This window comes from Dermacentor andersoni, chromosome 1 (genome assembly GCF_023375885.2).
Source record: "Dermacentor andersoni chromosome 1, qqDerAnde1_hic_scaffold, whole genome shotgun sequence".
In the NCBI taxonomy this organism is placed as follows: Eukaryota; Metazoa; Arthropoda; class Arachnida; order Ixodida; family Ixodidae; genus Dermacentor; species Dermacentor andersoni.
In genome coordinates this window covers 353,194,133-353,266,221 of record NC_092814.1, presented here as the reverse complement: position 1 = coordinate 353,266,221, position 72,089 = coordinate 353,194,133, and the positions used below count along the sequence as shown (strand labels likewise).

The following is a 72,089-nucleotide window of genomic DNA, read 5'->3' as shown; positions in this document are numbered from 1 at the left end:
TAAATTAATGATGCAGTGAACAATTAAGCTTTTATAGCGTTCCGCATCGTCAACGCATCACCAATTGGAATGCTGTGGCGCCATCTGCTAACTATAGAAATCAAACCAATTTTACGGCTAGGTGCAGTGCCTGTAGTCCTAGTAGCGTGGAAACAAACAGTCGATCACAATAATTACGGCAAAACATCCCTAATTATTTGACCATAGCTTGAGATGGGACAGCGACGACGGATTTTCGCCGTTCGTTTCTTGCTGACAGGGCGGAAAGCGCGAATTCGGATCGAAGCGGGTGGTCGGCGCTGTATGGGCGCTGCCATGTTACCACGATTAGGGTGGCTATTACGGTTACCGACGGTAACTGCCGCAGTAATTCTCGGCATACGACGTGCATGCGCAAAGGTCTTAACATGTCAGGTATCGCTGTACCGTATCATGTAGCGAACAAAAAAAAAATCCCCGCCTAAGCACTCCGTACAAATGGTTAACCAGCGAAGCTGAAACGTTCGTCCCCGGTGTTTATCACTGGGTTAATCCCGACGGTTCATTAAGCGATGGCTTGGTAAGCTGCCGGATCCTCGGTATACGCAGTTGCTGCTTGCGCTCGGCTGCACGAGCCTGTTCTTGTGCCCGGGCTGCAGCATCGGCACGGCTTAGACAAGCTCGTTCCCGGTTCTGCTCTCGGTGTTGCTGATCGAAAGCTGCCTGCTCCTCAGGAGTACGTATGACGCGTGACCTACCCATTTCGGAGCCGGAGAGAAATTGCTGCGCACGCGCTTGGCTGCGACGGAGAGCAACGACGTCATTACTGTCTCAGCCAATCGCGCGCCTCTTTCTTTTTTTTTTTTTTTCGCGCATGCGCATAGGGTTTCGCCGGAGGAGTTTTAGGCGTACAGGTGACAGACGGACGGACGAATCGGCTAGTAATATACAGCTTCATTGTAAAGACTGTAGTGTAGCCAACAATCAGCCATGGATCGAAAACAGGGGGAAGGCGGGAGATGGAAATTCAAGACGAGCAAAAGAGAACAAGGTGAAAGCGGGAGCGAACGTTTCGACAAGTGGACTTGTCTTTTTGAAGGCGACATATGCTTTCCTCGGCACAGTATATATTGGTAGGGTTCTTCTAAGGGGGAGAGGGAGTAATGCGGGTGGGTGCGGCGAAGTTGTGTTAACGAAGGATAAGACTCCTGCAGGCATGTGCGCACTAGGCCGGTAAACAAAGAGGGGACGAACACAAAGACAAACACGAATATAGAACCACCCTATATAGAGGGATGCGGCGGGACACAGCGCAGCAACTCCCAGGCATTTATTCACCCCGCACAGTACCGGGCGTCGGGTCGGGGAACACCTGTACCCACCAATAATGTGCCAGTGGGTGTCGGACGGTGGGTTTCGAACCAGCCACCTCCCGTAGCCGTGGCGAACGCCCAAACCCCTCGGCCACGGCTACGGTTTGTGTTAACGGCGATGGCGTAGAATTGAGAATAAAGGAGTGCTGTGCACAAGGCCGGTGACACGACCATCTGTCAGACACGTGTCAACGGCCGTGTCAGCCGGCGTGTCAATGGCATGCACAGCACCCCTCTATAACCTGTTGCGCTGGTGGTCGTGGGCTATTGCGTCGCTGACAGATAATAGGAGCTGCAGAAACCGGTGCTCGGGGGAAATATAAATATATATATATATATATATATATATATATATATATATATATATATATATATATATATATATATATATACGAAAATGCTGTAATGGAATAAATAAATAAATAAATAAAAGGAAAAAAAAACGGAAAGAGAGGAAACGAAGAAGAAAACACCAAAAAACCATAATCTGGAAGTTTAGGATAGCGAATAGATTCATTCTATTCGGAAGAACTTCAGTTTGGCCTAGTTGGTGCTTACTGCATGTCATATTGACAGCAAATAAAGACAGGGACAGCGGAAAACAGCGGAAGACAGCATCATTCTATTCGCTATGCTAAATCGCCGCACGATTGGCCACTCGAGGCACTTTGCGTGTATTCGCGGGCTTCTTTCACGCTCGGAAAAACACTTTTATGTAGCGCGTATTGAGGAACAGAAAGCTGTATCAGGAGTTTTTCAAGTCGCTCTACAATTTTCTCATTGACACGTTTAATCTAATTATAATATTTGAGAAGTTGATTAATTTAGATTAATGACCTAATTAGGCGGAATGAAAAAAATAGTTTGAGTATCTCCAAGCGACGGCAAACAACATTACCTTTGTTCTGTCCAGCTACGTGGCATTCGCATATTTTTAAACTCTAGCTAAAGTTAGCTGGGGTACCCTGTATACTATAGAACGTACAATGAACATACAAAGTGACATCTGAAGGATCTATGTTGTCACAAGTGTCGTAGATGTCGATGCACGCGTCTGGATGAATGAATATAACTCTTAAGAAGTTCTCGTGTGCGCTGTGTTCTCGCGCACCTAGCGTTGGAGATAGCGTAATCTCAAGTTTCGGAGATGCGTTGAAGCTATAGAGGCAGCACGAAGCGTTCACTCGCCGCTGCCGCCGCTCTTCATCCGGGCAGCGTTGACAGCGAGTGTCCGTGGTCATCGAGCGAAATCTCTGCTCCCGTTTGCCTGTGCGCGCGTGACATCATGCTCGTTCATTTTAGTTATTAGCGAATGTTTATTGCAATCAATTTGGCTGATAAAACTACTCACTTTACTGCGTACAACTGTCTAATAATTTGCTATCTCAATCAATGATTCGCCTTTCGGGCGAAACTGACTTTTTGCTCCTTGAGGGAACAGATAGTCAGCGAGAGCAGGTAACACGACAGCGCTTAGAAGCAAAATTTTTGGGTACATTGCCGCATTGTCATAAAATAATTGATATTCATCATCTACTCAGTAAACTACAAAATGGTGCAAAAGCCCGTGATGTCATACACTCTTAAGCAAAATTACACCCTTTTGCCGCACAACGATAAACGTCATCTGTCTTGTCCGCATTTCCTTTCTCTAACGCGGCGAGCACGGTACTTCCAGGTCACGAACGGCATGCGCGTTATCAGTGTGACGCAGCATTTTCGACAGGAAAGTAGCGAGCGCCGAGTTTTCAGGAAAGGAAACGCAAGCAAGGCAGATGACGATTATTGTTGTGGGACAAATTTACACCCCAAAGGGTGCAACAGTTTTAAGAGTGTAAGAGCGTAGGCGCGTTATTTCAAACACCCAAAAAACAAATGGTGGCATCTGTGTTTCAGCCATTTTAAATAACGGAACTTGCACGGGTGCGTCGTTAGAGCTCCGTTGCAGGCAGTACATAAAAGAACATCCTTTACAACACCTTTCACACAGTCATTTACCCTTGACAATTTTTATGTATCAGTCCCTCACTGCAGATGCCTCAACTTCGACGGGCAATGGGAACGCAGGCGCAAGGCAGCTTATATACAGGCTGTTACGTTTCGCCTACAACGCGCTGTAATGCCGGCGCGGATGCAACGGACGCCGGGGCTTTGTTCAAAGCGGCGGACATTTTGGCCCGTTCAACGCCGCCGCAACGCCTACCCGCCAAGCGTGTCCAGGCGTGTTTCAGTGCCACGTGTCTTCGTGTGTGCGTGTGTGTGTGTGTGCCCTCGCTTGTCAAAGCGCGGCAGCCGGGGAGCGGAGCTCCCCAAGTGAAGGTTGGCGATGCGTCACTACACTCGGTTCAGCAGGTCTCTCGGCTCAACCGTGCGCGCCGTCGTGTGGGCGGGTTGGCGATGCGTCACTGCACTCGGTTCGCCATGTCTCTCGGCTCGACCGTGCGCGCCGTCGTGGGCTCATGCTCCGCCGTCCCGTGACCTTCATCCCGTGACCTTCTTCCCGTGACCTTCCCTTTTGGACCGCGACGCCGAGGGTATAAGAGCAGCTGCCCCCGGACGCCAGGAGAGAGGCTCCGATTTGTACTGTTGAGTTACGTGCTCTCCAGTCTCTCCACTTCGGTCGACCTGACCGGCCGCTCTTTTGCTATGTTAGAATAAACAAGTTGTTCTGTTACCAGTCTTCTCTTGCTTTGCCGGGACCTTCAGATGCTTCCAGTGCCCCAGGCCGCCAGGCCAACGCTACCCTTGGGGCTTGCGACCCATTGGCAATAACGGGCGTCAGCACCGAGACCCCAACAACTCGTGCCAGCGGTGCGATTCCAACATCTGGTGGCAGCGGTGGGATCGCGACAACGGAGGCCAGCAGCGAAGAGATACGGTTGACTGTATGCTGAGCAGCACAACGACCATCCGGGAGCAGCGCAACGAGCCCTGTGTGATGACTGGTTGCCTGCAGCGGAGCGACTGCGCTGAAGTCTTGGCTGCAAGGTTTGGTGAGTGCGGGACTTTCTTCTTCTGAGTTTTGCCAGGCTTTTGTTAGTGTTAGAAACAGAGCTGGTAATTGGGGTTGTCGTTGCTGCCGGGTTAGTTTGCGGCAAGACAATAGTAGGCAGTAGAGAAAGCAGCATTCAGAGCAGCCATGGATTTGAAGTCGTTGCGCAAACCGAAATTGCTGGAGCTTGCAAGAGAGTTGGGTCTGGATGTCTCAGACAAACTCAGAAAACCAGAACTGCTAAGGGCTATTCTTGAGTTAGAAGCTGAGGATGACGAGCTGTCGGAATGCCTTGAGACCATTGAGGAGAGGGAGACGGCAAAAAGACAGGAGCGTGAACTTAAAGAACAAAAAGAGAAAGAAAAAGAAGAGCGCGACCGTCAACACGCTTTGGAAATGAAGCGTCTCGAGGTAGAGATAGAACGCGCTCGTAATGGAAGTCAGGCACACGGTGCAGGAGAACGAGTATTGTTCAAAATGACTGACCTGATGCGGCCGTTTAAGCTTGGAGAGGACATTGGTTTGTTCATGGTTAACTTTGAGCGAACGTGCGAGAAGCAGGGGTTCTCTCGGGAAACGTGGCCACAGCGCTTGCTCACTTTGCTACCCGGCGAGGCGGCCGACGTAGTCGCTCGCTTGGAGAGAGAGGAGGCAGAGGATTTCGACAAAGTGAAATCGAGTCTGCTAAAAAAGTACCGGCTGTCAGCGGAGGCGTTCCGTCGGAAGTTTCGGGAAAATGAGAAAGGCAGAAGTGAGTCATATACAGAGTTTGCGTACAGGCTTATGTCAAACATGCAGGAGTGGCTCAAAGAAGAGAAAGCGTTTGGTGACCACGAGAAAGTTCTGCAGTGTTTCGGGCTAGAACAGTTTTATAGTCGGTTACCTGAGAACGTGCGGTACTGGGTCTTGGATAGGCCAGACGTTAGTACGGTGGCTAGAGCCGCTGAGTTAGCCGAGGAGTTTGTGACGCGTCGGGCTCGTGGAGCTAAGGACGGTCAAAAGGGTGAATTTGGCTCCAAGTTTGAGAGGCCAAAGTTCACGCCCATGAGAGCAAAGGGGGACACACGTAGTTCGGATGCGAGTGAAAGCAGTCCGACCGAACGTAAGGAGACGGCGGCAACCGAAGCCGAACGCAGAAAGCGGTTCGAGACGAGGCAAGCGCGCGTTTGTTATACGTGCCAGAAGCCGGGTCACTTTTCGGCGCAGTGTCCGACCGAACGTAAGGAGACGGCGGCAACCGAAGCCGAACGCAGAAAGCGGTTCGAGACGAGGCAAGCGCGCGTTTGTTATACGTGCCAGAAGCCGGGTCACTTTTCGGCGCAGTGTCCAGAAACAAAAACACAAGTCGTGTTTTTTTCATTAGGCAGCACTGACGAGAACATCAAGCTTCTCGAGCCTTACATGCGAGACCTCCTCGTGAACGGGAAAGAGTGCCGAGTGCTTCGCGATACCGCAGCTACAATGGATGTAGTTCACCCCTCTTACGTAGAACCCGATATGTTCACGGGCGAGTGCGCATGGATCAAGCAAGCAGTGGAAGCTCATAGCGTGTGTCTGCCGGTAGCAAAAGTGCTTATTGAAGGACCTTTCGGAGCACTTGAGACGGAGGCCGCAGTGTCATCTATGCTGCCCCCCCAGTACCCGTACCTATTTTCGAACAGGTCCGATCACCTCCTGCGCGAGAAGGGGCTTTTGTTTGGTGAGGCTAGCGTTCAGGCCTTAACCAGATCGAAGGTTCGGGAGCTCGCTGCAAAGGCGGTAGTTGCGGGGCCGACGTTGTTGAACGATGAAAAAGGGTCAGAGGCGCAGCAAGCTAGTATTCAGAGCACGCCCGAACGGGATAAAATTGAGCCTGTAGCGTTAAAGGCACCAGATACTGGAGAGGAAATTCCCGATGCGGGAAAGTTAGAAGAGCTTCCGGTCGAGCTTCCGGGACTAGGCTCAGTGACAAACAGGAAAGACACCGATCAAGTCATTAGTGACTTAATAAGTAAAGCATCGCTGTCGCCTGAGCAGAAAACCGAACTATACCAGCTCTTACAAGAGTTTCAAGGTCTGTTCTCTGAGAGGCCTGGTAGGACTTCTGTCCTTACTCATGACATAGAACTTACCTCCCCAGAGCCAGTACGATCCAAGGCGTACCGGGTGTCACCCCGCCAGAGCGATATTATGGAGGCTGAGGTAAAGAAAATGCTACAGCTCGGTGTTATTGAAGCGGGTGAGAGTGATTATACCTCCCCTTTGATTTTAGTTGAGGTACCGGGCAAGGAACCTCGTCCTTGCGTCGACTACCGCAGGCTTAATTCCATCACTAAGGATCAAATTTATCCGATCCCTAACATCGAGGAGCGCCTTGAGAGAGTGAGTAGCGCTCAGTTTATTTCCACCCTAGATCTTGTCAGGGGTTATTGGCAGGTTCCACTTACAGAAGAGGCTAGTAGGTATGCGGCGTTCATTTCACCAATGGGGACATTCCGTCCTAAAGTTTTGAGTTTTGGTTTGAAGAACGCGCCATACTGCTTTTCAAGCCTCATGGATAAAGTGTTGCGGGGACAGCAAGAATTCGCTTTACCGTATCTAGACGACGTGGCGATATTCTCCGCATCCTGGCCTGAACATATGGCGCACTTGCGGGCAGTGCTAACCCGCCTGCGCGATGCGGGCTTGACAGTCAAAGCTCCCAAGTGCCAGTTAGCACAGGCCGAGGTTGTCTACCTCGGACACGTGATTGGTCGGGGTCGTCGCCGCCCCTCTGAAATAAAGGTGGCCGCTGTGCGAGACTTCCCGCAACCGCGCACGAAGACCGATATTCGGTCGTTCTTAGGTGTCGCCGGCTACTATCAGAGGTACATCCCCAGGTACTCTGATATCGCGGCTCCCCTAACGGATGCTCTAAGAAAGACAGAGCCGCAAACAGTCGTCTGGGATGAGACAAAGGAAAGAGCTTTTAGCGCCCTAAAGAGCGCCCTAACAAGCCAGCCTGTGCTACGATCGCCCGACTACACAAAGGGTTCGTTGTTCAGTGTGATGCTAGTGAGCGAGGCATGGGCGTTGTACTGTGCCAACGGGAAAATGGAGAAGTAGAACACCCCGTCCTGTATGCTAGTCGTAAGCTGACCAGTCGTGAGCAGGCGTATAGCGCCACCGAAAAAGAGTGTGCGTGTATCGTGTGGGCCGTTCAGAAATTGTCATGTTACCTAGCCGGCTCGAGGTTTATCATTGAAACGGATCACTGCCCTCTCCAATGGCTGCAGACCATCTCTCCCAAAAATGGCCGCCTCCTGCGCTGGAGCCTCGCTTTGCAACAATATTCCTTTGAGGTACGTTACAAAAAGGGGAGTCTCAACGGTAACGCCGATGGCTTAAGTCGAAGCCCCTAACGTGGGAATCAGCCTCAAAATTGCTTGTTACTGATGTTTTTCTTCCTGAGGCAGGATTTTTAACCTATTGCTTTCGTGTAGTGTTTCAAAGTGATGATGTGCTTTCTAGTGCAATTTTCCGATTTGTGGACGCGTTCTGAGTGCTGCTAAACTACTGTAAGGAACTAGGCAGCAGTATAAAAGGGGAAAGAGCCTGGCAGGGCTTAGTGAGGGTTGTGCCGTGCTTGCTGACTGAGCGGTTGACTTTCGGCGTAGTTCTAACGCTTGCCGGAAACGAGAACAAAAATGTCAACTCTCCCGAAGTCACTTTGCAGTGTCCTGTGTGAACCTGAACGTGAGAACAAGGCCTTCTCTGAGCGCTGCGCTCAAGAAACGCCAAAGGACGCCCGACTTCGGTTATGAGCATCATCGAGCGACATCCCTCCGGACAGCGGATGCAGTCCCCTGACCATCGGGATCTCCTTCCCCCGGCGGGGCGGTCTGTTACGTTTCGCCTACAACGCGCTGTAATGCCGGCGCGGATGCAACGGACGTCGGGGCTTTGTTCAAAGCGGCGGACATTTTGGCCCGTTCAACGCCGCCGCAACGCCTACCCGCCAAGCGTGTCCAGGCGTGTTTCAGTGCCACGTGTCTTCGTGTGTGCGTGTGTGTGTGTGTGCCCTCGCTTGTCAAAGCGCGGCAGCCGGGGAGCGGAGCTCCCCAAGTGAAGGTTGGCGATGCGTCACTACACTCGGTTCAGCAGGTCTCTCGGCTCAACCGTGCGCGCCGTCGTGTGGGCGGGTTGGCGATGCGTCACTGCACTCGGTTCGCCATGTCTCTCGGCTCGACCGTGCGCGCCGTCGTGGGCTCATGCTCCGCCGTCCCGTGACCTTCATCCCGTGACCTTCCCTTTTGGACCGCGACGCCGAGGGTATAAGAGCAGCTGCCCCCGGACGCCAGGAGAGAGGCTCCGATTTGTACTGTTGAGTTACGTGCTCTCCAGTCTCTCCACTTCGGTCGACCTGACCGGCCGCTCTTTTGCTATGTTAGAATAAACAAGTTGTTCTGTTACCAGTCTTCTCTTGCTTTGCCGGGACCTTCAGATGCTTCCAGTGCCCCAGGCCGCCAGGCCAACGCTACCCTTGGGGCTTGCGACCCATTGGCAATAACGGGCGTCAGCACCGAGACCCCAACAACTCGTGCCAGCGGTGCGATTCCAACAAGGCGCAACTAAGTGGGATCTTTTCAGCACATTGGGCACTACGGGCCTTCGGAAGAAAAATGGCAGTACGGCTGTGTGCTTCAGGTCACAATGTATTAAAATTCATGGGTTACATTAAATACACCAGATATACACCGGTCCGCGTCACGTAAGGGTCGAAATAAACTTGTAAAAAAATTCGCAGGTGTGGCTGAAAAACGTCCTTTCCTCAAAAATATTTATTCTCCTTTATTCTGAACCGTAATGAACCCTCATGAACCGGTTCAGACCATCATATTTTCACTCCAGAGCTGAACCTGAACCAAACCGGAAAATATACAGAAGTTAATTTGAACCTGAACCGAGCCACGAAAACTTTCCGGTTCGACACCCTGGTGACTGGTGTTTCATGAAACAACCATCACGCACCCATCGAATGAAAGTTATTCCTCGGCGTAGATAGCAAGACATTTTAATGCACCAGCATTTTTAGAATACTTCATGCACTTTATGTACGTATCTGTCTATGTATGTATCAATGTATATAGCCGTTTTCCCGCCTACCTGGGACACTGCGGGGTAGTCAGTCGTCGAATGGGTAGCGCACCGGATTGCTGTGCTGCGGTAACAGAGCCCGAAACCAACCACCAGAACAACTTAGGTCTCCGAGTATCTGGTAATGAGTGCATACTTGCCGCTTTTCAATGAACGTCTTTCACACCGATCGACTGCATTCACACCGTAGATGCGGGACTGTGTAGGTACCACCGTTGGAATAATTAAGCTCTGACGCCGACTTGGAACATTGGGTATGTGCCACTCAGTCTGTGCACGTCTCCAATGAACATCTTTGATGCCAACTTGGGTAACTAGGTGTGTGCCACGGGGAGTGTGCCGCTCCACAATGACTAAAGCCATCCGTTAAATTTATCCGATGCTGCTCGGAATCAAACCCACGTCACAGGGGCTCATCAAGGACGGCAACCGGACACAACAGCAGGCTGCGCCGCAAATGCACTGGGTATGTGCCGCTCTTCAAAGAGCCTCTCGCCAGCTTGGGTCACTGAGAATGTGTCACTGAGTGTGCGGCAAGCGAGGGAACAGTTCTCAGCATTCGCATGCACCGGCGCCCCACGCTTCTCGTCTCGGAAGCCACGCGCGGACTTCTTGGCAGTGTCACTAGATGACGCAAAATGTCCAGAAAGAAGCGCGAGAAAGGAGCCCGGTTGCAGCATGACGCATTTCTCAACGGTCGAACACACCGGCGCGCCATGCATTTCGCATGCCACGCGCAGGTTTCGCGGCGGCTTTTAGGAAAACACGAAAGAGAAATCCCCCCCTCCCCCGCTGGAGTACACGCCTCATAACCCCTTACAACAGTTGCAATACGTTGTGTCGATATACTGATCAAATGCTAAGCGCATTACCGTCGAAAGTCATCGTGAGATGTATTCTGCCACAATTTTTTGGTAAGAAAGAAAGAAAGAAAGAAAGAAAGAAAGAAAGGAAGAAAGTCATCCATAGTTATGATACTCCCTAATGCCAAATTTGAGCGCAGCTCTATACGAGTTTTCATTTCACTATATATTAGCTGGCGCGAACAACGTCTCCCGTGCGGCACGTTGCAATCGGAGCGAAGTGTGGCGCGACTGCCTTCGGGGGATCGCGAGAAGCAGCGCGTGGTGACGCATGGTCGCGATTCGCAGCAGCCGTCGCAGACAGACCTCCGCTCATGCAGCTACTCTGGCGCCATCTCGCTGCCAAATCGCCGCAGAGACAGTCTCTGACAGCAGCTGCGTATGGCATGACCGCGCGGGCACTATCTTGAAAGCGATCTGCGATGAGTTCAGAGTCTAGGTGTGCCGAGGGATCATAGCTTACTGTGCGCTGTGTTCTCACCGCTTAGTTCGCGTTGAAGCGAGACGCAGCACGAAGGTCTATTCACTCGCTGCTGCTGCCGCGCTTTTTCACTTCAGCGTTTTCACAGCGAGTGTGCGTGGTCATTGAGCGCGCGTGACACCATGCTTGTTAATTTGTTAGTAAGCATACGTTTACAAGTTCATACGGCCGATAAAACTACTATCCTTACTTCGTATAACTGTCTACTAATTTGCTATCGCAATGATGCTCCCCCTTTCGGGCGAAACTGCGACGTTTTATTAAAATGTAGAAACTACAACAATGTGTAAAGAGAAGAGGTAGGTGCATTTTGTATGAATTTGCAGCTATTTTCACCGTTCTCCGGAACAGGCAATTAGAAAAAAAAAAAGTTGCTCGTTGGTATGAACGCGGCTGCACGGACAGGGTGTTTTTATTGCGATAGCAATTATATGGACATTCTAGGCGCATTTCTGCCATCGACGTCGCGGTGATGTTCCGTATAAAGCCGACGTGCGATAACACCGAGGCCGCGCGCCGTATGCTGTGGGTGCGAGTGGAAGCGTGTGAGAGCGAGCCTAGAAGGATGGTGGCTCGATTGCATGCGCGCAAGGGGGCTGCGCGCTGTCTTCCATTGCGCGCAAGGCAGCAGGGCGCGGGAGGGTTCTATTCCGGCGGAGGCTGCGAATGACAGCGCGGACGGTGGTGGTGGTAAACATTTATTACTTGGGCCTTTTTACAACATTACTTGTGAGGGGGCTCAGGAGCGCGTAGGGTGTCCGTAGAGTTTGTGGCCCTCGGCGACCCTCAGAGCCCAGTCCACCAGCCGTATTTGGTCGGCTGGGTTGGATGGGAGACACCACGGTCTCCCATCCGTCGACGTCGGTGTGTTGCCACTCAGAGGGTGGTTGGAGCTCAGGGCATAAGAACATTATGTGATGGAAGTTGGCTTTAGGCGCGCCGCAGAGCGTACATTCCTGTCGATATAGGCCTGGATGAACTAGGGCGAGAAAAGCTGGAGAAAGAAAAGTTTGTGCCTGAAGCTGGCGCCAGGTACTTTGTTGGAATTTTGTTAAGGATTTATCTGGGAGAGGATATCTCAAACGCATTTCGCGGTAGTGGAGGGTGATCTCGCGATATTCTACCAATCGGTCTCTGGCGTTATCCAGGTCATATAGGACGGCGTGGCTCGGTTGACGGCTACTCGAGCGATAGAATAGGCCATCTCGCTGCCTGCGTGGCCTGAGCGCGGACGCGCGGGCCCTACACTCTTAAGAACAGTTTACACCCTTTGGCTTGCCCCTTCTGCCACACAACAACAATCGTCATCTGCCTTGATGCGTTTCCTTTCTTTAACGCTGCGAGCCCGGAACTTTCCAGTAACGAACAGCACGCGCGTTATCAGCATAGAACAGTTTACACCCTTTGAAGTGCCCCCTCTGATAACGCGCGTGCCGTTCGTTACTGGAAAGTTCCGGGCTCGCAGCGTTAAAGAAAGGAAACGCATCAAGGCAGATGACGATTATTGTTGTGTGGCACAAGGGGCAAGCCAAAGGGTGTAAACTGTTCTTAGAGTGTATCTTGAAAGCCCTCTGTGGAGGGTAAAGTCCGTTTATAGGCACACAGATGGCTGGTGGCTTCGTGTGCGCTGTGTTCTCGCCTCTTATTCGCGTTGAAGCTGGAATTGGACAATGAAAAAATACTGTTAAGCATGCGCAAATAGCGCTTGGTGGCGCAACCACCGCCTCGTTCCAAAGGGGACGCTCATAACATCCGCATCAGAATCATCATCTCATTGTCATCATGCCGTTGCTGTCTTACTGCCTTTGTCGTTACATCGACATCATTTAGTCTTCGTCATTGCATTCTCGTTACTACGTCGTCGTGCAGTCATGCTTACGGGTTATCTTGGCAAGCGAGTGCCAAAGTGGGCCTAGGCTAGACACAGTGTATAGTAGCAGCGGGAGCCTCACAAGGCCCACTACTGACTTTAAATAGGTGACTTCAGCAGTAAGGTGCGTCGCTATATTACTTGAATGCTAATCGCATTACTGGTGACAGCCATGGTGAGATGGGTTCTGCTATAATTTCATTTACCAGACTGTTTTATGCATTGATGCACGAAAGTAAGAACACTCATGTGTTTTGTTGAACACTTTCGGAATGAATATCTCGACACTAGTGTAATCCTGAAAATTCGTTCCAAGTGGATACACCTTGTGGAGAAAAGGATGGGGGGGGGGGGGGGGGGGTAGCTGCATCAAGGCCGGGAGGGTTAGTAAAGAAAGCTTCACAATTAAAGGGTGAAAAGAGTGAGGCATACTGTCAACCGCAGCAGGCTTTATACAGCCCACTCTGCGGATGAGTTACAAGGAGTAGCCAAACTTTTAAGGGCTCCACAGTTTCATCAAATCCACAGATATGGCATGCATGGCTTCAGTATGTTTATTTGGGTGCTTCAATAATAATAATAATTTAAAAAAAAGCCAAGCAAGAAGTGAGGTAACTCAGCAAAAAGAAGATATGCAAAAGCCACGCTACAAATATCAGTCTCAAACAGAACATGCCGATAGGGCGATTTGGTGCCATTATTTCGAAGATCGTGTTGAAGGTTACCAAGATCTGGATAATATCGAAAGGCCAAGTTCGAACAAGCCGCCACTCACATTCTCTATAAAAAAAGAAATTGGCACCCCTGGGAGCCTATGTTGTTCCTCACACGAATAGCTTTATATTACGTGATGCAAGCAGCACCAAGCGTTGGGGGATGCAAAGTCTATGCTGGGCTCTTCGCGCTCTTTTGTGCTCGCTTTGTTCTTTTGTATGCATGGCGGTTAGTGTCCCCCAACAATTGGGTGCGGCTTGCGTCCCCTGACCTAAACGTCTATAATAATCGTAAACTATGTTGCAGGCCTTTCCGTTCTTTAACGCTGCACGCCCGGTACTTTCCGGTCACGAATAGCATGCGCGCTATCAGCGTGACACACGCTAAAGAATATGGGTTTTAGCTTGTCTGGTACTCTGCTAAACGCAGGTGGACAAGATGCTTTGTGGGATGGACTGCCTTTAGGGGTAAACGTTACCTTTGCAGATAAATGTGAGCGGCTTGACAGGTGGTGCTACCTGGTGGCACAAAGCTGAACTTTACAAACACAAATCTAACATTGCATCAACCAAGTATTCTGCTTCAGTGCTGGTGTCAATTTTCGCCAGTGACAGTTACACCACTACGAAAATTTAGGCCAGGAGTGATAAAGAATGCTCCTGGTTTATGCAATATTATGTCTGCTTGCTTAAGCACTGTGCTACCACTTTCGTTTATGCCTCCACCTATCTGACAAAACACCCAGTCCGCTTGTGTTTACTGGAATACTGGACACGCTAAGGCTATGTCCCCACCCTTGGGGCATACTTGTCTGTAAAGAACAATCGTCATTTATCTTGCAGGCCTTTCCTTGCTTTAACAATGTGTGCCCGGCACTTTCTGGTCAGAAACGTCATGTAGGTTATCAATGTGACACTAAAAACATTTGCACCCTTTGGGGCATATCTTGTGTAAACAATAATTGTGATTCATCTTGCGAGTCTTAGATGCTGCGCGTCCGGTACTTTCTGATCGGCGCGACACTAAAAAATGGCAGAGCCCATTTCACGATGAATGACAACGATAATGCGATTACACTCAAGCAATGTAGCTGCACCCCTTATTGCTGAAGTCACATTTATTTAATATCTGTTAACGGTCATTCTGAGACTCTTGCTTCGCCTATATACAATATACACTGTCTCCGGTATCAGCCCACATTACGTAGTTACAACAATGCAATGACAAAAACTGAATGATACCGGCGGTACGACAAAGGCTGTATGGCGACAGCATGACAGCAATGAGGTGATTCTGAAGTGATGATTGTATACCGATGACAGCATGACGACGACGTGAGGACAATGGGATGAGGCTGTTGGGGTCTCGGTGCTGACGCCCGTTATTGCAAATGGGTCGCAAGCCCCAAGGGTAGCGTTGGCCTGGCGGCCTGGGGCACTGGAAGCATCCGAAGGTCCCGGCAAAGCAAGAGAAGACTGGTAACAGAACAACTTGTTTATTCTAACATAGCAAAAGAGCGGCCGGTCAGGTCGACCGAAGTGGAGAGACGGGAGAGCACGTAACTCAACAGTACAAATCGGAGCCTCTCTCTCGGCGTCCGGGGGCAGCTGCTCTTATACTCTCGGCGTCGTGGGCAAGAAGGAAGGTCACGGGATGAGCCCACGCGACGGCGGAGCATGAGCCCACGACGGCGCGCACGGTCGAGCCGAGAGACATGGTGAGCCGAGTGTAGTGACGCATCGCCAACCCGCCGACGGACAGACCTGCTGGCTCCTCACTTGGGGAGCTCCGCTCCCCGGCTGCCGCGCTTTGACAAGCGTGGGCACACACACACACACGCACATACGAAGACACGTGGCACTGAAACACGCCTGGACACGCTTGGCGAGGAGGCGTTGCGGCGGCGTCGAACGGGCCAAAATGTCCGCCGCTTTGAACGAAGCCCCGGCGTCCGTTGCATCCGCGCCGGCATTACCGCGCGTTGTAGGCGAAACGTAACAGACCGCCCCGCCGGGGGAAGGAGATCCCGATGGTCAGGGGACTGCATCCGCTGTCCGGAGGGATGTCGCTCGATGATGCTCATAACCGAAGTCGGGCGTCCTTTGGCGTTTCTTGAGCGCAGCGCACAGAGAAGGCCTCGTTCTCACGTTCAGGTGCACACAGGACACTGCAAAGTGACTTCGGGAGAGTTGACATTTTTGTTCTCGTTTCCGGCAAGCGTTAGAACTACGCCGAAAGTCAACCGCTCAGTCAGCAAGCACGGCACAACCCTCACTAAGCCCTGCCAGGCTCTTTCCCCTTTTATACTGCTGCCTAGTTCCTTACAGTAGTTTAGCAGCACTCAGAACGCGTCCACAAATCGGAAAATGGCACTAGAAAGCACATCATCACTTTGAAACACTACACGAAAGCAATAGGTTAAAAAATCCTGCCTCAGGAAGAAAAACATCAGTAACAAGCAATTTTGAGGCTGATTCCCACGTTAGGGGCTTCGACTTAAGCCATCGGCGTTACCGTTGAGACTCCCCTTTTTGTAACGCACCTCAAAGGAATATTGTTGCAAAGCGAGGCTCCAGCGCAGGAGGCGGCCATTTTTGGGAGAGATGGTCTGCAGCCATTGGAGAGGGCAGTGATCAGTCTCAATGATAAACCTCGAGCCAGCTAGGTAACATGACAATTTCTGAACGGCCCACACGATACACGCACACTCTTTCTCGGTGGCGCTATACGCCTGCTCACGACTCGTCAGCTTACGACTAGCATACAGGACGGGGTGTTCTACTTCTCCATTTTCTCGTTGGCACAGTACAACGCCCATGCCTCGCTCACTAGCATCACACTGAACAACGAACCCTTTTGTGTAGTCGGGCGATCGTAGCACAGGCTGGCTTGTTAGGGCGCTCTTTAGGGCGCTAAAAGCTCTTTCCTTTGTCTCATCCCAGACGACTGTTTGCGGCTCTGTCTTTCTTAGAGCATCCGTTAGGGGAGCCGCGATATCAGAGTACCTGGGGATGTACCTCTGATAGTAGCCGGCGACACCTAAGAACGACCGAATATCGGTCTTCGTGCGCGGTTGCGGGAAGTCTCGCACAGCGGCCACCTTTATTTCAGAGGGGCGGCGACGACCCCGACCAATCACGTGTCCGAGGTAGACAACCTCGGCCTGTGCTAACTGGCACTTGGGAGCCTTGACTGTCAAGCCCGCATCGCGCAGGCGGGTTAGCACTGCCCGCAAGTGCGCCACATGCTCAGGCCAGGATGCGGAGAATATCGCTACGTCGTCTAGATACGGTAAAGCGAATTCTTGCTGTCCCCGCAACACTTTATCCATGAGGCTTGAAAAGCAGTATGGCGCGTTCTTCAAACCAAAACTCAAAACTTTAGGACGGAACGTCCCCATTGGTGAAATGAATGCCGCATACCTACTAGCCTCTTCTGTAAGTGGAACCTGCCAATAACCCCTGACAAGATCTAGGGTGGAAATAAACTGAGCGCTACTCACTCTCTCAAGGCGCTCCTCGATGTTAGGGATCGGATAAATTTGATCCTTAGTGATGGAATTAAGCCTGCGGTAGTCGACGCAAGGACGAGGTTCCTTGCCCGGTACCTCAACTAAAATCAAAGGGGAGGTATAATCACTCTCACCTGCTTCAATAACACCGAGCTGTAGCATTTTCTTTACCTCAGCCTCCATAATATCGCTCTGGCGGGGTGACACCCGGTACGCCTTGGATCGTACTGGCTCTGGGGAGGTAAGTTCTATGTCATGAGTAAGGACAGAAGTCCTACCAGGCCTCTCAGAGAACAGACCTTGAAACTCTTGTAAGAGCTGGTGTAGTTCGGTTTTCTGCTCAGGCGACAGCGATGCTTTACTTATTAAGTCACTAATGACTTGATCGGTGTCTTTCCTGTTCGTCACTGAGCCTAGTCCCGGAAGCTCGACCGGAAGCTCTTCGGGAACGTTTACCATCATGCACACCACTGCTTCCCGTTGCTTATAGGGTTTGAGCAGATTACAGTGGTAAACTTGCTGTGCTTTCCGCTTTCCTGGCAGACTCACCACGTAGTTAACGTCCGACAGTTTTTGAACAATCCGTGCTGGGCCCTCCCACTGCACGTCGAGTTTGTTCTTTAGCGATGTGCGCAATATCATGACCTCATCGCCCACCTCAAAACGACGGGCCCTGGCTGTCCGATCATAATAAACCTTGGCCCTCTGCTGGGCCTTTGCCATTGCTTCACCTGACAACTCCTGTGCCCTTCTTAAGCGTTCGAGGAGCTTAAGCACGTACTCTACCACGACTGGGTCGTCGCCCCTGCCTTCCCATGATTCTCGAAGCATGCGAAGCGGAGATCGCAGCGAGCGACCGTACACCAGCTCAGCTGGCGAAAACCCCGTAGCCGCATGCGGCGCGGTCCTTAATGCAAACATCACTCCAGGCAGACACAGCTCCCAGTCAGTTTGATGTTCAAAACACAATGCTCTCAACACGCGCTTCATGACGGAGTGGAGCTTCTCAACGGAATTCGACTGGGGGTGGTGCACTGAGCTGTGTAACAGCCTTACCCCGCACCTTTCGAGAAAGGCTGTCGTCAAAGCGCTAGTAAACACTGTACCCTGATCTGACTGGATTTCTGCAGGAAAACCAACTCGCGCAAATATGGACAGTAGTGCATTGACTATCTCAACTGAGCTGAGTTCTTTAAGCGGCACTGCTTCAGGGAACTTTGTCGCTGGGCAGATCACAGTCAAAATGTGTCGGTACCCCGTGGCTGTTACCGGCAGAGGTCCCACTGTATCAATAACGAGCCGTCTAAAAGGCTCCGTAATGATAGGTACCAACTTCAACGGCGCCCTCGATTTGTCCCCTGGCTTGCCCACCCGCTGACAGGTGTCGCATGTCTTCAGAAAGTGGTCTGCGTCCCGAAAACACCCTGGCCAATAGTACTCTTGCAAGAGACGGTCCTTAGTTTTCTTAACTCCTAGGTGTCCGGACCACGAACCCCCATGCGACAAGCGCAACAGATCCTGACGATAGCATTGAGGCACGATCAGCTGATCGAACTCCACTCCCCTGCGGTCTAGATACTTCCGGTACAGGACCCCACCTCTTTCCACAAAGCGAGCATTTTTCTTGGCGATACCTTCCTTGACAATGCAGCGTATGTTTTCTAGGCTGCCATCCTTCTTTTGCTCGGCTATCAAAGCCGACCGGCTGACTTTTAGCAACCTGTTAAGTCCGTCTGACGTAGGCGCGATGAGCAAATCTGGAGACAGCTCTTCTAACTTTCCCGTGTCGGGATTTTCCTCTCCAGTATCTGGTGCCTTTAACGCTACAGGCTCAATTTTATTCAGTTCGGGCGTGCTCTGAATACCAGCTTGCTGCGCCTCTGACCCTTTCTCATCGTTCAACAACGTCGGCCCCGCAACTACCGCCTTTGCAGCGAGCTCCCGAACCTTCGATCTGGTTAAGGCCTGAACGCTAGCCTCACCAAACAAAAGCCCCTTTTCGCGCAGGAGGTGATCGGACCTGTTCGAAAATAAGTACGGGTACTGGGGGGGCAGCATAGATGACACTGCGGCCTCCGTCTCAAGTGCTCCGAAAGGTCCTTCAATAAGCACTTTTGCTACCGGCAGACACACGCTATGAGCTTCCACTGCTTGCTTGATCCATGCGCACTCGCCCGTGAACATATCGGGTTCTACGTAAGAGGGGTGAACGACATCCATCGTAGCTGCGGTATCGCGAAGCACTCGGCACTCTTTCCCGTTCACGAGGAGGTCTCGCATGTAAGGCTCGAGAAGCTTGATGTTCTCGTCAGTGCTGCATAATGACAAAAACACGACTTTTGGTTTTGTTTCTGGACACTGCGCCGAAAAGTGACCCGGCTTCTGGCACGTATAACAAACGCGCGCTTGCCTCGTCTCGAACCGCTTTCTGCGTTCGGCTTCGGTTGCCGCCGTCTCCTCACGTTCGGTCGGACACTGCGCCGAAAAGTGACCCGGCTTCTGGCACGTATAACACACGCGCGCTCGCCTCGTCTCGAACCGCTTTCTCATGGGCGTGAACTTCGGCCTCTCAAACTTGGAGCCAAATTCACCCTTTTGACCGTCCTTAGCTCCACGAGCCCGACGCGTCACAAACTCCTCGGCTAGCTCAGCGGCTCGAGCCACCGTACTAACGTCTGGCCTATCCAAGACCCAGTACCGCACGTTCTCAGGTAACCGACTATAAAACTGTTCTAGCCCGAAACACTGCAGAACTTTCTCGTGGTCACCAAACGCTTTCTCTTCTTTGAGCCACTCCTGCATGTTTGACATAAGCCTGTACGCAAACTCTGTATACGACTCACTTTTGCCTTTCTCATTTTCCCGAAACTTCCGACGGAACGCCTCCGCTGACAGCCGGTACTTTTTTAGCAGACTCGATTTCACTTTGTCGAAATCCTCTGCCTCCTCTCTCTCCAAGCGAGCGACTACGTCGGCCGCCTCGCCGGGTAGCAAAGTGAGCAAGCGCTGTGGCCACGTTTCCCGAGAGAACCCCTGCTTCTCGCACGTTCGCTCAAAGTTAACCAGGAACAAACCAATGTCCTCTCCAAGCTTAAACGGCCGCATCAGGTCAGTCATTTTGAACAATACTCGTTCTCCTGCACCGTGTGCCTGACTTCCATTACGAGCGCGTTCCATCTCTAACTCGAGACGCTTCATTTCCAAAGCGTGTTCACGCTCTTCTTTTTCTTTCTGTTCTATAAGTTCGCGCTCCTGTCTTTTTGCCCGCTCCTCAATGGTCTCAAGGCAATCCGACAGCTCGTCATCCTCAGCTTCTAACTCAAGAATAGCCCTTAGCAGTTCTGGTTTTCCGAGTTTGTCTGAGACATCCAGACCCAACTCTCTTGCAAGCTCCAGCAATATCGGTTTGCGCAACGACTTCAAATCCATGGCTGCTCTGAATGCTGCTTTCTCTACTGCCTACTATTGTCTTGCCGCAAACTAACCCGGCAGCAACGACAACCACAATTACCAGCTCTGTTTCTAACACAAACAAAAGCCTGGCAAAACTCAGAAGAAGAAAGTCCCGCACTCACCAAACCTCGCAGCCAAGACTTCAGCGCAGTCGTTCCGCTGCAGGCAACCAGTCATCACACAGGGCTCGTTGCACTGCTCCCGGATGGTCGTTGTGCTGCTCAGCATACATTCAACCGCATCTCTTCGCTGCTGGCCTCCGTTGTCGCGATCTCACCGCTGGCAACCAGTTGTTGGGGTCTCGGTGCTGACGCCCGTTATTGCAAATGGGTCGCAAGCCCCAAGGGTAGCGTTGGCCTGGCGGCCTGGGGCACTGGAAGCATCCGAAGGTCCCGGCAAAGCAAGAGAAGACTGGTAACAGAACAACTTGTTTATTCTAACATAGCAAAAGAGCGGCCGGTCAGGTCGACCGAAGTGGAGAGACGGGAGAGCACGTAACTCAACAGTACAAATCGGAGCCTCTCTCTCGGCGTCCGGGGGCAGCTGCTCTTATACTCTCGGCGTCGTGGGCAAGAAGGAAGGCCACGGGATGAGCCCACGCGATGGCGGAGCATGAGCCCACGACGGCGCGCACGGTCGAGCCGAGAGACATGGTGAGCCGAGTGTAGTGACGCATCGCCAACCCGCCGACGGACAGACCTGCTGGCTCCTCACTTGGGGAGCTCCGCTCCCCGGCTGCCGCGCTTTGACAAGCGTGGGCACACACACACACACGCACATACGAAGACACGTGGCACTGAAACACGCCTGGACACGCTTGGCGGGGAGGCGTTGCGGCGGCGTCGAACGGGCCAAAATGTCCGCCACTTTGAACGAAGCCCCGGCGTCCGTTGCATCCGCGCCGGCATTACCGCGCGTTGTAGGCGAAACGTAACAAGGCCATAGTACACCTGCTCTGATGCCAAGTACATTCAAAACATTTTCTCACAGCGTTTTTCATCAGTGTTTTCCCATTCATTGTTGGCATGCTATGGACACAACAATGTAGAGAAATGCACAGCTGAAATTGGACGAGCTTATTAGGAAAGGCTGCAGTGACAACCAACAAGCATGTAAACAAGTGACTTTATTTTGCGTATCCACTTGAACACTCAGTAAAACAAATACACTGACCAAAAAAGCTAACATGTTGTATAAACACAAACCACATATTAAATATGAGAGTGCGTGGCTGTTAGCACCATTTTAATATTTTAATGAGCTCGTTTATGCTTGCTGTTTGCACTGCCTTGTTCCTTAGGCTGTGCATAAAATCTTTCTGTTAAAACCTAAAATAAACTTTTGCCGACTAGGGCCTAGTTGCGTTTCACTGCAGACCACAGCCTGCACAGAACATACGGTATCACATCTGTTTGCTGCCTTTGATTTATGTGGCTGCTAAAAGTTAAACAGGGATGGGCTTATCCTTTGATGATCCATTTCATGCCATTCGTTTGGCTGATGGTGATGACGTCCAAGCCAATGACATGTAATGAAATGAATCGATACAACAACGCACATCCACAGGAACTCCCTGGTTATTTTTTGTAGAAATTGTTTTTTCCTGGTAGCTAAATTTTTTACACACTGGTGTGGTACCCTTCATGTCCGAAAAATTGGTCGTCTAGCTGCGTTTCAGACTTGTACTACTGTTAATGGCATCCTGTAGAGCTTTAAAAGCTCCATCATGGTAAAGCATGGTAGGGCAGAAAGTACAAAAAACAGGTCCACAAATGGATAGAATGGGCACCTAATTATCGAGGAGAAGATGAAGCATCTGACCTGTCAGTATTGCTTCTCGTGGTCCTGTTCATTGCGCTTTCTGTCCTGCCAAGCATTCAAAGCAAAGAAATTTTTTGAGATACCTTTTGAGAATGTAACTTATAAAGTAATGTGTTGAATTTGTCAGCTATCAGTAGCACGCCATAATTATGATAGCGTCTTCCACATTCATGAAGTTGTAATCAATTCTACATTTTTGTAAATATCTCGCAATAATTTATAATTATCCCAAAATTTTCGAAAGTGTAAATGAAAATTGTGCAACCATATCTTTAAAATATTTCCTGAACTTAATTCCAACCAGCTCAGGAGTTGCCTGTTGATAAAATTTCTGCATTTCTTGTACAATTTTAGAAAGGGCTAAGGTTTCCTCTCAAAAATACTTCTACCGACAAATGACAACCGATTAGAGAATTCACCTCCCTGGGCAGCAGCTAGCCAGTAATGACTGTCTATGGCTAACTCATAACCATACAATGTTTAAATTTCCATTTTCCTCCTCTCCATCCACTTCAGGACCCGTGTCCATTTCCAGCAACTCAGTGGGCACACCTTCGCGCACCCCATTCTCAATGCAGAATGTCCTCAGAGCTGTCTCCACTGGAAATGGATAGTGGGCCACCAGCAACTTGCGGTACGCCTCGGGTGAGCAACGGTAGATGTCGAGTGCCAAGCGTAGTGTGGGCTCGGTCCACCGTGTGGGCTCAGTCCACCGTGTGGGCTCAGTCCACCGTGTGGGTTTCTCATCAACAAGCTTCTGCAGGCACTCAATTTGGTCCAGTCGTAGGAAGCGGCTTAGCCGCTCTGTCTGACGTGCCAGTGATGCCTTGACACGCACCACCTGGCGAGACAAGTCAGCCACTTCGCGCCGCAGTTCATCAGTCTGTTGCCGCAATGCTGTTGCCTCTTCCTGCAGCTTTTCATAACTTGTGGGCCTGCATATGGGGGCAGCAGTGTCACTAAAGGCAAAAACAGCACTGCGCATTCAGTCTAAAGACCCAGGAAAAAAGTGTTCTAGTCTCACATCCTAGTGCACAACATTAAGGGTCCACAGAGTTGCAATGATGGCTACAGGGTAAAACTGATGCACAGCATAAAGGAATTACGAATACTGTGGACCACGCAAAATGCAGCTGCAAGCATACCCTCCTGACACAGAGTGCCGACAGCAACTTTTTTTAGTTTATTGCGTAGCACTGCTACAAGAAAAAATTTAGACCATTCTGCCCATAAAAGCACTTAAGCGGTGACGCCACATTGACTGCCTCTATAAATTCACATTCACAAGTGAATGAGAGGATAGAAACAGCTGGTGTGTCTGCAAAATGCACCTTATAACCATGACCAAAGTATTGATCGGACATGAACTGCTGACACTACATTTGCACCCACTAGTTCATGCAGTGGAGTATTCTCTTTGTTTGTGACAGACATCACATTGCATGAAAACACCAGCCAGCTTGTGAAATGCCCAAGTTGTGCCACTGTGTTCATAGCTACTACAGATACTCACAGCAATAACACAGACTGCATAAGTTAAAGAATGGTATAATGACAGGCTGGAAGGTGTCTTTCAGATTTTTAGAGTAACTCCACTAACGCATAAGGGGAGAACACAATTGTAGAAGTTTAAAAAAGTAGTCCTAACTAAGTGCATATTATGTGCTCATAGGTATCATGGCCAAAGCATAAACATATACTAAATGGCATACTCAAAGAACAAGTGCTCATTCCTTCCTGGAGGCAGCATCAAAGCTGCATTGACCATTTGTCAACATTCACTTCCATCATCTGGAATTAAAAATTAAATTCAGAATACTATGTGCCAAAACCAAGTTACGATTATAAGGCACACATATTCGGGAACTCAGGATTAATTTAGACCACTGGGGTTCTTTTAATGTGCACCCAATGCATGGTACACAGGTTGCATTTCATCCCCATCAGAATGCGGCCACTGCGGCCGGGATTAGATCCGGCACACTCTGGCTTAGCAGGACAATGCCAAAGCCACTATTCCACCACGGCCAGTCATCATCTGAAATTTTCTAGAGGTGCAAGCAAGTGCTCTGGCCTAACTTCTTTACACATTAAAGGATCCTAAATTGGTATAAACCACAGGACTGCGCTGCACAAATGTGGCTGGTTCTAAGTAGGAGCGACAAAAATGGAAAAGAATCTTCACGTAAGCTGGCAAAGCCAATCCGGTGGGCTAGATTTTCCAAAAAACGAGAAATATGGTTCGCAGACTTGAGAAACAAGCAATAAATAAGTTTCAAAAAAAGAAAACTGAAAAGAAGCTGCATTGTGCGTAAAAGTGGAAATGAGAAATAAAAGCAATGAGTAGGAATAAAAGCCTTGTCAAAAGTTGAGAGAGAGAGAAAAGAGACTGATGAAATATAGAATTAAATACATGAGAGCATTAAGATCAAATGGGGATGTTATTAATTACTCAGAAAATAATTAAACTGGCAAGAAAAGACGTGAAATAATAGTAATAATTCAGGCAGGGTATATAACCAGCTTTGTATCGCCATAAAGGTAATTGCTGCTATTCATATTCTGCCATTTGTACAACGAATAGATGATACACGAGCTTCCTTTTTAAACAAGCTTGTCACATCTACCTCTCGTAATTCAGTGCTCCACTGCTAATGCATTAACGCTGGCCTGGTGCTCTTTGGCCATACATGGCCCTTGCGCCAAAAAGAAAAAAAAGAAAGAAAAAAAAAAAACATTCATCATCATAGTTTTTCAATTCTCCAGACTGTATCTCCTCCTTGTTCCAATCTTCTAAGAAAACTAGGCCTACCATAGTGACAATGCCAGATTGCATGCGAGAATTCTTTTCATTTTTTGTCACCCCTACTTCTTGGAGGAGCTGACAGCATTACTACTGCTCTCACACTTGGTCCCTCGATACAGCAAGCAAATGCCCCCTTCAACACTTAAACTGCCCTCAGAATACTCCGTGAGCCTGCTTATCTCTCCCCCAAAGTGGGGGAGAGAGCAATATGAACGCTGCCAAGGAAAGCAGTTGCTACCCTAGTTGACAAAGCAGAGTTCCCTTGTTAAAACGTTGGCTCCAGCGACATTGCTTGTTCGACTAGATAAATAGATATTTAAAGGCTGCCCTGGTGTATTGTGGTGAAAAATGTTGCCTTGCCTTTGAAGTTTATGTAAACTAAACTTCCTTCATACCCTGATAAATTAATCTCCGACTGTTAAACCTGTGAATCAACAACAGCTTGTTACTGTGTCACTGGTCTCTACAATGTTTTTCACACTGCAGGCCTCGCATAGACAAAAATGGAAGAACTGCTTGCAAATTGTGGTGCATCAACGTGGACAAATTAAGTAGTGTAAGCTGAAGGAATTCCACCGAGGTGGCCCTTTTAAATGATGGCTGTGGGACCCTTCACTTAATTTCAGCTAAATTCTATTGCTGTTTTTGTCACACTCACTCGTTACATTGTCACAATTGTTGCACCATGTTCTGCGGTTTGTCAGAATCAAGCATAGAACAGCCAAATTTACCTAAATTAACAAGCTTTAGATGTTGCAAATAACAAAGCACATGTTTGTCAAGGTAGCATGATTGGTCCAGATCTATGAAATTTTTTAGATTAACGAAGAGCTTTAACTGTAATTGACAGCTCACCTTGCCAAGATGGGCGTCATACCCGATGCTTTGGTGACAGGAGGCGGTGCATTTGGTGCAAGTGACTTAACCGACAAGATGACTGGCATCTGAGCACTCGGACTTGGCGTCAGGCTGGGCACAGGAACCACGTTGGGTTCGCTCACTGGCACCAGAATGATGGGGCCAGTGTTGGGAAGGCAGCTAACTGAAGGCAGCACTGAAAGACAAGAAAAACATCTTATTTCACTTTCTCCTACCCGACTCTTAATCATAGGTAACAGATAAATGACAGATTTTACTTTAAATCAGACAAATTTTTGTTTCTCTCCCCCCTCTCTCTTCACCTTTCTCCAGAGACAATTTATACCCAATAGCTATAAATGTGGCTTATCCATTTGCTTTCCAGATGCCTTCTATAACTTGATGGACAATCAATCAATCAATCAATCAATCAATCAATCAATCAATCAATCAATCAATCAATCAATCAATCAATCAATCAATCAATCAATCAATCAATCTTTTTTCATTTTTGTCTTTCGTAAACACGACAGAACGAAAAAGGTGGCAAGAGAAAAAGCTGTTTCGTTGCAGCTTGACTGAGCTCCTGCCACCTGTACACAGACAACATACAGCAAAATACATAGGAAAGAAATGAGCATACAGAGTAGTATTTTTCTTTTTGCAGTTTCGAAAGTACAGAGAATATGTGAGTAACATAATATGAAACATTTAAGCAATAAATACAAACAATGCAACAACACTAAACAATGCCCATTCAGAGTTATGGATACATCTAGAAATACCAGAGGAAGCATTTAAAACTACTGCAATTTGTCATTACATTAAATGTGCTTCCTGTATCAGAGGCAGCAACTCAAAGGTGTAGGGGAAAACATGGTCATGTCAGCACATATGGAGCAGCAGTGCATGTAAGTAGACCTGCACCATTATTTGAGCCTGGAGAGCTCTGCAGAAATACGAAAGCTTCATTTGCTCCAGCCGCTAGTTTTCACAATAGCAGTTCCTTAATCTGAACATTGAACATGACATGCAGCAAAGGAAGACAAATAAGAAGCACTGCTACTTCTTCACCTTTGCGTAAGTCTGACACTGATTCAATTTGAAAGAAATGAAGTGCATCACCACAATTGCACCAGAAATTGTTGAACATAACTTCCATTTTACACAATTCTTCTCAGATATGTTGGTACACTAAAAAACGATAGTGATTTGCACCGCGCTGACGACAAACTTGGTGCCTGCCAAAGCAGCAGCATTAAGTTGATGAAAGTTTCATCACCTGGGGATGCAGCATGGGGCCCACCATATATAAATCACTTTTTAGATCCCCACACAGTCAGGGCTGCTCACTCTTACACCATGTCCTGACATACTCTGCAGAATTTTGATGCAGCTGCTTCTGGCCAGGCTTGTGTCTTACATGCCAGTGTAATATTTGACTGCTGACAGAATGATTGCCCAGGGTTTCTGCTGAGGTCAGGGCAGAGGCATGTCATCTACAAGTAGACGAAGTGATGGTTACTGACATTTCCAAAAGGGGTGGGGAGGGGCACAAGGCCTACTATATCTGCATTTTGAACCAGACTCCTAAATACTGGTCTTCCATGTGACATGGGCATTGCTGAGAAAATGTCCAGGAGCCACATATGCACAATCATCAAAGTTCTTACATTTAGGCATTGCTCAGCAACCATGCCCAAGTAGCACACATTATTGCCATAATATTGAGGCAAGGTTACATCCGTACATTGCCTAAACATGGCTAATGTCTGCTTTTGCAATCATTCCTGCAACATTCAAAAGCAACGTTCATAAAACAGTTTTGCAATGTTACTTGAGGGTTCCTACAACATCCAGGCAACCTTAAAGTAATGTGCCATGTACACCAATTAACATTCAGGTGCATTCACGTCCAGCTTTTGGTGTAGCTGTTATTTGCATGTGTGCCGGGGAGATTTTCCACAGCTCTTTGTTTTGTGCATTCTAGTCCTTCTGCCATCGGCCACCTTAATTCCATCATGTAAAATTATACAGTGACAGAGTGGGATAGTCGAGCCACCAATAGAAGAGGGCAAAATAAAATATCACTTCTACTTTCCGGTGCTAAAGCTTACACGATGCACCAAAAAGTGTAACAATGCCCCACAAGTTCATCAACTCACCTAAGGCTATAATAAAGCTTCAGGTTTTCTGATATGGTCATAGACAGCCTTAACTGAATAGCTGATGTTTTTGCGCAGACACACGGTCAATGGTTACGACTGTAGCAACATTTACAAAAGCAGTAAACAGTGCTCTTTGTACGAGCTTAATGTACATCATTGTTCAAATGAATTCCACGTTTTGTATGCAATTAATGTGCCACGATGCTTTCCTTACTGCATTTAATATATCAAATTTGGGGGTATTATGTTACACAATCACAATCTGACTGTGAGGCATGCCATAGTGAAGGACTCTGGATTCATTTTGACCACCTGGGGTCTTTTAACATGCACCTAAATCTAAGTACAATGCGCATCACCCTTGTGTGGAGCGCGGGAACGGCAGCCGCCGGGTCGCTCCAGAGGTAGCCAGTGATGTCTAACGGTAGCTGCAGGGCTCAAGATAAAAAGTGCACGGGAACGCGCGGCCGACGCATCTAATCTTGGACCCAGACACTAATGTTAGACGTTGCTGGCTGGCTCTGGAGCTATCCGGCAGCCGCTGTTCACGCACTATACATTGGTGTTCTTGTATTTCGCCCCCATCGAAATGCGGACGCCATAATCTGGATTTGATCTCGTGACCTCGTGCTCAGCGGCGCACCACCATAGCCACTAGGCAACTACAGCAGGTTTCCAACTTCATGTCATTATATGTTAACGTCCACAATATTGTATTAAGAGCAGCAGCAGCTTAATTCATTAGTTTCCATAACAATGGTCTGAACCGCACAGAATGATCTCTCTCCGTAATGTTACGTTTCGCCTACGACGCGTGGTATAGCCGGCGCGGATGCAACAGACGCCGGGGCTTCGTTCAAAGCGGCGGACATTTTGGCCTGTTCAGCGCCGCCGATACGCCTCCCCGCCAAGCGCGTCCAGGCATGTTTCAATGCCACGTGTCTTCAAGTGTGCGTGTGTGTGTGTGTGCATGTTGGTGCCCACGCTTGTCAAAGCGCGGCAGCCGGGGAGAGGAGCTCCCCAAGTGTGAAGCGAGGATGTCTGACCGGCGCCGGCCCGGCGGATGCGTCACTACATTCGTCCCAACGTGTCTCTCAGCCTGTCCGTGCCGCGCATCACGTGCGCCTCTGACGAGACGTTCCTTCTTGCCCTCAACTCCGAGAGTATAAGAGCAGCTGCCCCCGGACGCCAGGAGAGAGGCTCAGATTTCTTCCGTTGAGTTACGTGCTCTCCCGTCTCTCCACTTCGGTCGACCTGACCGCCCGCTCTTTCGCGATGCTAGAATAAACAAGTTGTTCTGTTACCAGTCGACTCATGCTTTGCCGGGACCTGCGGATGCTTCCAGTTGTGCCCCAGGTGCAACAACGGGTGTCAGCGCTGAGATTCCAACAACTGGCTGGTAGCGGTGAGATCGCGACAACGGAGGCCAGCAGCGAAGATATGCAGTTGACTGTATGCTGAGCAGCACAATGACCATCCGGGAGCAGTGCAACGAGCCCTGTGTGATGACTGGTTGCCTGCAGCGGGACGACTGCGCTGAATTCTTGGCTGCGAGGTTTGCTGAGTGCGGGACTTTCTTCTTCTGAGTTTTGCCAGGCTTTTGTTAGTGTCAGAAACAGAGCTGGTAATTGTGGTTGTCGTTGCTGCCGGGTTAGTTTGCGGCAACACAATAGTAGGCAGTAGAGAAAGCAGCATTCAGAGCAGCCATGGATTTGAAGTCGTTGAGCAAACCGAAATTGCTGGAGCTTGCAAGAGAGTTGGGTCTGGAGGTCTCAGACAAACTCAGAAAACCAGAACTGCTAAGGGCTATTCTTGAGTTAGAAGCTGAGGATGACGAGCTGTCGGAATGCCTTGAGACCATTGAGGAGCGGGCAAAAAGACAGGAGCGCGAACTTAAAGAGCAAAAAGAGAAACAGGAGCGCGAACTTAAAGAGCAGAAAGAGAAAGATGAGCGCCAACGTCAAGAACAGAAAGAGAAAGATGAGCGCGAATGAAAAGAGCAGAAAGAAAAAGAAGATCGCGACCGTCAACACGCTTTGGAAATGAAGCGTCTCGAGGTAGAGATGGAACGCGCTCGCAATGGAAGTGAGGCACACGGTGCAGGAGAACGAGTATCGTTCAAAATGACTGACCTGATGCGGCCGTTTAAGCTTGGAGAGGACATTGGTTTGTTCCTGGTTAACTTTGAGCGAACGTGCGAGAAGCAGGGGTTCTCTCGGGAAACGTGGCCACAGCGCTTGCTCACTTTGTTACCCGGTGAGGCGGCCGACGTAGTCGCTCGCTTAAAGAGAGAGGAGGCAGAGGATTTCGACAAAGTGAAATCGAGTCTGCTAAAAAAGTACAGTCTGTCAGCGGAGGCGTCCCGTCGGAAGTTTCGGGAAAATGAGAAAGGCAGAAGTGAGTCATATACAGAGTTTGCCTACAGGCTAATGTCAAACATGCAGGAGTGGCTCAAAGAAGAGAAAGCGTTTGGTGACCACGAGAAAGTTCTGCAGTGTTTCGGGCTGGAACAGTTTTATAGTCGGTTACCTGAGAATGTGCGGTACTGGGTCTTGGATAGGCCAGACGTTAGTACGGTGGCTAAAGCCGCTGAGCTAGCCGAGGAGTTTGTGACGCGTCGGGCTCGCGGAGCTAAAGACTGTCAAAAGGGTGAATTTGGCTCCAAGTTTGAGAGGCCGAAGTTCACACCCATGAGAGCAAGGGGGAACACACGTAGTGCGGATGCGAGTGAAAGCAGTCCGACCGAACCTAAGGAGACGGCGGCAGCCGAAGCCGAACGCAGAAAGCGGTTCGAGACGAGGCAAGTGCGCGTGTGTTATACGTGCCAGAAGCCGGGTCACTGTTCGGCGCAGTGTCCAGAAACAAAAACAAAAGTCGTGTTTTTGTCATTATGCAGCACTGACGAGAACATGAAGCTTCTCAAGCCTTACATGCGAGACCTCCTCGTGAACGGGAAAGAGTGCCGAGTGCTTCGCGATTCCGCAGCTACAATGGATGTAGTTCACCCCCTCTTACGTAGAACCCGATATGTTCACGGGCGAGTGCGCATGGATCAAGCAAGCTGTGGAAGCTCATAGCGTGTGTCTGCCCGTAGCAAAAGTGCTTATTGAAGGACCTTTCGGAGCGCTTGAGACGGAGGCGGCAGTGTCATCTATGCCGCCCCCCCAGTACCCGTACCTATTTTCGAACAGGTCCGATCACCTCCTGCGCGAGAAGGGGCTTTTGTTTGGTGAGGCTAGCGTTCAGGCCTTAACCAGATCGAAGGTTGGGGAGCTCGCTGCAAAGGCGGAAGTTGCGGGGCCGACGTTGTCGAACATTGAGAAAGGGTCAGAGGCGCAGCAAGCTGATATTCAGAGCACGTCCGAACTGAATAAAATTGAGCCTGTAGCGTTGAAGGCACCAGATACTGGAGAGGAAATGCCCGACACGGGAAAGTTAGAAGAGCTATCTGCAGATTTGCTCATCGCGCCTACGTCAGACGGACTTGATAGGTTGCTAAAAGTCTGCCGGTCGGCTTTGATAGCCGAGCAAAAAAAGGATGGCAGCCTAGAAAACATACGCTGCAGTGTCAAGGAAGGTATCGCCAAGAAAAATGCTCATTTTGTGGAAAGAGGTGGGGTCCTGTACCGGAAGTATTTAGACCGCAGGGGAGTGGAGTTCGATCAGCTGATCGTGCCTCAGTGCTACCATCAGGATCTGTTGCGCTTGTCGCATGGGGGTTCGTGGTCCGGACACCTAGGAGTTAAGAAAACTAAGGACCGTCTCTTGCAAGAGTACTATTGGCCAGGGTGTTTTCGGGACGCAGACCACTTTGTGAGGACATGTGACACCTGTCAGCGGGTGGGCAAACCAGGGGACAAATCGAGGGCGCCGTTGAAGTTGGTACCTATCATTACGGAGCCTTTCAGACGGCTCGTTATTGATACAGTGGGACCTCTGCCGGTAACAGCCACGGGGTACAGACACATTTTGACTGTGATCTGCCCAGCGACAAAGTTCCCTGAAGCAGTGCCGCTTAAAGAACTCAGCTCAGTTGAGATAGTCAATGCACTACTGTCCATACTTGCGCGAGTTGGTTTTCCTGCGGAAATCCAATCAGATCAGGGCACAGTGTTAACTAGCGCTTTGACGACAACTTTTCTCGAAAGGTGCGGGGTAAAGCTGTTACACAGCTCAGTGTACCACCCACAGTCGAATTCCGTTGAGAAGCTCCACTCCGTCATGAAGCGCGTGTTGCGAGCATTGTGGTTTGAGCAAACTGACTGGGAGCTGTGTCTGCCTGGGGTGAAGTTTGCATTAAGGACCGCGCCGCATGTGGCTACGGGGTTTTCGCCAGCTGAGCTAGTGTACGGTCGCTCGCTGCGTTCTCCGCTTCGCATGCTTCGAGACGGATCACTGCCCTCTCCAATGGCTGCAGACCATCTCTTCCACAAATGGCCGCCTCCTGCGCTGGAACCTCGCTTTGCAACAATATTCTTTTGAGGTGCGTTACAAAAAGGGGATTCTCAACGGTAACGCCGATGGCTTAAGTCGAAGCCCCTAACGTAGGAATCAGCCTCAGAGTTGTTTGTTACTGATGTTTTTCTTCCTGAGGCAGGATTTTTAACATATTGCTTTTGTTTAGTGTTTCAAAGTGATGACGTGCTTTCTAGTGCAATTTTCCAATTTGTGGACGCATTCTGAGTGCTGCTAGACTACTGTAAGGAACTAGGCAGTTGTATAAAAGGGGAAAGAGCCTGGCAGGACTTGGTGAGGGTTGTTTCGTGCTTGCTGACTGAGCGGTTGAGTTTCGGCGTAGTTCTAATGCTTGCCGGGAACGAGAACAAAAATGTCAACTCCCCCGAAGTCACTTTGCAGTGTCCTGTGTGAACCTGAACGAGAGAACGAGGCCTTCTCTGTGCGCTGCGCTCAAGAAACGCCGAAGGACGCCCGACTTCGGTTATGAGCATCATCGAGCGACATCCCTCCGGACAGCGGATGCAGTCCCCTGACCATCGGGATCTCCTTCCCCCGGCGGGGCGGTCTGTTACGTTTCGCCTACGACGCGCGGTATAGCCGGCGCGGATGCAACGGACGCCGGGGCTTCGTTCAAAGCGGCGGACATTTTGGCCCGTTCAGCGCCGCCGATACGCCTCCCCGCCAAGCGCGTCCAGGCATGTTTCAATGCCACGTGTCTTCAAGTGTGCGTGTGTGTGTGTGTGCATGTTGGTGCCCACGCTTGTCAAAGCGCGGCAGCCGGGGAGAGGAGCTCCCCAAGTGTGAAGCGAGGAGGTCTGACCGGCGCCGGCCCGGCGGATGCGTCACTACACTCGTCCCAACGTGTCTCTCAGCCTGTCCGTGCCGCGCATCACGTGCGCCTCTGACGAGACATTCCTTCTTGCCCTCAACTCCGAGAGTATAAGAGCAGCTGCCCCCGGACGCCAGGAGAGAGGCTCCGATTTCTTCCGTTGAGTTACGTGCTCTCCCGTCTCTCCACTTCGGTCGACCTGACCGCCCGCTCTTTTGCGATGCTAGAATAAACAAGTTGTTCTGTTACCAGTCGACTCATGCTTTGCCGGGACCTTCGGATGCTTCCAGTTGTGCCCCAGGCCGCCAGGCCAACGCTACCCTTGGGGCTTGCGACCCAGGTGCAACAACGGGTGTCAGCGCTGAGATTCCAACAGTAACTAGGGCAACAGGGGATGTCAATAGACTGTTCGAAGGTCGTATCACCTCGTGGCGAAGCATGCCGTCGACTTGTTCGTTGATTACACGACGTTCTGCAGAAGATACACGATACGGACACTGCCGCAATCGCGGTTGCGGGCCAGTATTGATGCAATGGGTGTAAGTTGGCAACTGGCCCAGGGAAGATTGCCCTATGTCGAAAGCAGAACGAAATTCTTCTAGAAGGCACAAAAGCTGAGACCGCTGGACCAGTGTAAGGGCATCGGCAACAGAAGAACCGAACACATCACTGGGCAATAGTTCACACGTAGAAACAGCACTGAGCATACTGGAACTAGCACAGTAATTGTCATTGGGCACGTCCATAACTTGCACGTCTTCGATCACTTTTACATTGCCAAGACATTCCCCTCGGAGCAGTAACACAGTGTATGGAAACGGGTTGCAAACGAAAATGGTGCTGTTGCCCTGTGTGATGTCCACTGTCGCAGAAGGCAGCAGCAGACCTTTCCGAGTGGGAAAGCGGTCAGATGGAGACAGTAGTGCAACAGCGTCTGAGATTCCACTGCAGGACATGGGCACAACTGTTGAGACGTTCAGAGGAATGTGGGTATCGGCTTGGACAAGTAGTTTCCTCGAAAGCGAAGAATTGTCGGTGAGCGGCCAATCTAACAGCTGCGAGAGTTCTATTTCGGCCCGTGCGCAATGAGTAACTGCATTGTGGTGCGAGAGAAAATCCCAGCCGAGGATAACGTCATGAGAGCATGAGGAAAGGATGATGAATTCTATGCGTATAGGATGCCGGCAATGACAGCACAAGCAGCGCAAGCCGCCACGGGGTGAACGTGCTGAGTACTGGATGTGTGGAGAGACAGTCCAGAAGGTGGCCTCGTGACTTTCCGAAGTAAGCGGCAAAGCTTAGCGTTCATAATACATACGGTGGCTCCAGTGTCCACGAGTGCAGGTGCGTGAACACCGTCAACGAACACTTTGATTACATTCGAGGGACTGCGGTGAGGACTTTCACATTTTGACGTTGTCGCAGCCCTTGCCTCTTGGACTGTGACAATTAGTTTTCCTCGTCCCTACAGGGTGAGGTCGCATCGGCGACAGACAGCTAGGATGTGGAGAAGGTGACTGGCGGGTAGTTGCGGTCGGGTGCATAGTTGGCGACATAGCCGACGGGGGGCCATAATATGGACGGTTGGACTGGCTTGTCGCGGGTGGTATGGTGCTAGGCGGCTGCACATGATTACAAAAACATGCGACGTACCGGCGTAGTCGCACGCAAAGCATAATGGCCGGTTGTCGGTTGTATGCCACCAGCTCGCCGAGGCAGCTTCCATCCATGTCACAGGATGCGTTGTACGGGGTGGCTGCTGACATGATTGCACGGTGGGCGCGTCTGGGTCTAGGCACGAATTCGGCAGAACGGAGAGGCATACTTGAAGAAAGTGGCTGGGTTCTCGCAACGACTTCAGCGCAGCTGAGTGGTGCAGTCGCCGGGACCTGTTGGGGCGGCGTAACGACGTCAGCGTAGCTTAGTGGTGCAGCCGCAAGATGTTGGCTCTGGTCTGGCAAGACCTCTGTGATTTCCTGCTTGATTGCCTTCGTCTCATCCACAACAAGAACTACAGTCAATCCCAGATATATCAAACTTAAAGGGGATTGCAAAATAGTTTGATATATTGATAATTCGAAATAAAAAATATGCCTATGTAAAGCTTATCTGAGATCTCTGCATGTTTTGGACAATTTCCAGAGATTTTTAAAAGCGAGAACTTGTCAATTTGCTTCTCCAAGACCGTGTTGAACAAAGAAAAGTGGACTTAATTTTTTTCTTTTGCTCATGAATGCTGCAAGTCGCTCGCGTTGCAGAATGGTCTCTGATATAGTACTGATGACAATGTTGACCCTAAAAGCCTGCGTCACCCAGACACTAGACCGCAGTGCACCTCGCGTGCGTTGAAGTGCTTGCTGCATGTTTTTATACAAGTTAGAAATGGATGCATCGCAGAAGCAAACTAGCTTGTATGGACATGTGCTGCGCCACCATCAGTGCACTTGTGCTATGGATCGTGAATGAACGTGCTTGGGCGTGTGTCTGTTACTATGCTGAATACCATCAACACACCATTTAAACAGCCAATCATCGTACATGAGCAATGAGCTAGGTGGACTGTTTTGTCAGGTTTTGGAATTAAACGACTTCCTGTCGGAACCAGTTGTCCTCGCTTCTCGACTGTCTTAAAAAGTCTGCGCATCTCTTCTTACATGCCACTCACCACTCCGACGTGTTGTGGCCAGTATGTACAGTGCTCACGGAATGAAACGCGGCAATTTAGGGCTAAGTAATGCGCATACTTTCGTTTCAACCAGCTGAAGTTCGTGTCACATCGACTTAAATCTGGCGCGTACACTTACATCGGAGTCCTCGTCACCTTTGGTGACTGAATTCCTAGCGACATGACATGGTGCTCTCGCATACTTTGCACATATGTAGGGTTCTACTAAATGCTCCGTGTTGCATTTAATTCCGTGAGCCCAGTACCTTCGTTCTTGGCCCTTTTCCTCTGGCCCCTGCGTCAGCTATTACTGACATGACACATTGATTGATGTATGGCATTTAATGGCACAAGGGCCAGTTATGGTCAAGGAGCGCCATGACATATTACCATATGTCATGGCGTAAATGAAATATGAATATGAAATGCGTAAGTTACGCATATGAAATGCGTAAGTAAAATATATGAAATTATCAAATTAGTTGCAAATGTAGATGTGATGTGGCTGTAAGGAGGCCTAAAAACAGGGCACTGTAAACTGCGTAAAATATATAAGTACCAAAATAATGACAATGACTCATGATAGAAAAGGGCGTAAAAGTTTCAGTATGAAGAAGCGATATAATAGGATGCATACAAGCACTGCTGCCTTCACAAGGCTCTTGAAGTAAAGCAAGAGCTGAGAGGCACGCACTATAAAAACATATCAGTACAGGTACAGCATGAAAGGCGAGGCTGTGCTACACATGACCCGGCCAAATGATTTCCAAGATATTAACTTCATCTAAAGAGCCAAAAACTGTTTCCGGGTAAAAAGGCAGTTTGTTACTAAGAAAAAATGCTGGGTGAAGTGAAACATGCTGACGATACGCAGAATAAAAGTAATTTTTATGCTCAGTTTCTATTTCCTTGCACTGGACGAGGACATGGACAACTTTAAGGCTGTCGCCATACCTTCAACATGGGGGAGGATCACCTCCAGTCAGTAGGTGAGAGAGGTTGCCGAAGGTATGACTTATTCTTAATCGACAGAGGAACACTTTCTTGTATTGTGTTGTTTTCTCCGATACCCAGTGCCCTAATAGGAGTTTGATGAAGTGCAGTTTATTGGATACCTTGGAATCTCGCTGTTTTTGCCATTGCTTCTTCAGCTGGTGACGCAAGTATGGTTTAAGGTCTGTAGCTGGAATGGGAATGTTTGTGTAGGTGTTGCTAAAAGCTACTGAGGTAGTTCTCGTCAGCAGCTTCATTGCCTTTTATGCCACTGTGGCCAGGCACTCAAAGGATGATGACTTGTTTATCCATATAAGCAGAGCATAGCAATGAATATGGCTCGTTAAAAACATTGTTCTTAGGTTTTTGTCAACTCATTAGGCCTCAGACTACACTCAATGAGTGCGTAAACACAATAGCCCTAGTGAGATTTGTCTACTTAATGTGTTAACTTGCTTAACTGCAGAAAGGATTACGTATGCTTCCGCTGTAAGAATACTCGCATATGGGTTCGATGTACCGGATATTAAAAACGATGGTCCTAGTGCTGTGTAAGCAACACCAGGAGGAGACTTCGAAGCAGCTGTATAAAATTCAGCACATCCTTAAGTTCAGAAAATGCGAATATATATGTGCCTCAAGTGCTTGTTTTGATATTTCTAAGAAAGAGATGTCACAGTGGATAGTCTGCCACTCCCAAGGCAGTGGAACCCTAGTAGGAGCCATTGGGACACTCTTTAAAAGAGGGACGCCCGTTTCTTCTGACAGTGCTTCCAATTGGAGGGACAAAGGAGGTGTAGTGGCTGGGCTGTTATGGAACAGCCTGGCCCCAGACAAGTTGAGATTAACTGAATGACATGGATGGTCTACAGCTGATTTTACCTTCAAAGCATAGGAAAACCTTAGATATGTCCCTTGGAAGTATAAAGACCATTCGTTAGATTCAACATGCAGGCTTTGCACTGGACTAGTCCTGAAGGCGTCTGAAGCAAGGCCTAAGTAGTGGATAGGATCTAACATTTTCAAAGCACTAGGCATAGCAGAATTATAGACTATGGCTCCGCAGTCAAGACGTGATAATATTAGACTTTTGTACAAGCTCGTAAGGCATTACTTGTCGCTTCCCCAGGAGGTGCGTGACAAGAGTTTCGGCAGATTCAGTCTTGAGGCACTTTGCCTTAAGATACTTCATGTGAGAGACAAAACTTAGCTTGCTGTCCAAAAGGATCCCCAAGAATTTGTGTTCACGGCTCACAGATAGCCATTCTCCATTGAGATCTATTACGGGGTCTGGCAGTATACCTCTCTTCTTAGAAAACAGGACGTACATACTTTGTGGGTTTAGTTTAAAACCAATCTCGTCTGCCCACTAAGACAATTTATTTAAAGCCAAGCTGTACTTGTCACTCGCAGCTACTTAGATTACAGGATTTGTAACCTATCTGAATGTCATCCACATATACACAATAAAACATAGTACATGGTATGAATGTGTGCAGCAAGTTCATTTTTACAATAAAAAGAGTGCAGTTCAACGCACCACCTTGTGGAACACCAGCCTTTTGCGTAAAAGGACAAGACAGAATGTTACCAACTCTAACACGGAACGTGCAATGGGAGAGGTAACTCTGAATCACATTCAGTAAGTTGCTTCGGACTCCCATTTTAGACAGATCACGGAGGATTCCAAAGCGCCAAGTTGAGTCATACGCATTCTCCATATCTAAAAATACTCACAAGAAAAACTGTTTATCACAACGCATCACGGATGTTTGCCTTGATGCGGACAAGGTGATCTGTTGTGGATCTACCTTCCCTAAAACTGCACTGTAAGGGATCGAGTATTTTGTTGCTTTCAATAAAATGGATGAGGCACTAGTAAATCATTTTCTCAAAGAGTTTTCATAGACAACTTGTCAGAGCTATATGCCTATAACTACTGGGTGGGGAAAAGTTCTTGCCCTCTTTGAAATAGGAATCACGACTGCTTCTTTCCAGGCGGATGGAATGTAGCAGGCAGAGAACATAAAGTTAAAGAGTGACAGTAGTGTTCTGTGGGTTTCAGAGCGTAAGTGCTTGACCATTTCATACATTATTCTGTCACTTCCTGGAGCCGACTTGTTACAACAATTCAGTGAGGCCTGGAACTCCGCCATGGTAAATGGACGATTGTACGCTTCACTGTATGTGTCTTTCTGACCCAGACGCAGTCGCTGGTATTTCAGAAATGTTCTCCTAGACAATCTGCCTGGTCCTCAAAAGCGTCTCCTTGTGTACTTACTAAAGGTAGAGGATGAGTTTTATGGCCTTTTAGTTTGTTTACCCAGTTTCAGGTTTTTTGTTCGTCTGTATAAGAACTGATGCAACTTCCATATTTTTCCCAACTTTCCCGTCTAGCGCAGCGGCGTGTTCTTCTACTTGCGACTTAATCACCTTGAAATTAAAAAGGTTGCCTGTGGTTGGGGAGTTATGGAGGAGATCCCAAGCTTTGTTTTGCTTTTTAGGGCTTCCCTACACTCCATTGAGGAAAGTGTGTAGAGCACTCAATGTTTCACAAGGTTTAAAATGATTGGGAAGTGATCACTTCCATAAAGGTTATTTATCACATCCCACTCCAGATATGGCACAATTGTACTGGACACTATGCTTAGGTCTATGCAAGAAAATGTGTGTAGGGCTGTAGAATGTTGGTTCTTTCTTGTTAAGCATGCAGGCACTTGAAGAGAATAGGATGTTTTCTATTAGCCGCTCTCTTGCCCCACGGCGAGAGTCTCCCCACAAAGTGTTACGTGTGTTTAAATCTCCAACTATGTATGGTGCTGGAAGTTAATCTATGTAGTTTTGAAATTCGGCTTTATTAAGTAGATAATTAGGAGGGATGTAAACAGAGATGATAGTGACTAGCTTGTCAAACAAGACCCCTCGAACAGCAACTGCCTCTAGGGGCGTACAAAGTTTTAATTCCTGACAGGAGACGCCCCTGTCAACTATGATAGCCACACCAACGAATGACATGACAGAGTCATCGCAGTCTTTACGAAAAATAACATTGTCGGAGGAAATTTATTTGCGGGGGCTTTAGAATGTCTCTTGAACACACAGCACCATTGGATTATACTTATACAGGAGTTCTTCGATGTCATTGAGGTTGTGGAGGAGATCTTTGACATTTCAGTGTAATATTTGTGTACCCATGTTTAATGTGGTTTTTGTGTTGTGTGTTTAAGAAAAGGAGTTAGCTCACAGATGTCTTTCTGGCACTGTGATGCGAGGTTTGTCTTTTTTATGGCGGTTGAGAGAGTCACGCCACTCTTTCGGTGCTAAGGGTGTCGTCTGAATGGGTGCTGTGTCCATCACCTCTTCCGAGGCGCTGGACACCCGCTCTTTCGAGCGGTTTGTTTGGTTTGAAGGCCTCACCTCGGGAGACAAGACTCTGGAAGTCGCCAACCCGAAAGTCGATGGTCCCTTCTTCTGGGACAGTGGAGCAGCGACAGCTGCAGCCACCAAGGGGGCAGATAGTGTCACCGCCGGCTCACTGTGTGCAGGCCAGACAGCTGCTGGAAGCCGTTATGGCACTGCCCCCCCCAACATGCGACTTCGGCAAAACTGACTTCAGGCAAGTAGGACACCCACCTGCATGCTTCCTTGAAAGAGATATTTTCTTTTACTTTGACTGCTACAATTTCTTTTTCCATGATGGGCACGACCGCGAGTATGCGGTGTGCTCCCCATCACAGTTTATACAGTGGAGAGAGTTTTCACGATTCAGAGGAGGGCTCATGAGCACTGCACTTAGCACAAGTTTGGCGGCCTCAACAGTTCTGTGAACTTTGGCCAAATTACTGGCATTTGAAACATCGCAGAGTGTTTGGGACATATGGTCTGACCCTGATCTTCACATACCCTGTCGCAATACCCTCAGGAAGCACACACGAACCAAAGGTAAGTATTAAATGCTTTGTTTTGATCTCTTTTCTGTTGCGCCTTAGCAGAATTCTCTTAACATTGATTACATTTTGCTTGCTCCAGCTTGATCATAGTTTAGCTTCTGTGAGCTCTATCAGGTCATCGGAAACAATACCACAGGTAGTGTTCATCATGTGGTGTGGGTCACTGTCACTGGGACTTCTCCAAACGATACAAGGTTAAGCAGTTTTCCATGTTGCTTTTTATCGCAGAATTCCAAAAGCAGATCACTGCTAGCCATCTTTGATGCTTTATAGCCTTGTCCAAGTGCCTCAGTTGGGGATTGCAAAACAAAAGGTAGCTTGTTCGTGCTTGTTTTCTTGTTTTTCAGAGTAGATGACGTGAAATCGGGGGAAGGATTCTTTTTTGTAACCAAAAAATTAGAAGACTTTATCGGTGTGCCCCTCTTCAGGGTGCGATCAGGTAGGGTAGGAAGGAACTAGCCATAAGCGAGTGTGTACATTTCAGCAGTAACGGCAGCCACCCACCATGGAGCCCTACAGGGGGACCCTGCAGAACCTGTAAAACAGGCACTGCAAACGCCAGCTGTACGTTACCACTATAACCGAATATGACATAACCTAGGTTGGCTACTCACACAGGGTTAACCCTCCCTGCCTAGAAGATAGTAATACAGAAGAGAGGAGAAGACAACGAAGATTGAAAGCGAGAGAGAAAGACAAAGATTGGGGAGGAGGATAGGAAAGGCAACTACCAATTTTTCCCAGGTGGGTCAGTCTGGGGGTGCCGAGGCCAAAGGGGCATGTTGCCTCCACCGAGGGGCTGTGAAGGTCCAAACTCCTGGCATCAGCTCAACCTCCAGGATCCCCTTTTGCGCAGACACGGTTAAACCACGCACAGTTAAGCGCAGGAGAGTGCATCCCTCGTGTGCTCGGGTACATGGTGTCGCAACTCACAAAATGACTGCTTATGCAGACGCTCGCGGGGTGTCTGCGTGTGTGTGTGTCATGACACACACACTGTTAGTTTCGAAAGTGGCTTTCAGCTTACGGAACATCCGAGTCCATTCCCACTCCTGTATAACCGTGCAAGCACAAATGAAATGCGTTCAGCACAGACCAATAAATCACAAAGTGATGAGTTTTGCACACCGCTGCCACAATGGCCTTTCCGTGAAGTGCAGATGTGGCATGCGGTGGTTTTGTTCAATTCAAACTGTAATGTCAAAATCCATCCAAGTGGAGGTTGGTGTCGGATTAGTTCTGGACGTTCGCAGAATCCTGAAATGCCCTTCGTCGGAATGCCTTGTCTACAAGGCAAATCTGGTGGCACAGCTCCTGTTCAGCACCCTATGCCCGGGGCCACTCAGTGCAAAGATTGAGTGCCATCCACGCTTTCTTGCTGAAGGCATAATGAACTGGGAGGCCTTTCGCAGCGAAATGCAGACGAAGCATTCGCTCCCCGCTGCGGCGCTTTTCACGATAGTGTTGTCCAAGTGCAGGCGACGCTATCAGCCGTGGGGGCAGAGTGGACTAAAAGTGTCGCTGACTTCGCTTAATTCGTACCGCCTATGTGAAGATACTCGACTGGCATGAAACTATACCATTTGTCACAGACTCCCAAATCCATCAAATAGAATTGTTTTCTCATTCAAACTTGCTTTTTTCAATTGCCCAATAATTACGAAAGCTATGTGGCCCCCTTTCATGTAAGAAAAATTGAGCGGCGACAGGTCGAGTTTCAATACAAAAAAATTTAGATATAATGAAGCAAATTGCCAATTTTACCAACTTTGTTATATCAAGGTTTAACTGTACTTCTATCGCTTCTTGGGTGAAATATCCATGTGCATTTGATTTTATTGAAAACAAAAATGGGAATGACCGAAAACACGTTTCTAGTACAAGAAAATACTGCTGGAATTTTTAGGGGATTGCTATAACAGTAATATTCGTGCCAGCTGGCATAAATGCCCACTGTGTTCTAGTGGTTGTAGTGCATTTCGCAGTCCCTGGTGACAAAAAGAAAAAGAGCAAATGACATTGCTAATCATACAATCTCACGGTGAGCATAAATGGTGAAAACATTGTGCTTTACTGCAGAAACAGCGCATTGCTGCAATTGGCAACACCAACATTGGCTATACAGCTTTTATTTAAAGCAGAATGATGTCTGCTAGAGTAAAGCGACGCGTAACTTGTTCATTTTATTAAAAGCAGTGTCCGCTGTCAAATGTTTAGCACCAACGAAAGTTCCGATACAAGTGAAATTCACCTGCAGTGCATGGCTACCAAAGGAGCAGTGCGAACTGGCTTGGTCATGCTTGCATTGCAGCTGATGGTGCTGCAAATATCAGCATATATATTTTTTTTTGAAATAATACCGAGAAAAGGGTCAAGTGGCAACAACGGTAGCAAAACATTGCAGTTTGGAAGCGTCAGCGGTTTGTCCTGAAGTGCCATCAGCTATAGCATCTAAGTGAACTGGAAAAGGATAGAAACAACATCTATGTCAACGGTGGTGAGGCTGCCGGCAACACTAGAGCATAGCTGTGATCACTCCTCCGTCACTGAAGGGCTAAGCTGTGCACCAGGAAGATCTCATAGGGAGATCCCTTGTTTTACAGGGAGAACTCACCATTCACCAGCAAGACCGGCATCGGTCGGCAGCCCGGCAGCCCACAAACGGTGTGTGGCAAGTTGCCAGGCCGCTAATGTGGACACACCTTTAATCCTTGTGCAGTGGACACCATACATGGCTTCAAAGCAATCAACTTAACTCTGCTTACGAAGGAACTGTGTCTATTTGAGTACGGAATATGCAGAAATGGAACAAGTGATCGCTTACTTGAAATCCAATGGCATTTATAGCTTCTTCACTCATCAATTCTATTTCGCTGCACCCTGAGCCACCATTGTTAGGCATAATTTTTTCAATGTCGAAAACAATTTGCTGAATGCAATCCTCGCCCTTGTTGAGTCAGTTTGCATGAAAGAACTCTTCCAGTAAGTCTATCCTTTTGAAGCCGCACCGCAACACGACACTATTGGCTGTAGTCAAACCCATTTATAACAATATTCAAGTGCCACGAAAGTTCCATTGTTATAACCGATAATTGTTGCAACCGGGTTACATGAAAAAATCAAAATAGGGGGATGGCAGAGTTGATACGAGAAAAATATATAGGCAGGGAGGCCAGTGCCCCTCCCCACTACCTTCCTCCGCCTGGCTGCTGATTGTGTTCACTCGTTTAACTGCTTCCTGGTTGCTCCGATCGCGTGTAACAAGCCGCGGCTGTTGGCGTTAAAGAATAGCACTGCTACAACTGCAAAGAGGTGCCATGGGTGGCAAGCGATATGCGAGCACCGCCAAGGCATCACATTGGTGGCCCCTAAAGGGGCCTTTTAAATATTGCGAGAAGGCTGCCGCGGCAGCCTGTTAGCTTGAGAAATCCAGAAGAAACGCTGAGGAGAGATCACCACAAGCATCTCGCCACGTACTTCTCACTGGCTCGCACGAGAAAAGCCAATGTCCATCAGCCATGAACTTTACACGAAGCTTGACGACATCCTTCTCCAAGGCATCAAAGCGCTCCATGTAGAGCAGCGGAAGGTTCCTCGTGAAAACAAAGCCCCAGAGAGACAATAATGCCGGGCCTCCTATGAGGACAATGTTGAGGCAACCTGCCCTACCGCGTCATCGCTGCCATCGTCGCCGTCGCTATCCGATGCAAGCATGTTTGCAACGATAGTCTCACTGGTTAGAAGCACTTAGTTTCCAAATCTATAGCCGTGCGCTTTCTTTTCACCGGCAACGGTGTGCATTGCCGATGATCAGTTGGCGGATCAGCCATCTTCCGTTTCGGCGGAGAGTCAAGCGAAATTGAGAAACTGCGTGGCCAGCAATGACTTCGACACAACCAACAAAAATGAACACGAGCGATTAAGCTGTTCGCAGAACTGCACTGAATAAGGAGAAATGAGCAACATGCGAGCAATCTGCTTGCGGCACAGTTGGCGCGGTCCATTTGTGTTTCGGAGGGTGGGGTGGCGTAGAGCTATTGGCGCAGCCCATTCATGTTCAGAGGGGTGGAAGGGCGATGGGAGAGAGCCGCATGGAGATGGCTGGAAAATGAGCGCACAGCGGCTGTTGGAGCAGCGGCCCATCGTGCAGCGGCTTGAATTTCTCGTTTTCTTTTTTTCATTTCAAGGATTTCGCATTTCACTACCTTTTGGCTCGGACACCCAGCAGCCAGACTTCATCATTATAACCGATAATGCGGCGTCAGGGCATTGTAGTAAATGGGTTATTTCACCATGGAAAACATACAAAAGTCGAGGGTGCAGCAGCTTCTCATTGTTATAACCGATATATTGTTAAAACCGGTATCGTTATAAGTGGGTTCGACTGTATACGCTTGCAGGTGCTGTTGGCCCCAATATAGTTTTCTGTGCAATACACTTGTACAGTGTTTTTCACAAGTAAATTCGTCTTTGATGATCGTAGCCTCTTAACCATTTTCAATATTCACCCGTGCCCACACTTCACTCAGTGAAGTGACAACACACACACACACACACACACACACACACACACACACACACACACACACACACACACGCACACACACACACACACCACACCAAACTTGCTAAGATTACAGCTCCATAAAACGTAAGGACAATGTGATCCTAGTGCCCCCCGTTTGTTTGCGCGATGAAAAGTTAAAACGCTTTTTCACTCATGGCACCGAGGGTCATTTTCACGAGTGCTTCATAGCTCGGGCGCCACCAGCTCGACATGCATCTCGTGCCATGATTCTCGCTAAGTGGGCGCACCAAAACTTCCCGTCAAAATGCCCCACCCGAAGAAGCTGCTGTCCCAGGCACAATTCTAGGAGTGCAAACGTAAGCTTGCTGAAGCTAGAAAAATGGCAATGCCTATCTCAGGCCCCCACCAGCTCGGTGCACGTTGGCACCTTGTGCTGCAATGATTCATGCAGCACTTCAAATTACGTAGACGTAAACTACAATTGAGTCTGTAAAATGCTTTAGTGACTTCGAATCGTACGCTTTCTCATTGGTATGTTTTTTCTCGCTTGTTTTTCCAAAAAGTATCAATGAGGTCCTACTGTATATTTGAATGCTGAAGTTGTCGTCAGGGACGAAAACTGACGAGAAACCAAGCATATTTTAGTGCAGTCATAAGAATAAACTTATTTCTTTCCAATTTTGTGCTGCCAAGGTTACCGTATTTACTCGCATAATGATCGCACTTTTTGACAAAACAACTGACGCAAATTCAGGGGTGCGATCACTACGCGAGTTAAATTTCCCGCAAAAAAATTTTTTTTTTCAACCCGCGTTTGCTGCAGGATGACAGCAGGACAACAAATAGGCTGCTGCTGCTGTATGTAGTGCGGGACACCAAAACAAAAATGCCAGCCAGTGGAGCGAGCTGAATGCGATTTTTTTTTCTTCTCGCGAGTACATTACACATATTGAAACAGTTTCTTTCGTATCAGTAATGAATAATATCGTTAATATCGGCAAGTTTGCTGCAATAACGTAGCCATGTCCACTTTGAGGGGACAGAAACAGATGGGTGCGCTTAGCTGCCAGTGACATACACACATGGCAGGCATGCTGCGGAAACTGTGGCATTTCTCTTCACTACTATCCTAATACAGCATGTTTCCGCTAAGGGTGGGCGAATATCTTAGCTGTGTTACAAGCGTCAGCATATGAATAGGGTACACTTTTAACGTATCAGTGTAAACGTGGCTGCTATCATTGCCGCTGGCGGTTTGTTGCGTGCCCACGAGTGCAGACGAGAAGAATCGAAAGGCGCCTTTTTTGTTGTTGTTAACCACAACCATTATAAAGCCTACACATAATAAAGGCAAGTTTGGTTGCAGCTTTTTTTTTTTTTTGGCATGGAAGTGCGGAAAGTGATGAAAGGAATGAAATGGTGCATCTGCTTAAGAATGTTTGGTGCATGCAGACCACTTGGTTTGTCTTGAAGAGTCGTTTGTGTAGCATTCGACAGATGGTAAGCGCGATCATTATTAGAGAGTTTTAGTTTAGGGGACGCAAGGCCTTGGGGCCCCTAGCGCTTGGGTGCGTTTGCGTTTACGTACGCAAGCAGAAATACGTTATAGGTTAGCGGCCCCAAACGCAAGCCGCAGTGAGGTCGCATGCGCTCGCAGCGCCATCAACATGATCTTTGCTGCGTTATTTTTTAAAACATGAAATCAAGCATATGAAGTAAAGCACATAAAGCTATTCTCATTAAAAGCAGTTAATAGAGAGGTTTAGAGTGTCCGGTATTCGGGTAAACGCAGGCTGGGGCGGAGCCATGAACGGGAGCATCCTGCATGGTGCAGCCACCTGGTGGCGCAAAGCTCAAACGGACAAAAGCAGCTAATATTGCAGTAACCAAGTGTATTTTACTTTGATGCAGGTATAAATTTTTGGCAGCAACACAATTACGCCAGTGCCGAAAATTTACACCAGCAGCGAAGTAGAATAGACTTGGTTACAGTAATATTAGCTGCTTTTGTCCGTTTGAGCTTTGCGCCGCCAGGTGGATGCACCATGCAGGCAGCTCCCGTTTATGGCTCCGCCCCAACTACGTTTATCCGAATACCGGACACGCTAAACCTCTCCAATATATATAAAAACGACGTCTGCCGACACTTGGCGAAAGATTTATTAGATTATCTACCTGCTAGCTACTCGCAATTTCTCCTACATCGTGAGAGTCACGTGGGTAACATGACCACTTAGGGGTAGCGATGCTTTCGGCTGGCCAAACAACCCAAGGACGCAAGTAGACGTAGCGGTCGGCGCATGCGCAGTACAGTCACCCCTAGTTCTTGCGTACGCAAGCCGCTTGTGTCCCCTAAACTAAATCTCTCTATTAGCTAGACTTGGCCCACGACATATCGCTGCGGCAAGTTCGGGGTGCGATCATTACACGGGAAATAAAAAAAATCGAATTTTGACGACAAAATTAAGGGGTGCGATCATTACGCGAGTGCGATCATTATGCAAGTAAATACGGTATATGCAAGATTTTATGGTACACAACTTAATACAAATCGATACGCAAAGTCTGTATGCTGCCTACCAAGCATGCACTTGTGGGCAAGGTGCGCGAATGAGGTCCAGTAGTGACGTTATATGGCAAGAATATTACTGTGATCATGAAGCTACAGAAAATGCCACTTACCTGAGTTAGTATTTGGAGTCCTGGCACTAGGTGTCAGAAGAGGTGATGCTCTCATCTCAGTGACAACAAAAGGTGGATCACCGACAATGTAACGGTGTTCGCCTTGTGTAGTGGCAGGAACAAGGATGACATTGCCACCTGAAGTGGCCACAGTGAAGGCTGGCCCAGTATTGACAGGTGGTGTTAGCAATCTGGTCATGGCTGACGGAGTGACTTGCATGTGCTGTGCCTGCTCAGCCCAGCAGGCAAGGTTGGTGGCTGGAACAGCGTGAGAAAGGGCATCAAGGGAGTGTTCTCAAAAACAAGAACATGCACATTCTGCACTACAGTATGGTCATACAATAGTGGCACTACAGATGATCAAGAGTCTTTGTTAGTAGGACTTGTTTCCCTCTTGTTTGACTGCAGTGCTACAAAGTCAGGCTTGGCATTCATGCCAGAGAGTGGCAACAATCATGATACCCTCAAAAATGTCCGTATTGTTGTAATATTGTTGTAACATGTAATACAGTTAAACTTCGATATATTGAACTTCAATATAACAAAATTGGTGATATAACGAAATATTTAACTTTTCATAACCTCTTGCCCATAGAACACCATGTATTTAGAACCTCAATATAGCGAAGTGTGTTTGCATGAGATTTCAATACAAGAAAATTTCACTGCTGCCGCAAAGGAATGCTGAGAAAAATGGAAACTTCCGCGGACGCAGATGGTCAAATGATTGAATTACAAGTGGCTGCTTCCAAACACACCTGTCAAATCATGTGCTGCGCGACAAGAGTGACCGCCGAAGTGGCGCCGCATCATGTTCTGAGTAAAGTGCGATAAGAACCTGTAAAGTGCGATACGAAACCTATCGCGCTCCGCGAACTGTGTGCTTTAGGTGCGAGTGAAAGTGTGCAAGGGTGAGACTAGAAAGAGGGTGGCTTCAAAGGTGCCGCCTTCCCGCGTGAGCAAAGGGAAAGACGGGGACAGGAGCGAGCTCGCGGTAACACGATCAAGCGCGCGTGAGGGGGGGCGAGTAAGGCGTAAGTTGGCGCGTCTCGATACCTGGCACGCCTCAGCCGTGGCTGCGCATGGCTGTAAACGTGACTGAGAGCATACGCAGCCGCGCACCCTACTTTAGAGGTAATCTTACGTGTGTGCAAAGAGCGGGCGTGCGGAGACGAAGTGACACCATGTAAGCTGTCTTTCCGCATGTTTAGTATTAAGGTTGCGTAATCTCGGCAGACGAAGCGAAGCATTCGCTACCCATTGCCGGCACTTTTCCTGATAGCATCGTGCTAGCGCGGACCATCCTATCAGCCCTGGGGGGTGGAAAAAGTAAATTATGGGGTTTTACGTGCCAAAGCCACGATCTGATTATGAGGCACGCTGTAATGGGGGACTCCGTAAATTTAGACCACCTTTAACATGCACCTAAATCTAATTCAAGAGGGGGGAACTTTGGGTCAGTTGGTTCGACATGTCTAAAGAGGAAAAGAACTGCGACTTCAGACGTCACGTGACAAAGGAGTGGACAGGACGAGCGGTATACCGCTTGTCCTGTCCACTCCTTTGTCATGTCTCGTCTCAAGTCGTGGGTCTTTTCCTCTTTAAACCTAAATCTAAGTACACGGGTGTTTTTGCATTTCACCCCCATCGTAATTCGGTGGCCGTGCGCGGGGACGTAGTGCACGCGATAGCGTGGCTGGGTTCGCTTAATTCGTACCGCCGAGAAGATATCATTGACTTACGTGGCATGAAACCATTTCATTTGTTGCCAACTCCCAAATTTACCAAAATGAGTTGTTTTCTCATTCAAATTTGCTTTTTGTCGATTGCCCAATAATTTGAAAATTCTGCGGCCCTTCCATGTAAGGAAAATTGATCCGCGACTGTACTTATTTGCATAAAATGTCGAATTTCAATAGAACGAAATTTCGATATAACGAAGCAAATTGCCGATTTTACCTACTTCGTTTTATCGAGGTTTAACTTATTATTTGTTGGAACATATTGTGTTGTTGGGAGAGATTCCACACAAAATCAACCAAGCACGTATGGTTGACATACTTGAATTTAACGAAAAAAAGATATACATATGTTGGTTTTTATCTTTCAAGAACATGGAACCAGTGCTTAGTTTTCTAGAAAAAAATTTGTCTAGAAATAAAACTCTGGGGTTCACCGCTACCAAGCACTCGTGCAGATTTGCGTTACAGATTTTGCGGATTCGAGCAATTATTGCTGAAAAGTCACTCCCTGTACGGACTCTATAGGTCTTTAAATTTATAATACATTTGTTACAAAGTGCCTGGAGGAAATTAATTTTAGTATACCGAGTCTTAGTTTTTGATCAAAAATGTTTGAAATTTGGCTGATGGAACAATTTTACATAAATTTGCATCCTTATCACAAGCTATTAAAGCCATGACAACGAAACTTGCTTAGAACAGAGATTTGTCCATCCTCTGACTGTGACCTGCTATTTGTATTCCTAGATAGTGTTTATTGTATACGAAGTCCCATCCATATACATAACATCAAGCAAAAAAGAAACTTTTTTTTTTTAGAAAAGGACATCTTTAATTTCTGTCAAAAAACAGATCTTAAAGCCCATGATGTGTCTTACGGAAATAAAGAAAACATATGTCAAAATGTTCTCTTATCTTTTGATCTGTAAGGCGACAAACAACAAACTTTTTGTTTCTTGTATGTGTGCAGTTATTTTAGCGACGTGCACCTCATTGCTAACAAAGAGTCGTGGTTTCCACGAAATTAAACTAATAGTAAATATTCACATGAGAAAGTGGTTTGTTGAAAAATTAATAGAAGAGTTCTGCCTGTAACTGTGTTTGATGCTCATTATGCCCGCCCCTCTTTTTATAATTTCTTGTGTCTTGTACCTTTCACATTTTTGGGGTTCTTTAGCTAAATAGCTTAGCATGTTTAAAAATGCGGCAGTTTGGGCAAGTTGGTATGTCATGACATATATAGGCTTCTAGCGCAGCTCAGAAAGAGCAAAAAGGAAGGTGAAAGGGGTAATGAAAGGGAACGGAGAACAGAGTGAGCGCTCTGTAACCATCAGTTACAGAGTGCACAAATAAAATCATCAGTTGGAAGTTAGCGCTCACTCTGTTCTCCGTTCCCTTTCATTACCCCTTCCACCTTCCTTTTTGCTCTTTCTGGGCTGCGCTAGAAGCCTAAAAAAGTCTTAGCACGTTTGTTTCCTTTTCTGCTAAAAACCTACCACTGTTCCGTCTACCTGTGTAGTAGCAATTAGTCATTTTTTGCCTGGCTTTCCTTACCTTCCCTGATGACCACCTCCCAACCGAAAGCCCCTTAAACTTCGTAAAGTAGCGACACTCTCCTCTTCTGCCTTCACTCCTTCTCGTTTCTCCTCTCTTTCACGCTCCCTCCTTGACCGTGGCCCCACTTACACCGCTCGAGTGTAGCAACGGCGCCAACATGCACTCCTCACCACTTCGTAGACGCTTCTCGAGCGAAAATGGCGCTGAAGCACGGCGCGAGGGCCCACGTGATGCTATTAGGCCAATAGCGACACGGCGTCGGGTTCGACCAGAGCACGCGAGGAAGAGGCAGTATTCTTCAAAGCGTGGTGCTACTTTACGAAGTTTAAGGGGCTTTATCCCCACCTACCCCACCTCTGTGCCTCATTCTGCCACAGCGCTGCAGGGCTCGAGGTTGCTGTGGCACCTCCCACACCTTGTCCTTTACTTCAAACAGCACCCCGCTCCCTAGCCGTTTCTGGCAGATAGATGCTGCTCCCTCACAGTTCCTTGAACATAAGCATTCGGTGTCGCACCTCCTTGAGGTTGCCACGTACTCTAGCTGCATTTTTTTCTTGGATTGTTGTCTTATCATTTTGCCCTGTCTACGCTGTCATCTTGTACATCCAAGGCCTGCCATGTCGCGATCACACTGTTTCAGACTTATTGTTTATGTTGTGTCGCCTCTCCGATGCTGGTGACCAAAAATTAGTTTCTTTAAATGTTTTGTCGGTGTTTCGCGGAGTGCCAAATGAAATTTTCACTTGCTAGTTAAGAGATTTCTGTCACTTTATGTGGTGTCTCTGGCTCGTCATTCCCACTGTTCGCAGTACCAACTGTCAACTTGACTCCAGCAGACAGACCGCATAACACTAGATTAATTCGTATCTCCTTTCTTGCACGAGTTTTGAAAAGTGCGGCACATTTCACATCAGTGCTCGTAGTTTTCAAGAGCGTTGGGCAATTCTGCTTTCGTCTTAGTTCGTCAAAGCTCAGCCAGTGCGAGTTACTTGGCGTAATAGCTGAAACATACAGCACCAAGCGAGTGCATTGTGCGGACTATTTAAAACTGCATACCAAAAAAGCAAGTATCATATGCGTTTTCGTAGCGTGAGAAGCTAGGACATTGCTGTGATGGAGACTTTTACAGAAACAACACCCATCGCAGAAAGTGATTTTCTCTGCCTTCACTGCTTTTGTTGCATCCAAGAGTTGATATTGTAGTCATCTCATCTGCTAAAACCGGACGAAACTTGCATGTCCGATGGTGAAGCTGTGCAGGAACAGAACAGGCATGCTAAGCATCCCGAAATGTCACTTTTAAGCTACCAATACCTGTTAAAGTTCGCTGCCACAAGTCTTATGCAAAACACAAGCAGACATAGCTTCATGAATTCCTGTAAAAAAAAAAATCTGATTAAGCATAACGTCAGCATATGGCACCAGCAGCGAGGCTTAAACATTGGCTCAGAGCTGCAGCACTTGCTCAGGGTGGTTGAGAAGCATGGGAAGCTTTTGATGCCTGCGAATCACCCATTGAACAATGCCAGTTGTTAAACATTACTGCCTGGCAGACTTTCGCATCAAGAGATACAAAAAATCATTACGCTGGCATCTCGTTACATGTTACAAAGAGAACTTAAGTTTCACCAAACCCACAGAGTGAGGTCGCTTCCTGACCCATATACAAGAAGGTGTCTCAGTGACACAATTATACAGGCAGCTTTGGACAACTACACGAAAGATAAATTCAACTGCTCACAAGAAAGCTTAAAGAAAAAAAGATACCATTGTAATCATGGGTAATTGGAAAAAAACAATTTGTCCCAAAGCGCTTCACGATGTGACCTGTTCATGAAGCCTTCCATTTATTCAAGACTGCTCACAGTGACACTCCGACTGGCCACAAAATTCTACTCCTCGAGCCCAAAGTCAGTGCTGTACACTTATTTGCATAAAGTATGCATATATGTGTGTGTATTGTGCCAACATGAAGTGGAACTTGTGTGTGCTGGAAAAGGTCATCATTACATATGATTTCTTGTTTTGATTTGGCGCAACTAAGAAAAGAAATAATATTGTTTATTTTTCTTTTTACTGTAGAGACCTCATGATTTGTTCAATGCTCTAGAAACCAGAACCCTTTGTTAGCAACAAGATGTACATTGCTGCCCTCACAACAGACATATCAAGAAATGAGAAAAGATGGTTGCGTTTGTAGTCGTAGAGGTCGAAACGTAAACATTTTTTTTATGAAACTTTTTTTTTTGTATTTCCGTAAAACACATCACAGGCTTTAAGATCTGCTTTTTTGAAAGAAGTAAAAGATGTCCTGTTTTTTATTTGATGTTCAAAGTTTTACTTTTTTGCCTAATGGGTGGGATTCCTTATATGATAAATGCTATCTTGTAAAACAAATTCCGGGTCACAGTGAGAGCATAGTACATCTATGTTCCAAGCAAGTTTTGGTGTCATTATGTTATTTTAATAGCTCGTGAGAGAGAAGGATGTGAAATTATGCAAAATTGCTACATCAGCCAAGTTTCAGATTTTTTGGTCGGAAACTAAGACACTTTGTAACAAATGTATTAACAAATTAAGATACAGATTGAGCTCACACAGGGAACGACTTTTGGGCAATAGTTGCCCAAATCTGCAAGATCTGAAATGGAGGCAAAACAAGTGCTTGGCAGCGGAGAACCTCAAGATTCTTTTTCTTTACAATAATCTTTTTTTTTTTTTTTTTCGAAAGCTTAGCACTGCTTCAACGTTCCAAGATATATTCTTTTTCATTAAAGTTAAAGATGTCAACGGGACATGCATGGCTGATATTGCTTGGCTGGGACATGCATGGCCGTCACCCCATTGTAACTTGTGATATGGTTACATGTGTTCTATATTGTTATGGCACTGTTATACATATTACAATGCAAATAATGTAACCCGCTCCTATCTTGGCCCTGCAAGGGGTTGATAGCATATTCAAACAAATAAATAAATCTTGAAAACTACTGTTAAAAACATGAAAGAAAGTAAAATGACAGAAAGCAGTAAAATGACAGATGCAAACCATGGCATGAGATTTTATGAGTTACAAGCATGTCTTTCCTATGCTTTTAAACAGTGGCTAAAATATTACCAATAGAATATCAAAGACTAAAAATCACAGATACCCCTACAAATAGATAAATACTATCTAAAACCCATCTAGAAGCTTTTTAAAAAATCCTGTCATTAAAAAAAGACAAGTGTAGAATGAGTGCACGCCAAGGCCAGTATAATGTAGCAGTTCCTGCCACTCAACTGTATGCCACTCTCACAGCCACCGTTAATGGCCACCCTATCCTGTTGAAAACACAGGCAGAGCACTGCTCTGGCCTCTGCCGAAGCATAATAATGGCATTGAAATAGAATCGTTAGATTATCCCAGTCTAAGAAAAACAAGTTGCTCTGTCTCTGCCCACACCATTAACTGAAAGCAAGCTTTTGTTAACTATTTTTTAGCATAGAAGCTTCTCTCTGCCCCATCTCAGGGGCACCTACAATATCCATTGACTGAACGATTCCACTTGACTTTCATTTGAGAAGAGGCCCTCATAGTAAATCTTTAAAAAAAAGGTCTGGACAAGAACCCACATTGCTACAATGTTTAAAAAGACATGTCTACCTGACTGAAGATGAGCTGGCTGGCTTTTGGCCACTGAAGATGAAACCACAGGTCTCGTAGAAACAGTTGCAGCAGTAGTGAGACTCGTGGCAGTGGAGACGACAGTAACCACCTTAGCAGCAGTGTCAACAGCAGTGGTAACACTGGTGCTGCTGTTAGTGGAACCACCCCGTACAAGCCTTCGGCGCCGTTTCGGAACTTTCCGGTGGCTGAACAAAGTGGGCACAGCAAACGGCTTCAGTTTACGGTCCGTGCGTCTGGGCTCATACTGGTCCTCTTCAAAGTGCGCCTGCGGAATATGGTGACAGAAACAAAATTTACTTTCATAGTTGGCAGCTACAAACTACCCTACAGTAGAGGGCATAACTAATAAATCAATTATGGGGTTTTACGTGCCAAAACCACTTTCTGATTATGAGGCATGCCATAGTGGAGGACTTCGGAAATTTCGACCACCTGGGGTTCTTTAATGTACACCTAAATCTAAGTACCACGGGTGTTTTCGCATTTCACCCCCTTCGAAATGCGGCCGCCGAGGCCGGGAGTAGAGGGCATAACTACCTTCAGATATGTCCTCACCAGCGTCCCAAGAGCCACCAGTGGTGCACTTACAATAAATAACTTAGTATCTTAACAACACTGGTATTGTCTTTTCATTTTCTCTAGTAAGGGTTCCATCAAAACACAATATAAAATCTGCTATGGACAGTTTTAATGAGACACTACATCAGATATATAGAAAACAGGCATTTTACGATCCGCAAACAGTGCAGCCATTTTTCTTGCATAGATTACGCTAAAATAACAGCATCTGAGCTCCACTAAGTATCCACTAAGAAAAAAGAAAGCAATGCACTAGCAATAAAGTCTAATATATGTTACCAAGCAGACAGTCGCAAGCAACACAAGCATCAAATACTATGCTGCAGACACCAGAAATTCTTGAAAGGAAAACCTCAGCTGGTTTTGCAGGTAGTCCCACAAGTGTGATGCCTGCTTCAAAATTAATGCCCTGTCAGAGCACGCTTAGTCTGCAGTCTATGCCACATTTCGACATAGCATCTAACCGATTTCAGTGCACAGAAAAACAGTTCTTACGTGCACTCCGAAAGGTTGATACTTTAAGATGTGCAGTCCTAACATTACTGTTACGGTTTCGGTTCAGATGGCTGCCCATTGCATGGCACCACTTGCACCACCCTGTAAAGGCGGAGAAAATAGACAGCACGGGATCAGCTGCAAGCGCTATCCTGAGTGTATGGTCGTGCTGCAGTACATGTCGTTGACTGCAGAGTCTGTCCCACCTCTCGGAACTGCTCGGCTACACCCGTAACAAGTGGCGACGAGGGAAAAAGCATTCAAGTTCGTTCAAGTGCGTCGTCCTTCCACGTCCACTGCTACACATGCGATTTCGTCGTTCGTCTAGTGAATTCAATGCAACGGAACTTCGTCATGCCAATGTTCGGCAACCTTGAAGCATTCGACGAAAGACACGGAGATGTGTGGCCCTGCTACGTTGAATGCCTTGAAGCTTTTTTCATCGCCAATGACACTGCAGCAGAAAAAAATGATGTCAGTCTTCTTTAGTTACTGTGGGCAGAAGAGCTATGCTCTCTTGTGGGATCTCGTTAAGCCCGCCCAGCCACAAGACAAGACCATGCAAGAAATTCAGTTCTGGGTGACCATTACTGCCCCAAACCATCTAGTGTTGTTCAGCTTTTTAGCTTCGACACGCGCGCTCACACGGAAGGCAAGTGTCAGTAATTTCGTGGTGTCACTCAAACGTCTCGAAGCTTTGGAACTGAGCTTGGCGTTATGTTGCGGGACCATATCGTGTGTGGCATCAATGACACAGCCGTGCAGACGAGGATGCTCGAGAAGGCAGACCTTATGTACGAAGATGCTGCGGAAACTGCACTTCCCATGGAAGCCGCGAAGAAAGGTGCTGGTGAGACAGCCAGTTCCAGCAGAAGTTTGCTGCCTACGCATAAGGTTGTGGCATCAAAGTGGCGTGTCTCATGCTACCGCAGCGGGGAAGAACACCTCGTGACCCAGTACAAGCATATCTGCACTACGTGCAACTACTGCCGAGAGAGAGAGAGAGAGAGAGAGAGAGAGAAACTTTATTCGTCTGAGTGGGGAGCTAATTCATGGGCTTGTCAGGAAGGCCAGATGGCCGCCAGGCTATGCGTGACGGCGACCTCTTCGGCTCACTCCACGGCTCAGAGTTGCACGTCCGGGCTGGAGCTAAGCAGCACTTCCTCCCATGATGAAGGTGAGGGAGAGGCCAGGAGATCGGGGGGAGGGGGTCCTCCTCACAGTCCCAGAGGATGTGACTGAGCATAGCCAGCTCGCCACACAGGTGACAGTATGGACATACTCTGTCCGGGTAAATGTGAGAGTATACGTAGGGGTTTGGGTATGACTGTGTCTGTAACCTGCACCAGGTGATCTCCTGACACTTGTTTAGTTTACTGTGTGGTGCGGGCCTAGTGTGTCGTGCAAGACAATAATATAACTACTGCCAAAAGCAGGGTCACATTGCTTGAGTATGCAACTCGAAGAGAAAAGACGCTTTGTTGTGGAAGGGCAAGCCTACAAAACTAGACAGCTCCGTACCTCCAGCTCGTAAAACTTTAAGTAGAACACACCAAGTCAACACTGTTGACAACAATGCACCTGTCGATGTGTTTGACATGTGGCCGGTCGACACTGTCACACCTTTACCGCCCTTCACTGTGACCATCAGCATTTGCAGCAAGCCGCTCAGTATGGAGCTGGACACTGGTGCGAGCATTTCTGTCATTGCAAAAAAACGTCTTCAGGAGCTACTACCGTCAGTGACTGTCATGCCATCGGATGTGCTCCTACGGAGCTACTCAGACAAGCTCACACAAGTTGAAGGCAAAGCAGATGTCGTGGTACAGTTCCGTGACAGAAAGCTGTCCTACCTTTGTTCCTGACTGGGGAAAGTTCAACACTGCTAGGTCACAAATGGATTCGAGAACTGGGCTTTGACATTGCTGTCTGGGAAGCAGATGTTCAGGATGTTTCATACTTAGGGGAAATCTCGGAGCGCATTGCATCACGATGCGGTGAGCGCATGAGTCAGGCGGCGCAGCAGCTCACGCAGGCGCAGACACTCACGGATTGAGTCTTGATCCGTATCGTCTACTATGGCGACGCGCCCTGGCCGCATTGTCGGGAAGCGCGCTACTGTCAGAGGCAGTGTGCAGATTTCATCGTTACTGCGTGAACTGGGCCAATATTCTTGACTAAGCGTTGTGCGACGGCCACTGATGTGTCTCAAAGGCATGCTCAGCGCTGAAAGGTACGGGGCAATCATAGACGATGTACTGATTCCGTATGTTCTTGACGGCCCATTCCCAGAAGGCGACTGTATATTCCAACATGATAGGTCACCGATCTACACTGCTCGTGTTGTTCAAGAACTGCTTGAAGGGGCAGCGTCACTGTCCTGGAAAGGCCGCCCCAATCCCTGGACCTCAACATCATTGAAAATGTCTGGGGCTCACTGAAAGCATCGCTGGCGCGCCATCCTCTCTATAGATTGTCTGAGGATAGGCTTTGGCCCACCATCGTCAGCAAGTGGAACGTTCTGCGAATGAATACATAGCTGACCGAGTCGCTCCACACCCCACTGCTCTCCAGAACGAGCGCTGCCATCGCAGCCGCTGGGTGAAGTTCGGAACATGATGCATGTATTTCTCTGCCGGTGGGCAGGGTCTGTCTAGTGTAATGAACTATAAAAATTGCTTCCAGCTCATTGTCTTAACCTAAAACACTCCTTTATTCGCATCCGTTTGTTTCATCGTGTTTTGCCCCCATAGTTATTATTGTTGAGTACTTTGTTTTCCTTTCGCATCAAATAAAGACTGAGCACATTGCGCGCACATTTTGGTGTGTCTTTCTTGTCGTTGCATATTACGGTAGCACACACAGTGAAGAAATTTACGTGCATGCACTCAGTACCCAGGCCTTTTGAAAGAACATATGCGCGAGCTGCTGCCGCCGCCCGACTCCCGCACTCGCCGCATCACGATGCAATGTGCTCAGAGTTTTCCCCGAAGTGTAAAACAGACTGTTCATGTTGTTTCTGATGTTAAGGACATTATTAAAGCATTTCCTGATGTGTTTAAAAGGAGCCTTGGGAGTTTCAAGGGCCCAAAAGCCACAATTCATGTCCCGCAAGATGCGGTACCCAGCTTTTTCAAGCCATGCCCCCTGCCATTTGCCCTGAAGGATGGGGTGTCACAAGAGCTTCTGAGCCTCCAGGGGGAAGGCATTCTCAAGCCAGTTGCTTGTTCATCTTGGGCTGCGCCTATTGTTCGAGTAGTTAAGAAGGATGGCCGCATCAAAATTTGCGGAGATTTCAAGCTTACTGTTAATCCTGTGGTCACGCTGGAAAAGTACCCAATTCCAAGAATTGAGGACCTTTGGGCCATGCTGTAAGGGGGTGAAATGTTCACCAAACTGGATTTGAGGGATGCCTACCAGCAAATAGTTCTTGATGAAGACTAAGAAGTATTTTACTATTTTAACACATATGGGGCTATTTCAGTATATGCACCTTCCTTTTGGTGTTTCATCAGCATCAGCCTTATTCCAAAGAGAAATGGAGAACCTTCTCCGAGGTGCTGCCACATGTTGCAGTATATTTTGATGACATTTTTGTCATTGGCCTGAATGATTCAGAGCACCTTCGCAACCTCAGTGTTGTTCTCTCTCGACTTCATGAGAACATTTGATAAAGGATAAGCTGTGACTTGTTAAAGACTAAATACAGTTGGCACTAGTGACTTTTGAAAGAGTAACAATATTGCTACACGTGTGATATTTGATTGTTCTAATGAGGCGCGTGGGCGCCATCACTCGAGAAAAGAGGAGGAAGAACGAACTGGGCTCATTGCTGTGAGCCTAACCGGTCAGCGCTGCAACCGCTGTTGTAAATATAACCTGTAAATAGTTGCTCGTCTTACTGACTCGTCCTTCGGGTAACATTGTGGTGGAGGTGCAGGGTATTGTATTATATGTGTGTACTATAACAATATGTATAATAATATGGCATTTATTGCAGAATTAAATAAGATACATGGCACTGGTTAATACCTGTACAGTATGGTTAAACAAGAAATAAGAAAAATGGCAAGAGTGAAAGGTCAAGTTCAACTGAAATATGGAAAAAATTGCAATGTGCACATGGTAAAAGAAAATAACTGGTTTAGGGCTTTAAACCACTTGCTCTTTTCTACAGAGCGAAGGAATGTCGATTGGCTGGGATGTTTGGGTGAAACCGACACCTTCTTTGAATGGCCACACAACCAGCATGCGAGAATAGATGCTTGGATGCTATAGATTTTCTGGAATTGACATGAACTCCATCGCTATGTCAAATGCATGCTCCAAACTGTCGCTCATGCTGTGCCATGTCGGTAGTGTACCGGGAGTGGCATGATGATCAACAACTGGGCTGCTATAGTATGCCTTGAATCGTGAGCACACTTCAAGCCTCCAGCTTCCGGTGATGTGGGGGCGTGTGCAGTGTGGGGGAAGAGAGGGGAAGCACTCAGCTCGGCATCACTAGGGTCTCGGAAAACCAGTCGACAGTCATTCTACCACAGCCGCACAGTCACTGCTCATGCACCGCCATTCCCGTACGATTTCAAAATTCTTGCACCACTTTTGTCAAACTCTCAAAAATGATTAATCGAACAGGCCTAATTGATTAAGTAGATTCAATGAAAGGTGGACATTGATGAAGATTACTTGAGCAGTGGGATGCATTTAATTGATTAATCATTATTCGATATTACCAACCCTAGTTGGCAAATTATAAAAAATGCACTGTAATGAATAAGTAATAAAAAAATTAACCGACAATTACGATACTTCCTAAGGCAAAATTTGAGCGCAGCTCTATACGCATTTTCATCTCGCAATATATTAGTTGGCGTGGACAATCTGTCTCATGCGACACGTTGCAAATGGGGCAAAACGTGGTGCAACTGCCTTGCTAATCAGGAGATCGCAATAGGCAGTGCGTGGGTGATGTGTGGGCACGATTCACAGCAGCCGCTGCAAACAGACCTCCAAGAGAACATGCGCTACTCTGGCGGCATCTCTTAGCCATGGACGCCACAAAGCCCGTCACGCGCGGCACTGCGCTTTTCTTCTCGCAATTTCGCCTCTCTCCTCACACTCTTTGCTATCGCCAGCTTTTATCCGCCACTGAGCTCCGCATCTGCTCTTTCATCCTTCGCTGTGCTCGTTCGCTCGGTTACGCTCACAGCAGGAACAGGCACCAAAGAGCTGCACTCTAAAAAAGTCTCCTTTTGTAGATATACTTTTAAGGCAAATTATAATGTAATACATAAGGTTAATAAGTTCAAGTATTTAGGTCCCTATAGCCAGCAACATCCACTGGGATAAATATAGTGATGCTATTTCTGACAATGTCCAAACTTCACCATTTAATAAGGTCTCTTAGCAATGTATCAAGCAACACCAAACTTGTATACACTCTTGTACTGTCAATTCTAGAGTATGCAAATGTTATTTGCTACCCATTTGCCAATACTAACCTAGATAAAGTGGAAAGAGTTCCAAGTACTATAGCATTTATTTTCAATAATTATAGCCTGACATCTGTAACACAATATTTACCCAATTTGACTTGAAATTAATATTAGAAAGGAATAATGTTGCTTGCCTTAAGTTTATGTTTAAATTTTCTAAGGTAAATTAAACAGCCGAACATAAAATTTTATTTCATTCTCCTTTGGATATGCCACTAAGCAACATTCCTTTTAATTAGTTACAATCAAAAGTAGAAATAATGTTTTTAAGTACTCCTTTCTGCAAACAGTAACGAATTGGAATGACCTTAACATATGCGTAGTCACGCAAGACAACATTGAAAGATATCAGCTTCTGCTTGAAAAGTGACATTATTGATATTGTTCTTGCGCTATTTTGTGATCTTCTGTTCTCGTAATTTATTTTCAGTGCTGGTTGTTGATGATTTAAAATAGTGCACTCACGTAAAGTCTTGGTGTATTTTTTATTTTTTGTGTGAGTGATGTGATTAGTTTCCTGTTTGCTTTACCACTCTACAAGAACCGTTATTGATGGGGTAAGCAGTATTGCAAATAAAATAGGATAAACAGAAACAACTTCACACATTCAGTGTGATGCTGGTTGTCTCCATACAGTGCTCATCACATCAGAAACATTAATCATTGAACAAGCGGGAAAGGCATGATAATATTAGCATTGTCAATAATCAGACTGAACAAACATTAATTACAGGTGTCACAATTTTATGTCAACAGAATAGTGACCAATAGCATCACAGCTATATATACAACAAGACCTGGTGGTTCATTCGTAAATCAGTGCAGCGATGATGCTCTTGTATGCCCAATTTATGCTCAAGCAACACTTGTCTGTCTGCCACTGAATATCTTGTAGTGCAGAACAGAAGTGGCATTGCAGACACAACACTCAAGCAGTAGCTGCAAGAACGTTCCATTCAAGGTCAGGGAGACGCCCAATTACACATAACAGCATTTACAGTGACCATGTTGGTTTTGCTGTCAGTATCACATCCCAAAGAAAACGCTTCCTTATTTCAATGGTGCACTGACAGCCTGCTAACATAAACAAGGCCCAACCCAGTGACTATTATGCTTTGGTCACTTTATGCACGAGACTTCCAGAGAATGCACTAGCAAAATATCACACTACAGACGGCTGCTTTACCATGAAAAGCAAACCTGTGTGATCTTAACTGAGCCAGTTATTAATACAGTGGCTTATTCAGTATTGCATTTTGCTCACCACTGATTACAGAAGTTTGATACAGTCGCGTATACCCTGTTGAAGTACATATTGAACGAGTCTCCAGGCATTAGCACTTTACCGAGCGTAAGCGTCGACGCGCGGTGCCAAGATGAACCTCGTTCCCCTTTTCCTCAATCCCTTGCTCTGCCACAATGTGGCATTACCCTTTCCTTAAAAAAAAAAAAGGAGGAGGAGGACATAAGCTTCACGTGAGGAGGGCTAGAGGGCTAGGACCAACACACAGGGTATAATCACAATCACTGTGATGTGTGGTATAGCCACAAGTCACTGAGCAACGAGAAACAACAAAAACTAACATAAGCTGCTGAAAACGTTGGCTATTAGGGGCTATAGTATGGTTTCAACTGCACAATGTGCACAATCTCAGATTGTGGTTGTTGACATCAGGGAGGCTGGCTTCAGTCAGGAAGGACTTCGCAATTCGTGTCACTTATTTGCTGCAACATTATGTAGCGTCTGAAGTAGCGACTCAAAAGCTTCTTGGATAGTCCTTTTCAGCGGATGGGAGTCCAGACCAAAACTTGATCACCAGGTTGGAACTCGACTTGTCGATGGCGGAGATTGTAATGGCATGCATCCATGGTCTGTTGTTTCATTTTGTTCACTCGAGCAAGCTGACGTGTTTCTTCCATGTGTTGCATGAAAAGTTCAGGGCAAGATCAAGATGATCGACGTTGTCACACGGTAGCATTGCTTCTAACACATTCTGCTCTTCATGGCTGTAAATGAGGCAAAACAGTGTGAGGTGTGTTGTTTCTTGTATAACAGTGTTATATGCTAATGTTACATAAGGGAATATCTCCTCGCACATCTTGTGCTGTACGTCTATGTACACAGACAGCATGGCAGTCATCGTTTTGTTCATTCCTTTGGTCAAGCTGTTTGTCTGAGGATGACAGGCAGTTGTCTTTCGATGGGCCATGTAACTGAGTTCAAGAATGTCTTCAATGAGCTGCACTGTAAAGGCTTTGCCTCGGTCTGTGATGATGTGCAATGGGGCGCCATGCCATAGTACGATGCTCTGCATGAAAGACTGGGCAACTTCAGAAGCTGTACCTCAAGGCAGTGCCTTTGCCTCAGCATACCACATTAAATAGTCTGTGGCACCGATTATCCACCTGTTTTCAGAAGATGACAGTGGAAACGGGCTCAGAAGATCCATGCCAGCTTGGCTGAAAGGTTTTCCAGGTGGGTCGATTGGATTCAGCAAATCCCAGAGGCTTCACAGCTGGCGACTTCCAGCAATGACATTCACGGCAGGCTTGGACATACCACTTACCACAGGTGGCAACTTTTGGCCAGTAGTAAGGTTGCGCACTCTAGCAAGGGTCCACGTTAAACTCAAATGGCTTGATGGAGGCTTGTTATGGCAGGCGAACAAAACTTTGTCCCGGAGGTCTGCTGGAACGACCAAATGGTAGGTCTTGTTGTTGGCATCGGAGTTCCTGTATAGGGCGCCATGCCATAAACAAAAAGATGACAATTCTCCAGTGATCTCGACCTGTCTAAAGAGTCACTGATACGTGGTAGCGGGTACATGCCCTTTTTGGTAATGTTGTTAAGGCGCCTATAATCAACACAGAAACGAAGCATTCAGTCTTTTTTCTTGGCAACAATGAGCGGAGAGGGCCATGAACTGTGTGAAGGCTGAACGATGCCGTCATCTAGCATCTCCTTCCCTTGGGCTTGAAGTGCCTGACATTCTTTTGACGAGACACGATAGTGCTGTTGCTAGATGGGGCGTGTGCCATTGTACATTGTTATTTGGTGCTTCGTGATTGGTGTTTGGCCCACCTTAGTAGACCAAACGAAGTACGCGTAGAACTCGTTGAAGAGTTCCTGCCATACACTCTTTTGTTCTTCTATCAGCTCGGAGTTTACATTGATGCCTCTGAGCGAACCGTCGTTTCTGCTCAGTTCGGTAGCAAAACACTCTATGTCCGTTGATGGTTTGGCGTAGGCTATGGCAGTGCCATGAAAAATGTGCCAGTGCTCAAAGGTAAAGTTGGTAAGGAGGACCACTGTCTGGCTATCAGTTAGTTCTACAAGGCTTCACGCTACACAAATACCTCGGGTCAGCAACAAAGAAATGTTTCCTTCTACAATGGCTTCACTGTCTTGTAGCTCATCGGATTTGACCGAAGCTGTCACGCACGTATGTGGCAGTATCATGATGTTGCCGTCCGAAACGCCAAGTGCGAATCTGCGTCTGATGACATCAGTTTGTGCTGCTGCGCTCTTATTTGGGAAAGTGACACAGCGCTTGCAGAGGTCAATAATGGCACCATATTCCTGTAAAAAGTGCATCCCAAGAAATAAATAGCAGGAACACTCGCACCGAACCAGACAAGTGGAAAGAAAAGCAACACCCTGAATTTCTACTCTGGCGGTGCACAAGTCAAGCGGTGCGATGATCTCGCCACCTGCTGCACAAACTGGCATCCCAGTCCAGGGCAACCTTACTTTTTTCAGAACACTAGCCAGGGGATGTATTCTGCGATGGTCCCTTTGGCTACAGTGTAGCCTCAGTGATAGTATCACCGGGCGTGCGCTGATTGGCTGGTTGAGTAAAATCGGATGATGTAGTGGTCAGGCAATCAGCTCAGCCGATTTTGCTAAAACAATCAGAAAGTGCGGGCCGATGGCAAAGGCGTGACCAAGGCAATAGTACTACAGAAAGTAATCATCGCAGAATAGATCCCCTGTTTACCACTGAGCATCATACAATCTGCGCAGGTATCTACAAGTGCACTCATTTTTTCTGCCGTCGATCAACACAAGTGTGTCCAGTGAAATTTTGTTTGCGGGAATGGGTTCCGACGTCGTATTCTCATGTCGCAGTTGGGTTGATACGAGGTCCTCAGCGCGTCGAGTATCAGCAGCCTGGCTTCGGAAGGTCGCCGACGTCTTTTCCCGGCGTGGACTTGCCGATCGCCCCTCCATTGTCCTTGAAGCGTTATGTGGCCGACCTGCGCTGTTGGTCGAGGAATTCTGCGATGTTGGGAGGCCTCTGGCCGAACCTGGGTCGGGGCTAATTGAGAGAAGAACCCCGCAGTCCCAGTCATCGGTTGGGGATCTCCCGATACACATGTCCAGCTTCGCCGAGCACAGCGGTCGTCGATCACGTGCTCGCCTAAACTCCAATTTTTTCGTGGGTGTTCGGCGGTCGTCGAAGTACGGTAGCGCAGTTGCCAGAGCGGCTTGTGCTGATTGCACTGCGACTGGTGAACCAAGAAGGTGTGAAAGATTGGGCGGGGCATGGCAATGTTTCTCTGCAAGTCTTGCGCTGGGACTCGTTTGGCAGAGGCGGTGCTTCACTGCTGGAAAGAGATGCCTCAAGAGAATGCTGTACTTCGTTGCGTATGACGCTGGCGGGGGAGCTGACTGGAGGAGGCAATGTACCGTGTTGCTTTTACAGCTCATTGCGAACCACTGAGCAAATCAGCTTGCAAAGCAAGGCGACGTCGCACCCCAAGCCTGTCAGTTGTACACGAACCGCCGTTGCAGTGTCTTCGCCATAGCGGTGGCTTCGGTAAGGAATTCCGCAGCAGTCTTCGGCGGATTCTGAACAAGACCGCCAATGAGCTGTTCCTTTAAGCCTCTCATAAGATGATGCACCTTCTCTTCCGACATGCTTGGATCGGCACGCTGAAAGAAACGCGCCATGTCCTCCACGTAGGTTACATCGCGACGCTCTCATTTGGCTTGTGAACGCGTGACTTACAGGCTCGCTCCGCTTTTCCCCGCCAATCGGGACTGGAGTAGCTTGCTCTAACTCGGGCCATGATGACAGGGTACTTTCACGGTTCATAAACCAAATGCGAGCACCATCCTCGAGGCAGATATAGACGTTCCCGAGTTTGGTGTTGTTGTCCCACTCGTTAAACGGAGCTACGAGCTCGAACTCGGCCACTCAATTTTCCATGTCTTTACACGTGTCGCCGTGAAAAGCCGTCGGCACTCGGGAGTTCACTAGCGTCATGTAAGTTGGCTTCATGCTTTCCGTGATGTTTGCAGTGGTCACAGTCATCACTTTTTTTTGGAGGTTTCCAAGGGGCGATGCCTCAGATTTGCCAGCGTGTGCAGTGAACTGTGGAGTCAGCTTCCATTGTGGGGTGGTGTTCTTGCTGCGCAGTGGGGTCTCCTGCATAAGTCGAGCTTACCCAGCAACCTCCACCAAAACTGCCGCGCTTACCCTGTTGAAGTACACGCTGAGTGAGTCTCCAGGCGTTAGCGCTTTACTGAGCATAAGCGTCGACGCGCATTACCAAGATAAACCTCGTTCTCCTCTTCCTCGGTCTCATGCTCTGCCACGCTATGTGTCAACATACATTTTACATATGTGAAATGTTATTTTTTCATTGTAACTATGCTTTAGACCTGCTTCAGAAAGGTAAAATGGGTTAATGTGCTGAAGAACATACATCGCATTGGTGGCAGTGGCCTTTACCATGAGCTAGGCACATCATTGGTTACTGCTCCAATAAAATGTTGAACCAGGAAGCACAATGAAAAGGAACCATCCCCTGAATAGTAAAAGTGTGCAAATATTAAAAACTTCAAATACTGAATTGAATAGTGTCCTACTCGATTTGGTCTTCGAATTGTACTGTCACCATTAGTAAATACAAATATTTTTCAAATAATTTTGAAATAAACTGTGTGCAATAAAGCTGGAGCAAAACTACAATAAATTCCATCCCCGTGGCCATGGTATAGGCATAAAACATGAGAACTTAGGTAGCAGAGCAGGCTAAGTAGGCCAGGAAACCAGAATTTACTGGTTATACAACAATCATTCACACTCTTGGAAGTCATGTGTGTCTGAACAAACTGCTTTTTTGTTCCTAATGCTCCACTGAGCTTTTCCTAAACAATGCTTCATAATCTGATATGCAATGACAGAAACTTGGCAATGTTATGAATACCAGCATGTAAACATTGGTTTAGATTGTGAAAACGGCTGTTAATTATTAAAGGATGGTTCGATTCGCTCCTCGCACTATTGAATTCGTATATTTGATTGAATCTAAAAAATTACTATTTGCGCGCCTACTGCATGTTAAAGGGGCCCTGAAACAGTCATCCAACTAATGATTGAATGACATCACTATTTAATCACATCGCCTCACCTAATCTCTTGCCACAAACTTTTTTTTAATCCTTCAAATTCATGGGAAGTTATTGGACCAATGAGCGGCTTTCTCTATCCTTTCATTTTCATAGCACGCTGGAAGCAACACAGGGAAGATTGCAGGAGGGCGCAATGCCCCAATGGTCCTGCCGAAAGGCTGAACGTCTTGGTGGTGAGATGACTTGTGGCAGTATCCCATGGTGGCCACGTAATCTACGCTACACTTTTAATCTCAGAGGCCATGCGCAGCATATCGGCAGTGTGAAGATGAAATGGATTTTTGTTTTTGTTTTTTAGATCACAAACATATATATTTTTAATTCATTTAACTCAGATCAGCAATAATTGTATTACTACTGAGAATGTTCTTGCAATCAGGAAATCAGCCAATAGCTGTTGTGGATCCAACTGTTTGCGATGCTGCTGCACGACGACACTTCGGAAGCAAGAGCAAGCATTTTTTTACTGCTTTTGACACAAGATTGTAATTTTCCTGCTTCAGGCGGTGCAATAATATTTGGCTCACATGTTCGCAGGAGCCATGTTAACAGATTGGCAACGTTTCCATACTATGTTCAAGACTTGCTTCAGGGCCCCTTTAAAACAAAAATGCAGTTTGTTGTGAAAATAGCACTGTTAAGCAGAATGCACATTGTGCATTGTTTTGTAAAACTGAGGTTGAGCACCCGGATACAGTGGTCAACGCCACAAGGTGTAGGAAGTTGGCAGGAAGGTGTCTGGCACTACTAATACTTCAATATATCTTCAGGCATAGAGTTTGCAAGGGTGCTTTTGGGACATTAACCCAATCAAATTAAAAGAACTGCTGCTAACACACAACATGCAGACAAGCAAAAGGTTGTAATATGTGAGCTCATTAAATAGATGTCTACAAAATTAGTTATTCTTCGTTTTCATGAGCACCCGGATTTGCATGGGGGGGGGGCAAAGACCACTGTCATGATTTTTAAAAAAGTTTAACAGACCATGCACCACTCTTCTTGCTGGCGCGAGACAATGTTTATAGAATGCGAGAGGTACTGCTATCATTGTACCTACAGTGTTTGAAATTTGCAACACTGGGCTCCGACCTCACGCAAACCTTGCTTCTGAGAAGCTGTGGCTTGGTCACATAACCACCGAGAGGCCCGGCACTGCAGTGGCAAGGCAATGGAGAGGGAGTCTACTTCTGACAGCTGATCAGGCAAGCTGCTCGGGGGAAACTGCAAGCATCTTCAAAGGGGCCTGGAGCCTTATTTCTTCAGTCACATAGTAATATAAAGACTTTTTGAAACCTTGCGCCAAGTTCACAACCCACACTTTCAATACACTAGGCTACGAGACTTGTAGTAGTGCAGTGCATACATTTGCACCTCCTGCAGTCATTAAATGTGCTCCAAAATCCCAGTACACAAGTGCTCCAGTAGCGCCCCCACTGGAATGTGGCTAGCAGAGCAAGGAATCAAACCAATGATCTCATACTTCAATAAGCAATTGCTGAAGGTATAAGGCCTGCAACAAGACTCATCTAAAAAGCGGAGTTTGTTTTAGAACCAATTTGGTGAAAAGGTTCAATGCTGTCCACAAGAGTGTTTAAATAAAACTGACTTCACATATTTTCAAAAGTTGTATAGACATCTTGCCGAAATTACACACTAAGAGTTACTCCCATTGTATGCATAACACAGAACAGAGAGATCCGGTTAGAAGTTGAATGGTAGGTGAGAATTATGCGAAGTGTACAGGTAATGCTGTTGTTTTGTCACTTTATTCTTAGTCTAAAAAGATTGAAGCATTAATACAACTGTATAGCTGCATAACAACTTCTCAATACTAACCAACCCTGAAAGACGAAATTCATGCGGGTAAAGCAGCTTACAACTGCTCGGCAGGCATCTTACTAAGTGATGTTGCATTGAAAATGCGTAACCACAAGTTACATGTGGGTGTGGTACTTGTACACTTGTACAGTGTTTCCTATTACAGCCTTCAATACCCAGGTCTCACGGGGTAATTTCAATCGCGATCGAGCCCGACCTGGATGAAATTTCTCGAACGCGACTGGCTCCCTTCTTCAGCTTGCGCAAGGGGACGATCGCTAACGCGAAATTAGATCCTGACCTTTACGATAAAATCTGAATGAGTAATGCAATGGCCTATGCCCTAGGTGCTTGGAATGAGGCAATGGTACTCAATTTAAACGGCCCTGCTTGGGCTTGCTTTGTTTCAGGCAAGGCCATTAAGTGCCCTGGCGAGTGCAAAACGGCGATAAAGTGCAGGCAGTTCGCCGACAGAAGTGTAGCGCTGTTGTTACCAAGCGCCCAAGCTACCCGAGCCAACGATGCAGAAGCTGCATTTTGCCAAATTTATCGGGCATGCAATATGCCCAGCCTAAGTCCAACAAGCATCAAGGATGAAATGTCCACCCTAACTACTCCCATAAAATCGGCAACAAGTAAAAGGCGGTTTGTCACACCGCTGTTTGTTAAGTATGAAACTGTGTGTGACATTCGTAACACACATAGTTTCACATTTAACAAACTGCAGTTCAAAATATTAAAGAGGTGCAACTTCGTAAAGCTGATTTTCGGCGCTTAATCCAGTACTGCGCGCCAACATTGTTCCACCGAGGTGCAAACTCGTGCATATACACGAGCAAGGTCAGGATGAATATTTCGTACTCGAGGCTTCGTCAGTTCAACCACCTATTCTATCAATCGCATCCTTCGAAACGACCGCCCTGTGCCGAGCGCAAGAACCTGCGACCATCGGCCATCTCGGAGGCCACGACTCAAGGCGTTACATGGGCGTTATACAAATTATTTAAATTTACGTTTCATAATTAACGGCAGTGCACAAGCATATAACGCAAAGAAACACAAAGTGGCCTACCTCGCAAACACCGTAGCAGCAGTCCTTTGGTGGCACCCAAAGTTTGCCGTTCTCTGCAATATTCACTTTGACAGCCCATTCCAGCCTGCGCTTGGGATCCCGCGGGAACGAATGGATGCGCAACCCGCTTTTTCTTCCTGTTTGACACCCAACGGCGACGCATCTCATAGCGCCCGCTGCAACGATTCGGGGTTGTTGCGCGAAAGTAGAAGCTCACTTTGCGCGGCAATGCGCTGCCGACGGCGGAACCGCGGTATGAGAGCGGAGATGGCACGCGCGGCTAAAGTGCACCGAGTGCATTGAGCGGCGACACAAACTGGAAGCTGAAAGCTTCTACCTTCTGCGTTGCAGCACTCGAAACGCATGCTCAGCCAAAAGAAGAAACCCCTGACAGGGTCATATATTGCACTTACAAGTTGTAGCGCTACCTATGGGCAAAAAACCTAGTTATGATTTACAACTTCTTTTAAAAATAAGCATTTAAATGGTTTTATTAATGTAACTTGATGGCGCTTGCATCCATTAAATTTTAATCGGAGCTCTGATTCTTAGAAGGGACTCAAAACACGATGCGCCGCTGATCCGGCTGCCGCAAATTGATCGCCGTTTCCGTTCGAAAGTTCACACGTTGTCTCTTGCGCAGCGCGGAAGAACGGAGCACCGTGCTAATCATGCCAAGCATGGTACCAAGGGACTTCATCGCCTCCCTGCATGCAACAGGATTGCAGTAGCCGCTTATGAGGGTTTCCCACCAGCGTGATAAAGTTTACGTAAGCAGTGAACACGTATATATGTAAATATATATGTATATATATGCTAAAATCGTCCATTCTCCCTCTGCGAGCCTGATAAAGTTACAGTGGAGTGTACTATTCAACACATTTAATTAGTATGGATACAGTGAGCTAGAAAAGTGGTAGTAGCACTGCATTGCTCTAGGGAAAAAAAAAAGAAAAAAAGAAAGCCCTTGATATTGATGGCGTCCGTGCATATATTCGAATCTGTACGAACAGCGCCTTGTTGCATCGATTTGATGCTTTCCAGCTGCTCAAACGCTTGCCAAACGTAAGTTCAAGCTGGTAAAATAGTACATGATAGGATTGTATGATGAGGTGGAACAATATA

At 47.4% G+C, this 72,089-nt stretch overlaps 1 protein-coding gene across 2 annotated transcripts; it reads right to left on the bottom strand.

The window, feature by feature from the left end:
- Nucleotides 1-21,457: 21,457 nt before the first annotated feature.
- On the bottom strand, nt 21,458-71,281 carry LOC140214645 (uncharacterized). Of its 2 annotated transcripts, none has more exons than XM_072285846.1 (5): nt 70,965-71,281; nt 55,055-55,343; nt 48,110-48,367; nt 25,834-26,020; nt 21,458-23,107 (listed from the first exon to the last, which is right to left on the bottom strand). In XM_072285846.1, exons 1-5 carry the CDS (start codon nt 71,130-71,132, stop codon nt 22,636-22,638), a joined length of 1,374 nt encoding a protein of 457 aa, XP_072141947.1. In that variant the 5' UTR covers nt 71,133-71,281; the 3' UTR covers nt 21,458-22,635. The 2 variants fall into 2 exon arrangements, with proteins under 2 accessions (XP_072141947.1, XP_072141946.1); XM_072285845.1 differs by having other exon boundaries at nt 25,834-26,032; nt 70,965-71,280.
- Nucleotides 71,282-72,089: the final 808 nt, after the last annotated feature.

Excerpts from the sequence above, each read along its gene's own strand:
- LOC140214645 (XM_072285845.1), bottom strand. The coding sequence starts at position 71,132 with ATGAGATGCGTCGCCGTTGGGTGTCAAACAGGAAGAAAAAGCGGGTTG. Across the intron at positions 26,033-48,109 it reads GACTCCAAATACTAACTCAG|TGCTGCCTTCAGTTAGCTGC; the intron begins GTAAGTGGCATT and ends CTTGTCTTTCAG. Across the intron at positions 23,108-25,833 it reads ATGACGCCCATCTTGGCAAG|GCCCACAAGTTATGAAAAGC; the intron begins GTGAGCTGTCAA and ends CCCCATATGCAG.